The sequence below is a fragment of the Narcine bancroftii genome, chromosome 5 (genome assembly GCF_036971445.1).
Source record: "Narcine bancroftii isolate sNarBan1 chromosome 5, sNarBan1.hap1, whole genome shotgun sequence".
Lineage (NCBI taxonomy): Eukaryota > Metazoa > Chordata > Chondrichthyes > Torpediniformes > Narcinidae > Narcine > Narcine bancroftii.
Window position 1 is genome coordinate 200,344,249 of NC_091473.1, and position 67,203 is coordinate 200,411,451.

Sequence of the window (67,203 nt, forward strand, 5' to 3'; positions counted from 1 at the left end):
GTATATGATGATTCATTGTTTGCTACATTGTTACTTGAATTAATTACATAACTGAAAGAATTTTGCTGCAACTGAAATTAAATTGTGTTTCGAGAGAGCTTAAATGGGGGAAGGCTTATATTTTGATAAGATGAATGGATTATTAGATTTATTGGAAAAACTACAGTCAGGGATGGAATGGTGTATCAAGTGAGTTAGTGGGGAATATGAGGCTGACCACTGCAGAGTCATGGGCACAAATGTGATATTTTTTTCATCCTGTATTGATCAGAAGATTAGAGACATTTTATCATCATGCGCCGCTGGGGATTTCCTTACCTTCTTCTTCTTTTGATTATCTTTCTTTTTTGGTTCAAACCTGGATAGTTTATGAATGTAGCATGTTATATAAGGAGTATTGGGGTGAGTGGGGGGTGGGGGGGAGAGGGAGATGCTGGATGGACATATGGTTTAATACTGATGTTTAATGGCAGGGAAATTTACTTTTATTAGTATTAATATTAACAGAATTCAGAATCCAATGAAGAGAAAAAGATTATTAAGTTATATGAAAAGAACTAAAGTGGATGTAGCTTTTTTACAAGAAACTTATTTAATGGAAATAGAACATGTGAAATTAAAGAGGGGATTGAGTAGGAATAGTTTTGTCTTGTTCATTTAACTCTAAAGCCAGAGGGGTAGTGATATTACTACATAAAAGTTTATCAATTAGAATATTGGATATATCTAATGATAAAGTGGGAAGTATGTGATGGTAAATTGTAAAATTTATTCAGAATATTGGACATTGATGAATATATATATATATATATATATATATATATATGCATTGAATAAAGATGATGGAAAATTTATACAAGATGTTTTTTATGCAATTAGCTAATGCAAAGGGCAAAATAATCATGGGAGATTTTAATTTTACTTTTGATCTGAAGTTGGACAGATCAGGTGGAATTATGGTTAAAAACAAGGTAGTTAAAACTGTGATGAATTTTATGAATTAAATGAAATTTGTTGATAGTTGGAGGAAGATGCATCCTGGTATTAGGGATGACTCATTGTATTCTTTTAGACGTAAGACATATTCCTGTATAGGTATGTTTTTATTTCCTCTCAACTACAAGCAACAGTTCAAAAGATTGTCTGATCATTCACCTTTAGTTATGTCAATTGTATTGAAAGAAGAGCAAAATATAGGTGATAGATGGAGGTTTAATACTGCATTGTTAAAAAGGCAAGATTTTTGTGAATTTATAAGCCAGCAGATAACAAAATTTTCTTATTTTTTATTTATTTAATTTTTTATTTTTCACACCATAAATCACATTAGCCATGATATACACTATTTCTTTTTCACACATATACAGTGACTTTTTCTCCCCCCCCTCCTCCCAAGCCACCCCCCCACCCCCCCTCTCATCCATTTTAGGTATACAATCTAGGTTGCATTAAGCCAGTCAGACAATGTTGTCATTCAACAAAAATACACCAGAAATTCTACTGAGTCCATTCTTTTCTTTCCTTCTCCTTCCATCAACTTAGGTAATGTTTGTCCCCGGTAGGTTTTCGCTATTGTATTTAATGTAAGGCTCCTACACTTGTTCGAATATTTCAATATTATTTCTTAACCTATATGTTATTTTTTCTAATGGAATACATTTATTCATTTAAATTTAGTAGTTTCTTCCTTTTAATTTGGTTATGTATTCCATTAATATTTAAAGTCATATAGTTCAGCGTAGCCCTTTTATATTTTGTTTATCTTCTCTTTCCGTTTTTCCATCATTACCTTTCCTCCTTTTCCATTTGTTTTCTTATTTTCAACTCTTTATAAGACAACATTCCTACAACATCCAACATTTTCCTTATTCTCCTATTTCTATCTTATTTATCCCCAATCTCCCCTTCCCCTCCTGAGTTGTCCTTTATCCCTTGTCGGACAACCACATCTCCCCTCTCCATTTGGATTTGCGAATCTACTCGCAAGCGTCAACTGATTTTGCAGTGACCGCTATTTCCCCCCACCCCGCCCCCCCCCAGAAAAGATTTCACTTCTCATATGTCACAAAGGTCACTCTTTTAATTCCCTCCTTATTCTCTCTATTCCATTACCTTCCCTTATTAATTCTTGTCTATACTATCTATATTTTCCTCTAAGTACAGATACTTTCACGTATGCACATTGTCTCTATTCACTCTTATACCTCTTTACCCGCATACATATCAATCGTGATCATTTTTACTCTCATTACCCGTCTTCATCCCTCAGTCTATTTTTGTCTTTACCCACATACATATCAATCGTGATCATTTTAACTCTCATTACCCGTCTTCCTCCCTCAGTCTATTTTTGTAATTGTTCTGCAAATTTTCGTGCTTCTTCTGGATCCGAGAATAGTCTGTTTTGTTGTCCTGGAATAAATATTTTCAATACCGCTGGATGCTTTAGTATAAATTTATACCCTTTCTTCCATAAAATCGCCTTTGCTGTATTGAACTCTTTTCTCTTCTTCAGGAGTTCAAAACTTATATCTGGATAGATGAAGATTTTTTGTCCTTTATACTCCAGTGGTTTGTTGCCCTCTCTTACTTTTTCCATTGTCTTCTCCAGTACCTTTTCTCTTGTAGTATATCTTAGGAATTTTACTACAATAGATCTTGGTTTTTGTTGTGGTTGTGGTTTAGAGGCCAATGCTCTATGTGCCCTTTCTATTTCCATTTCTTGCTGTAGTTCTGGACATCCTAGGGTCTTAGGGATCCACTCTTTTATAAACTCCCTCATATTCTTGCCTTCTTCATCTTCCTTAAGGCCCACTATCTTTATGTTATTTCTTCTGTTATAATTTTCCATTGTATCTATTTTTTGAGCAAGTAGTTCTTGTGTCTCTTTAGTTTTTTTATTAGATTCCTCCAATTTCTTTTTTAAGTCTTCTACCTCCATTTCTGCTGCTACTGCCCGCTCTTCCATCTTGTCCATTTTCTTTCCCATTTCTGTTAAGGTCATCTCTATTTTATTCATTTTCTCTTCTGTGTTGTTTATTCTTTTTCTTAAATCATTAAATTCCTGTGTTTGCCATTCTTTAAATGATTCCATGTATCCTTTAATAAGAGAAAGTATATCCTTTATCTTGCCTTTCTTTTCTTCTTCTATTTCACTGTACTCTTCCTCTTCCTCTTCTTCTTCCTCTGGGTTGGCCATCTGTTGTTTCTTTGGTGTCCTTTCCTTCTCTTCTTTCTTGTTTCTATTGTTTTCTGTGGTCTCTTCTTGCTGCAGGTGTTCTGCAGCTGTCGTTGCCGGCTGTGGAGATCGACTCCCCAGCTGGTCCCCCCTCCCGTCGGTGTTTTTTTTCATGCGCGTTTGCGCACTTTTACTCGGCTCAGCGGGCCATTTTTGTAGTCCATTATTTACCGACCTGAGGGAGCGGGTTTCTCTCTCCGCAGCGGGCCTCTTCGGACAGGTAAGGCCTTCACCTTTTTCCTCCTGTCTTCTCTTCCTCTTCTTACCGTTGCTTTCGATTTTTCTTTTTTTGTCGCCATCTTCTTTCCACCTTTATACTCACTTTTCTGTAACTTTTATTTCTGTGCCTTTGTGTTTTCCTTTGTTTTTCCCGACTTTTCTGGAGAGGGCTGGAGTTCACCGTCCGGCCACTACTCCATCACGTGACTCCTCCGATAACAAAATTTTTGACACCAATTAACACTCTGTATGAAGGCTTATTTAATAGGGAAAATAATAAGTTATACAGCTAAGATTTTAAAAAAGAATGCATGTCTAAAGTTAATCATTTGGAAAATGAAATAACAAAGTTGGAAAAAGAATTACAGAATCAAATGAATGATGAGAAATGAAGAAAATTGGAATTTAAAAAATTGAAATTTAATGAAATACAAATATATAAAGTGGAGAGAGATATTAGGCGAACTTGACAAAAATATTATGAGTGGGGAGATAATGATTGAGCATAGCAATTGAAGACAGAGTAATTATCAAGAGCAAAAGAGGAATTGGGTTATCTTACTTATAAAACACAGGGTATTAATGATGATTTTATGTCATTTTATAAGAATCAGAGGGATAGAAAATAGATGAATATTATATTCATAAATAATCACAAATTATTGGAATTAAATATCAAGGAAAACATTGATATTTTAATATCAAATTATATTAATGTTACAGAATTATATGATATATTGATGTCTTTACCAAACAATAAGGCTCCAGGAGAAGATGATTTCTCTCTGGAGTTTTACAAAGAATTTAAAGAGTTATTGATCCCTATATTTATGGGATTGTTAGACCAAATGAACAATTCCTGTGATCTACCAGAGTTGTTTAAAACAGCATTAACAATAGTCATTCCAAAAAAAAGGATCCTTTGCTTCCATCTTCATGTAGACCATTATTATTGAATACAGATCTTAAAAATTTGTCTAAATTAATAACTAAATGTTTACCTAAATTGATTAATATGGACCAAACAGGTTTCATCAGGAATAGAAGATCAGATTACTGATAATATTGCTAAGTTTTTAAGTTTATTAAATGTAGCTCAGAAAAGAAAAATACCATCAATAGCTTTTTAGATGCAGAAAAAGCATTTGACAGATTAGAATGGGACTATTTATTTGAAATATTGAAGGTTTTTGGAATTCCAATAATTTCATAAATTGGATGAGGGCATTATATAATCACCCAAAGGCTAAAGTCATTACAAATAGACAAATATCAAAAACTTTTTTATTGGAAAGATTATCTAGACAAGGTTGTCCATTATGACTTTTTATTTTGTGTTGGCTATAGAACCTTTAGCAGAGGTGATAAGAAGAGATAATGAGATTACAGGCTTTAAGATAAAAGATAAAGAACATAAAATTAGTCTTTTGCAGATGATATATTATATCTTACAAACCTTGAAATGTCATTGAAAAAAATAAAGTACAATTGGCAGAGTATGGGTTAATATCAGGTTATAAATATTGATAAAATTATTGATTATACTCAAGCTAAGAAAATGACAAAATTTAAATGGCAGAAGGAGGCAGTTAAATATTTAGGAATTAATATTGATAAGAATTTGAATAATTTATTAAATTAAATTATATACCTTTACTGAAGAAAATTAAAGAAGATTTAACAAGATGGAAGGATTTACCAATTTCTTTAATAGGAAGGATAAATTGTGTGAAGATGAATATTTATTACATAACTTATTCCAATCATTCCCAATTTTTGTACCAACAATGATTTTTCAAGATTCAAATACAAATGTACGAAAATTTATTTGGCATTGGAAAAATTAACATGAAAATATGATCGGGGGACTACAAATGTCTAATTAAAAAATTATTATAAAGCAGCTCAATTTAGATTCTTGACTTCCTGTTATCAGACTGGTGAAAGACAGTGTGGGTACAGATTGAAATGAATAAAATAGGGGAAAATAATTCCAAACATATTTTGTATAAATGGCATGAAGAATTGTTGAAAGGGAAAATAGATACACCAATTTTGAAACATGTACTTAAAGTATGGAATGGAATCCATGTAGAAAGAGGAACGAAGAATTACCAAATAGCCAAAGTGTTATTACAGCAAAGTCCTTTAATGTCCTTTACAATTAATAACTGTAGAATAAAAAGGATAAAGGATCTTTTTTTGGGTTCTGTTTTTCTGACATTTGACCAATTGAAAGATAAATATAATGTACCAAATAATAATTTTTTCTTATTATCAACTTAAATCATAATTCAAAAGAAAGTTAGGTCTGAATTGTTGATTACCTGAACAAAGTCAATTTGAATATTTAATAACTGATACATTTATCAAAAGATTTATTACTAATATGCATATAAAATTGCAAGAGACTATGCAGAAAATATATATATTTAAATCTAAATTGAGATGGGAAAGAGATTTATACAAATTCAAGAAGTAGAGTCAAAATTATGTTACGAGTAACCAATACAATTAATGTCAGATATCAAATGATACAATTTAAATTTTTATCTCAATTATATTATACTCCACATAAATTACACGGACTTGATTCAAATTGCTCTGATTAATTTTTTAGATGCAGTCTGGCAATGTGAAAATGTGGAAACATTTGGGGATGATTTAATTATTTTACTGGGACAAATTATGAAGATACAACTTCCAAAAGACCCAAAAATATTTTTGTTCAGGGATATTCATGATTTGAAGTTATACATTTATCAGAGAAAGTTTTTAAGTGCTGCAATAACATTAATGTTGAAACTAGACAATAATGTGGGGTTGAATAGATGACAAATGGAATTACAAAATTGTATTAGAGGAAATAATGTATAATTTACAGAATCAACAAGAAAAATTTTATTTGGAAAATTATATGGACTTTATTGTTAAGAGTTCATCTACGGCGTCTGCTGCTCCCAATCATCTCACCCTAGTTACTTCAAGGTCTAAGTGTGGCGGCACACATCTCTTGTAGCAAATCGCTGCGCTGGCAGGGCAACTGCAGGAAGATGACGCTGTCGGGGCTTGCTGATTACCTCATTGCTTAGGGCACAGCTCGTGCCCCGGGCAACATGATGACGTCACTACCATGCGGGGCAGAACTCCATTGGCCTTAAAGGGGCACATGGGAAATTAAAATAAACAGTTCAACTGAAACCTCCACCATGTCCTGTGGTATGTTTCTGTGTCTGTAGCAGCCGCTACATTGGTGATCCCACAGATCCCAGATGTTATCTGGTCTCCAACCAGGAATTCGTCAGAGATCAGTGCTGTGGCTGTGAAATCCCCATCCCCCCCTTTTTGGACCCATCGACTTTGCACGTGGTTCAGGCAGGCGGAGGTGCACTTTCATCTCAGACAGATCACCTCTGACTCCACGATGTTCTACCATGTGGTGAGCGCCCTCAATGAAGAAACTGCGACCAGAGTGGAAGACCTGATCCATGATCCACCAGAGGAGGGCAAGTATGTCGTCCTCAAAACCCTCCTCCTCAGCACCTTCGGTCTCTCCCGTTGGCAGCGCGCATCCAGACTGATACACCTCAAGAGCCCAGTATGCTCTAATGGATGAAATGCTTGCAATGGCAGAAGGCCGCAAATCTTGCCTGATGTTTGAGCAAGCCTTCCTGGAACAAATGTTGGAAGATTCCTTCTGGCGGATGAGGATTTATCGGACATCCGGAACGTTGCAGCCCGCGCTGACATGCTGTGGGGAACCAAATGGGAGAACGAGGCCCCCATGAATCAGGTCACCTGTCATGGACCCAGCCAACCACAGGCCACCCCCAAGCAGAAGCCAGAAGAGCACCAAACCACTTGGTGTTTCTACCACCAATGCTGGGGAGCCCAAGCCCACAAGTACCAACAGCCCTGCTCATACCAGAGAAACAACCAGGCCAACCACAATGGCTGCGACGGCTGGCCACACGAACACCCTCCTGCATGTTGTCATCAAGACCAATGGATGGCGTTTCCTGGTTGACACTGGAGCGGAGTTGAGCATGCTCCCCCCCCACCAACTGCTCTTGAATCCCGCACAGGCAGCGAACGGTACCGACATAAAGACCTTCAGCACAAGGAGCATTCATGTACACCTCAGGCCAAACAAGTATCACTAAGTTCCTGCTAGCCACCGTGGGCACTGCGCTGCTGAGACCCAATTTCCTTCAGGCGCACAGCCTGCTGGTCGACCTTAAGGGCAAAAGATTTGTACATGCCCACACTTTCCAGACCCTCTGACTCGAGTTGTTCAGCACAAACGGCCCAGGGATAGCCACCACCTGTACGCCCAGAAACGAGTATTCCCACATCCTGGACAAGTTCCCCACCATCCTACAGCCACAATTCACTGCCACCATGCCTCAGCATGGCGTCCGCCACCACATCACCTCCCACTCCACGCCAAGGCCAGACGACTGCCGCCGGAGAAGCAGCAGCTCACGAAAGAGTTCTCCCTCCTCCAGGAACTCGGCATAGTCTGCAGGTCAGACAGCCCTTGGACCTCTCCCCTACACATGGTCCCAAAGGCCTCTGGGGGTTGGCGCCCGCGTGGGGACTACCGCTGGCTCAATGATGCAACCATGCCTGATTGATACCATCCCCCATATAAAAGACTTTACGTTCAACCTGCATGGCACCAGGGTTTTCTCGAAGGTCGACTGGTGAGGGGCTACCCTAACCCTAACCCTGTCCACCCAGATGATATTGGCAAAACTGCCATCATCACCCTGTTTGGCCTTTTCGAATTCCTGCGGATGCTTTTTGGTCTGAAGAATGCGACCCAAACTTTCCAGCGGCTCATGGACACAGCGGGTAGAGACCTGGACTTTGTGTTCATTTCTCATTGCAAGTCGAGATCACAATGAGCACAAGACCAATCTCCGCACACTAATCGCCCATCTGGCAGAATTTGGCTTCACTGTCAACGTGGCCAAATGCCAGTTCAGGAAGGAGTCGTTACAGTTTCTGGGCCATATCATCACTGCAAATGGGGCAGCACCATCACAGGACAAGGTCAAGGCCATACAGCAGTTCCCCAAGCCAGATACCCTCAAAGGCCTGCAGGAGTTCACCGGGATGGTTAACTTCTACCATCGCTTCATCCTGGGGACTGCCTGCATAATGCGCCCTGTAACAATATTAAAATTTGGGGACAACTTATAAGATTTAGAGTAGGTCACATACATTCACACATATTAAAACCGATCTTATTTGAAAAACTGAATATTTCTGGAGAATGTAAGGACTTTTGACAAGTTGGTGTTAATTGAACTGACGTCATAAAATGTTTGGAACTGGAGCCAGGGTGACTATAAGTTTACTTCTGCAAAATGCTCACAGAAAGGTCACTTCTGGGTACGAAGGTGGGGATTTTGCAAGAGAGAGAGAGAGAGATTTTGGGGTCCTTTGGGCTTGTAACAGCCCACTGTTCACCCTGATCTCAGCGAAACAAAAAACTCGAGTGGACGAAGGAGGCCAAAACAACTTTCACCCACACCAAAGACATCCTCGCTAGTGCCGCCCTACTGGCCCACCATGACCCAATGCCCACACAGCACTCTCGGTGGGCGAATCCGCAACAGCCGTCGGGGGCATTCTCAAGCAAGCGGTAAGCGGACAGTGGCACCCGCTAGTGTTCTTCAGCCGGCACCTCCGACCTCCTGAGTTACAATACAGTGTTTTCTACAGGGAGCTCCTGGTCTTATACCTCTCCATCAGGCACTTCCGCTACTTTCATCGATATTGTGGGGGCCCCTACTGGTGTCCAGGGATGCCACCTACCTCCTGAGTATGGTCAACCGGAAGAAGAGGTGGCCAGAAGCCATTCCCATCGGAGACATTTTCACCAAGTCCTGCCCCAGAGCCCTGCTCACTAACTGGGTCGCCTGGTTCAGCATCCCAGCTCATATGACCAGCAACAGTGGTGCCCAGTTAACCTCCGGCCTCTGGGTGCAACTGGCAAACCACCAGGGGATCAAGCTCCACCATGCTTATAATCCCCAGGCCAATTGACTCGTGGAGCACTTCCATCGGCACCTCATTGCACGGCTCAAAGGATCCAATTGGGCAGACATTTTGCCGTGGGCCCTGCTTGGTATTCAAATGGCTCTGAAAGGAAAATCTCCAGAGTTCATCTGCAGAACTCATCTATGGTGCACTGTTGTCGCTGCCAAGAGTTATTTTTTAGGATGGGGGCAGAATCCGGAGGTGAGAACCCAATCCTCCTCACAGACCACTGCAACAGGCTCACCTCGCTGGCACCCCAACCGCCAATCCACCACGGCAAACACCTGGCGAACGTTCCCAAGAAGCTGGCCTCAGCGGAGTTCATTTTCGTCCAGCATGGCCCTCAACCTACCCCCCTGCAGCACACAAACGAGGGTCTGTACAAGGTCCTATACCAGTCAGGAAAGACATTTACCCTGGACATGGGGGAAGGGAGGAGTTATTTACAATTGACAAACTGAAAGCGGCACACATGGACTTAGACCAACCCGCTAGATGGCGCAGTCAGAGCTTGGCTTAGACCATAGCCTGTGCCCCAAGCAACGTGATGACATCACCACTTCGCAGGGCAGAACTCCCGTTGTCCTTAAATGGATGCACGTTAAATTCAAATAAACAGTTCAACTGAAACCTCCACCGTGTCCTGTGGTGTGTTTCTGTGTATGTAGCAGCTGCTACATAAGATAATGTGTGCAAATTTGAAATTCAATTAATCAATGAAGGATATATGATTAATTCAGGCAGGCTTTTTCTTTTTTGGGGAGGGAGGGGGAAGGTAGGGGGGGAGAAAATATAAAAATATGTATTCTTTTTGCATCTTTTTTATTATTCTATTACAGATAAGTACTGTTTGTTATTGATGCAATGAAAAATAAAATTTAAAAAAAACAAAGGCCGTCCAGCCAATAAACAAGTTGTAGTTTCATCAATGGGACTGTCAAGATAATTATGCTGCAAATAATCATCATCTGGTTCCTCAAGTGGTGTTAAAAATGCTGTTGAGTTAACAGTGATACAGTCGTGGAAGGTCTGATATGAATGCACGACAAAAGTTCACAGTGGTTCAAAAGTGCTTGAGTCACGTGGCCTGTTTGATTAGACGCTGGATGGATTTCACTCTGGGTTTCAAAGGTGCCTCAGCTCTCTCTCTTTATTACTTGACCAGAAGGCCATCACTGCTCTTCTAGATTGTTCTTTGGCATTATCTCACCAGTTTACTCTTAAACAATGTTGTAGTTTTTTTCTGGTGAGCATTGCATTAAATTAAGCTGTGGGCCGGCCATCGTTAAATGTCTGATCTGCAGCGTAAGTCTGATGCGTTTCCAAAATTCCTGTGCAGTGTCTTTCGGAAGGGACTTAACTGGAGACGGTAACACTGAAGGAGTTGAACACCATTTCCCCACTGTGATTAATGTTCAATAGCTGGGAAACTGAGTCTTTTTTTAAACCATTTCTTCCTCACTCAAACACAGTCTCATTACACAAACAAAAGGTGGGAGAAAACTTTTCCAAGTTTCTTTTTTCCAAAATGATCAACAATTCTCCCTCAAAGTCTGAAACCTTCTTCATCGTAACTAGTGAGACATAGGACTGGTGACGGTGGCTGCTGGGGTACATATGGGGGTGGTCTTGCCCACAAGGAATGTTTTGATTCCTCATCGTTCTGCAAGAATAGGGTGGCCGTGCCTGACATCAGGTCCTTGGGGTTTCCTTCTCTCACCATCTGTCTGTTCACCATTTGGCACCTGATTTCTTTCCTCCCACATTCATCCTGCAGAACTTCTCCATTGGGCTCTTCTCTCTAAGGTGGGGGTGTGGGCGAGAGATTATAAACTGTTCCCACCAGTTTTTCCCCATGCTATAAATTGTGCACTACCATTTTAATAATAAATATAATTTATTTAAATATCGCATTTAATTGTTATTTCAGTACTGATCACAATTGACGAGCACCTTCTAGTTTAATATGCTGCTCATCCAAATAACTCGCTGGGTTCGTTTCTGTAACTTCTGGAGAAAAGTTTCATTTCAGTCTTCAAAAAATATCCTGCACAGACACGACAAGAGCTGCCGATCATTATTAACTTTGCTTTGATGACTAAGCAAGGTCAGGGTCGATATGTCAGACGTGATTGGGATCCCCAAAGTCTCCTCCCCTGAGACTCCCATTATCTCTTCAGCTCTTACTCGATTTTACTCCCACTTCTTGTGGGCCTCCTCTTTTCACTCTCGAATTCTGTTTTTCCATTTATTTGATGCACCTTTTCCCCCACATTAGTTGTTCTGCCTCGGCTCTGTTACTAGTTTTCTAAGTTCTTCCTCCTGCTGGCCCCGCTTCATTTGTTTGGGTCACACTTAAACATTTTTCAATTCTTTTCATCTCCAGAGTATAAATCACACATTCCCTTCCCCAGAGAACCTTTTCAACTCTGTCCCACGCTCTCCATAAATTTCTCCGCCAGCCCTTTTCTGGCCTCCTGCTCAATTCCTAACTTCTTTTACTGAGTTGCACAACTCACTGTCCAATTTAGTTCTTACTTTTCATCTTTACCACATTTCAGGCACAAATAACACATTTGCTGTCCCGGGGTCCCCACGTCACTCATTTCTGACATTTTACCCAAAGGAGTGTTACTCCTGATTGATCACACACTTATTCCATGTTGCCCTTTTGTTGCTCTGCACTCACTTCAGGGTCCTGACCTTCGTGTGGGGTATTTCCCTTCTTATCTACCAGTCTAAGGTAGGGCATCAGAACTAGGACAACACTTTTATCCTTTCCCTGGGCAAATCCTCAAGCCCTTCCTTCTACGTGACAGGGATGTGACACTTTCAGTCTGTCTGGTACTTGTCAGAGTTGTACCATTGGAGGAGGGGATTCAGCTGGACTGACCCCTTGAGGAGTACTGGGAAAGCGTCCCATGGGCCTGTTCTCTAGTCTTTGGTGCCAGCTCAGTCGGTCACTTACACCATCCGGTGAGCACTTCTCATTTGGGCTCCTGGCTTGATCGCCAAATGTGGTTCTGGTTTCCGTCACTCCTGATGCAATCAAGTCCACAGAAATCTTTTTGTTAACTCTTTATTAAGTAGCAGTGACCTGGGAGAGCCCTCTCCTGCTGTCACACTTGAAGCAGTCTCGTCAGGTCTCCGTCCAACAAAGGGATGTATCAGGTATTTATACATTCAAGCAAGTTAGAAAAAGATAACATCAGTCACCACTCACATGATCTCAAAGTAAAGCATTACACGAAGGCACTAAAGCATGTAGGCACTACCCTCTATCCCACCCCCCACCAAAGCCTGCGATATCATAGATGATAACACAAGGTTCAAACATGTTTACAGAACAAGACAGTTTATAATTCTTTAAGCTCAATGAAAATACATCTTTCTCATCTCTGCATTCCTGCACCATCTGCTTTGGCTCCATCCCCAGGTACCCCAAGATTGTTCCAGTCAGCACCCGTCTGTGAGAGGCACTAACACACAGTCCTGCTTTTAACCTTTCACCTCTTCCCAAAACACTGAAATCCAACAAACTTCCAAAGGTTTAAGCTCCTAAAGGCTTTAATATTTCTTTTTATACATTAATATTTCAACTCGATGGCTAAATAACCTGTTTCTGTTCTGTGCTTCAACAGCAGAAAAACCATTCAAACAATTGTAACTAAAGCCCAAGTACATCCCTCGCTGTTCAAAAGACAACACGTCGAATGTTCAGGGTCCAGGTCATTTATTTGACATGTGCCAAGTACGTTCAGCTGCAGGACAGTTACGGGGCTGTTACGATCAGCTGAATGGGAGAGTGGACACGGTCCGACCCTGGGTAGAATGACAGAGGTGTGGGGTCAAATCAGCAACAGAATTCGGTTCTCTTGAGGTCCTGCTGGTGCTTCTGCAGCTGGGAGGACTGAATGAAGCCCTTACCACACTCAGGGCGGGTGAAGGGCCTCTTCCCGGTGTGGACCCGCTGGTGGGTCAACAGGTTGGAGGTCTGGGTGAAACCCTTGCCACATTCAGAACACACGAATGGCCTCTCCCCAGAGTGGACTCGTTGGTGCATCAGCAGGCTGGAGATATGTGTGAAGCCCTTGCCACATTCTGAGCAGATGAACGGCCTCTCCCCAGTGTGGACCCGCTGGTGGTTCAGCAGGTCGGAGGTCTGGCTGAAGCCCTTACCGCATTCTGAGCAGACGAAAGGCCTCTCCCCGGAGTGGACCTGCTGGTGTCTCAGCAGGCTGGAGGTCTGGGTAAAGCCCTTGCCACACTCAGAGCAGATGAATGGCCTCTCTCCGGTGTGGACCCGCTGGTGTATCCTTAGGGTGTTGGCATGGGCGAAGTCCTTACTGCACTTGGAGCAGATGAATGGCCTTTCCCCGGTGTGGACCCGCTGATGTATCCTCAGGCTGTTGGCGTGGGTGAAGCCTTTACCGCACTCAGAGCAGATGAACGGCCTCTCCCCAGTATGAACCCGCTGGTGTATCAGCAGGCTGGAGGTCTGGGTGAAGCCCTTGCCACACTCAGAGCAGACAAACGGCTTCTCCCCAGAGTGGACTCGCTGGTGCATCAGCAGGCTGGAGGTATGGGTGAAGCTCTTGCCACATTCTGAGCAGATGAACGGCCTTTCTCCAGTGTGGACGCGCTGGTGGTTCAGCAGGTCAGAGGTCTGGGTGAAGCCCTTGCCGCACTCTGAGCAGACAAAAGGCCTCTCCCCTGAGTGGACCTGCTGGTGTCTCAGCAGGCTGGAGGTCTGGGTGAAGCCCTTGCCGCACTCAGAGCAGACGAAAGGCCTCTCCCCGGTGTGGATCCGCTGGTGTCTCACCAGGCTGGATGTCTGGGTGAAGTCCTTGCCACACTCGGGGCAGGAGAAGGGCCTCTTCCTGGTGTGGATCCGCTGGTGTTTCATTAACTCACTCGACCTTTTAAAGTTCTTCCCGCAGATGGAACAGAGAAATGGGTTCATCGCTGTGGGAATGAGAGGGTGTGACTGGGGATAAATCAATGCAGTCCTGCCAAGGGGTGCACAGTGCATGTTCCCGGGGTTCCCGGAGAGCACATAAAAAAGGGATTTGTCCGGGAGGGATGGTGGCTCTGTCTGGCAGCTGGGGGTTCTGACAAGGGGGCTGGGGGCTCTGACGAAGGGGGTGTGTTGGGGCTCGGGGGTTTGGGACTCTGCCCATGGGGTGTGAGGGGCTCTGTGGATGGTGGGGACTCTGTCTGTGGGGTTGGGGGTGCTCGGTGCGGGGGAGGGGGATGTGGGTGCTCTGGGGGGGTGGGTGAAAGAGGGAGGAGTGGCATTGCTCGTCAGGGAAAATATCACAACTGTTCTCGGGCAGAACAGACCAGAGGGCTCCGTCTACTGAGGTTAGATGGGTGGAGTGCAAGAACAGGAAAGGTATGACCATACTCATAGGGTTGTATTATAGTCTGCCCCATAGTCAGCGAGAATTGGAGGGGTTAATCTGTACGGACATAGCAGACAGCTGCAGGAAACATAAGATTTTGATAGTAGGAGATTTAAATTTTCCAATACTGACTGGGATTCCCATACTGTAAAAGGGCTGGATGGCTTGCAGTTTGTCAAATTTGTTTAGGAAAGTTTTCTAAATCAATATTTAGAGGTACCTGCTTGAGAGAGATCAATACTGGATCTCCTATTAGGGAACGAGAAAGGACAGGTGACAGAAGTATGTGTAATGGAAAATTTTGGATCCAGTGAACATAATGCCATTAGTTACAGGTTAATTATGGAGAAGAATAGTTCTGGGCCTCGGGTTAAGATTCCAAATTGGGGAAAGGCCAATTTTGAAGAAATGAGAAAGGATCTAGAATGCGTGGATTGGGATAAGTTGTTTTCAGGCAAGGATGTGTGAGGGAAGTGGAAGTGCTTTAAAGGTGACATCTTCAGAGCAGAATTTTATGTTCCTGTCAGGATTGAAGGCAAGGTTAACAGGCAGAGGGAACCTTGGTTTTCGAGGGATATTGTGGGTCTGGTTCGGAAGTAGAGAGCGGAGTATAGCAGGTGTAGACAACATGGAGCAAATGAGGTGTATAAAATATGCAAGAAAAACTTCAAGAAAACAATCAAGAAGGTTGAAAGAAGACATGAGGTTGCTTTGCAGACAATGTGAAGGAAAATCCTAAGGGTTTCAGCAGTTATATTAAGAGCAAAAGGATAGTACAGGACAAAATTGGTCCCCTTGGAGATCAGAGTGATCGGCTTTGTATGGAGACAAAAGAGAAGGGGGATTACAATATTCTTTTTAATGAATTCACTCAGGAAATGGGCTCAAAGTTGTGGGAAGTTATGAAAATAAGCAGTGTGGTCATGGAACCTATACAGATTAGAGGAGGAAGTGCTTCCTGCCTTAAAGTAAATCAGGGTGGATAAATCCCCAGGGTCTGACAACATATTCCTTTGGACCTTGCTGGGGCAATTTACATGGGCTTTGGTTCCACCACTTGTTTTGTAAGGTGAAATTATCATAAGCTGGGGTATACTTGCCGGGAGGCCGATGTCCCCACTCCTGCTGGGACCCCGAGATGGCATCTGGTGACGTCACTTCACAACCTCTTCAATCTCTCTCTCCCTCCCCAACGACGATAATCTGTGCATGTTCCAAATTATCTTTTTATTAAAATGGTGTTGGGTCCGATAAAACAGTTTCCTTAACATTATTAAGAGGAGCACCGAGATGATGACGTTTGGGGTTAGGGGAGGAAGGAATGGAGGAAGGTGGGAAACGATCAGTGTGTGCTGATTGGACAGAAACATTTCCTTCAGAGAAGGAAAAGCAACCACGTTCATACAGATCGACCCCTACTTACCTTTATTCAAAACAGATTCTGATCATCGTAACTTTGACATATCGTAAGTCACAACATCGTAAGTCGGGATCGAGTTATATATAAAATGTCCTCAGCCACGGATGTGGTACTGGAGGATTGGAGGGGAGCTCATATTTTTCCATTGTTTAAAAAACAGCTCCAAAAGTAACCCTGTAAATTATAGGTCAGTGAGCCTGACGTCAGTAAATTATTAAGTGATCAGATATACAATTATTTGTATTGTCAGAAACTGATTAGGTAGAGTCAACATGCCTTAGTGCATGGTAGGTCGTGTTTAACTCAACTTTTCAAGTTTTTCGAGGAGGTTACCAGGAAAATTGATTAAGGCTGTGAATATTGTCCACATGGTCAAGGTCCCACATTGGAAGTTTGTCACTTCATGGTGAAGTAGTGAACTGAATTTGACAATGGCTGGATGGGAAAAGCCAGAGAGTAGAGGTGGATGATGCTTCTTAAACTGAAGGCCTGTGACTAATGTGACAGAGTATACAGATATGTTTTTGGCAGGAAGGTTACATACAAACAGATCTTATTTGAAATACTGGAGCTCTGCTAATGCTAGATATATCGGGGCCTCAGAGCTTTTGTAAGAGCTTTGAAGAGTGCCCAACAGACTTCAATAATGGATTGTTGTTTACAAAAGGCAACATATGAAAGAGCTTGATAGAGCCACATATTGTCTGGAGGAGGGCTTGCTATTGTAAGAGGGTCAAGTGGTTTTGTAAGCAGAGAGGGTAAAACAGGCTTTTTCTCAGAGCGAGAGAGAGAGAAAGACACACACATAGAGATCATGTCTGCAGTGTTAAAGCCAGTAACAGTAGCTGGGACTGGAACAGGACAAGTTGGCAAGCTTGTGGAGAGCCCCATTTTAGAAGAGGGCCTGCTCAAAGCCCTCATGGTTCATGAGAGGACTGGCTGTCTAATGTTTCACTTGGAATAGGGAAACAAAAAGGAACTCTGTGGTGACCTGAAAGAAAAAGGTGATCATTTGGAGAACCCTGAGGGGGCAAGTTTCAGCAAGACATTAAAGTAAATTACAATAAATTGATCAAAGTAAATAGACAACAAATCTCTCTCTGAAAAACCCACAAGAAACTTTCTGAGCAGTAAGCATTTACCTTTCAAGCACCAAAGCCTGGTGAACTTTATAAATGTTAAATTCTGTGCACAGTATAAGAATTGCCTGCAACCAGTGAACTTGGAGAAATGAAAAATGAGATTTGACTGTGAATCAAAGACCTTTTCTGAACTTACACACACATTACATACACTTAGAATTAGAAGGGGGGGGTTAAGTTAGGTTAGTTAAGTCAATACAGATAAGTTAAAGTGTGATTCTGTTTTCATGTTGAAAGATAATTAAAAGCAACTTTTGTTTAAGTAACTATTTGTCTTGGTGAATATCTATTGCTGCTGGGTTTTGGGGTCCTCTGGACTCGTAACACTAGTGGTGTGTCTTAGGGACCATTGTTGTTTCTCAATGGTCTGTATAATAATGTGGTAAATTGGATCAGCAAGTTTGCAGATAACACTAAGACTGGACGCCTTGTGGACAACAAAGAAAAATGGGCAGAAAAATGGCAGATGGAATTTAATGAGGTGTTGGATTTTGGAAGGACAAACCATGAAAGGACATTCATGGTAAATGGTAGGGCACTGAGGAATGTGGGAACACAGAGGGTTTTGGGAATTCAGATACACAATTCCCTCAAAGTGGTATCTCAGTGTATAGGGTTGTAAAGAGAGCTTTTGGCATATAGGCCTTTATAATAGTAATAGGAGCTGGGATGTTATGGTAGAGTTGTACAAGACTCTGGTGAGGCCAAATTTGGAGTATTGTGTACAGTTTAGGTCACCTAACTACAGGAAAGATATCAATAAAGTGGAAAGAGTGCAGAGAAGATTTACTAGGATGTTACCTGGACTTCAGGAACTGAGTTACAGGGTGATATGCCATAGTCATGGACCAATAAAGTATTATACCAATAGCCTGCAGTTGACGTGGACATTTACCCCCCTCCATAAATCTTCGTCCGCGAAGCCAAGCCAAAGAAAAGAAGACCCACCTCTACACTGGCCAGTGGGAAAGCAATTCCATCTGTTATACCAGTAGGGTGGAGTATATCTACAGCCATAGCAAATAGCAACCGGTCAGTATAATATCCCCCCCCCCCCCCCCATTACATCCTCACACAGGGAAAGTTTAAACAGGTTAGGACTTTATTCCTTGAAGCATAAGAGAATGAGGGGAGATTTGATATTTAAAATTAAGAGGGGGATGTAGATAGGCCTTTTCCACTGAGGGTAGGGGAGATGCAAACCAGAGGGCATGGGTGAAGAGTGAAAGGGGAAAAGATTTGGGGAACACGAGGGGGAAACTTCTTCACACAGAGAGTGGAGGGATGTGGCAGCTGAAGTGGTGAATGTCGTTTCAATTTTAACATTTAAGAAGAATTTGGACAGGTACATAGATGGAAGAGGTCTGGGGGGCTATGGACTAGATGCAGGTCAGTGGGAGTGGACAAAAAAAAATGATTTGGCACAGACTAGAAGGGCCAAAGGGGCCTGTTTCTGTGCTGTAATGTTCTATGGTTCTGTGGCTCCACTAGTACAGATGCCTCTGAAATTCTGTGACTGTTCCTGTGTGTGAAACATTTACACCTCAGATCCCCTTTAAACCTCCTCCCTCTCACCTTCAACCCATTCCCTCCAGTTTTACACACTCCTACCGTGGGACACAGACCCTATCTGATCTAATGTTCTGCCCCCTCTCATGTCACCCCTCAGCCTCCTTGATGACGTGGGCCTGCAGCGGGCGGAAGAAGCGTGGTTTGCACTCCGCACATACCCTGCATGACTTGGTCATGGTCCTGATTTGGACAGTGAAGGGGAGGTTCTGGGACTTGATCAAATGGTACAAAGGGTGTTGTGCAGTGCCTGCAGTAAACAGCCAATCTCTCCTTGTAACCAGACCCTTCAATCCTGGCACCATCTTGTGAATCTTTCCTGCACATGGCCCAGTTTAATCACATCCTTCCTGCAGTGCGAAAACCAGAACTGAACATCACATTCCAGGTTTGGACCAACCAGCACTTTGTCCAAGTGGAACATCACTTTCCCATTTCTGCCCTCAATGCCTCATCTGATGAAGGCAAGCATGTATCCACCTTCTTCCCCACCCTGTCTACCCGCATCACCACTGTCAGAGAACTGTGTACTTGTACCCCAAGGTCTCTCTGCTCCAAAACACTCCTGTCCTGGTTTCACTTCCCAAAATGCATCACATCGCATTTGTCTGAGTTAAACTGCATCTGCCGTTCCTTTGTCCACTTTCCCAGTTGATCTCTCTCCTTTTGTAACCTGACACAAACTTCTTCACCATCCACATGTTGTGACATCCTCCGCAAACTTGCTGATCCTGCCACCTACATTCTCATAGAAATCATTAATATATCGGACAAGTAACAGGACCCAGCACTTATCCCTGCAGCACCCCACTGGTCACAGGCTTCATTCTGAAAAGATGCAGGTATGCAAAACAGGGTCACAGATGGGGGAGGAGAAATTTTAGAGGATGACTGAGGGAGGTTACAGAGAGAATGAGGAGACGAGGGCCAAGGAGGGGTCTGAACATGGGAATGCTAAATCTGAGGCAGGGGGAGTGAAGCACTGACAGGAATGAGATTGATCAGCTGGTGGAGTGGAGCCACATCAACACCCTTGCACTCAATGTTCGCAAAATTAAGAAATTGATTCAGGAAGGGGAAGGCAGGAGAACACAAACCATTGAGGGGTCAGCAGTGGAGAGCATAAAGGAACTTCAAATTCCTCATTGTTAGCATCTCTGAAGATTTATCGTGGGGCCATGTAGATGGCTCGCCGGTGTCTACATTGTGAGCTTAAGAAGGTTTGGTCTGTCACCAAAGACTCCTGACAATTTCTACAGGAGTACTGTGGAGAGCATTCTGACAGGTTGCATCTCTGTCTGACAAGGCTCAGGACAGAAAAAGGCTGCAAAGGGTTGTGAACTCGACTAACGCCATTACGGGCATTAGTCTTCACTCCATTAAGGGCATCTTAAAGAGCTGGTATCTCAGTAGAGTCGTCTTGATCATCATGGACCCTCACTACCCAGGCCATGTCCTTTTCTCACTGCTACGATCAGTAATGACGTACAGGAACCTGAAGAGACACACCCATCAGTACAAAAACAGCTTCTTCCCCTCCGCTATCAGATTTCTAAACGGACAATGAACATGAAGACAGTACCTGTGGTGCGCTGAGGTAGCAGCAAGCAAGCATAAAACTCGAAAAAGCTTTATTCCAGTAAAAGTCTGAACACCAGTTCATGCCTTGGTGGCTCCCATGTGACTGGTTCAGGAGGCCGGCTCAGGTTTCTATTCAGGTTGGCTGATTGACAGCCAGGCAGATGGAGTCAACCCCTTAAGTGATCTTCCTGCAGGTACAGAGATCGCCCCCTGGAGTCGGCTGGTGGTTGCATCACACATTCACCCACTCCTTAAAGTTGTCCTGAGGGCGGTGTGTAAAAACTGTGCCGGGTGGTATTTACAGATTCAGGTGGTCCGGCAGCTGTCAGAGTCTCTGGGACCATCGCAGAGTTGGCTCCTGGTCAAAGGTTGGTGAAGGCATGGTTGCCTGAGGGTTGGCTGGGTCTGGTGTAGCCATGGTGGGCATCGGTGTGGGCAGTGGTATCTATCTGTACGTCTGACCCTAGGTGGGTCTGGTCCATTACGAATGGGTCCCTCTGTTGGACCCCTGAATCGTGGGTGGCCAAGGGTACCACGGTGGGGAGGTTGGGCTGGTCATCGTGATGCTGGGGGTGTGGGGCCCTGCTGGTGCCAGATCGCTGGTCGAGACAATGTCCTCACAGCCACTGGTGTACCTGATGTAGTGTAGTTCTGGTTGGCGTGGAGGAGGAGCACCTGCTCGACCAGCAGCTCAGACTTGTGGGCCCGCACATGTTTGTGGAGGAGCACTGGTTCCGGAGATGTGAGCCAAGTTGGGACGGAGATTCCAGTCGCCGATTTCCTAGGGAACGAGAAAAGGTGCTCGTGAGGGATCTGATTAGTAGCCATGCACAAGAGCGACCTAACAGCATGGAGTCCCTTGGGGAGGGTCTCTTGCCAGTAGTCAATGGACCAGCATTTGGATCTTAGGGCCAGGAGGAATGGCTTCTAGATCACCCCATTTTCGTGCTCCACCTGCCTGTTGCCCCTCAGGTTGTAGCTAGTCGCATGACTAGCCACAATGCCTTATGCTACCAGGTACTGGTGGAGCTCCTCACTCATGAAACTGGACCCCCGATCACTGTGGATGAATACCGGGTATCCGAATGCGGTGAAAATTTGCTTCTGATAACAGTGGCTATGGAGGTGTCAAGGCAAGGGATGGCGAAGGGAAAATGGGAATATACGTCTATGACTGCGAGAAAGTAGATATTCTTGTTCATGGGAGGCAGGGGGCCCTTGAAATCGATACTAAGTCGTTTGAAGGGCCGAGTGGCTTGATGACGTGGGCCTGCAGCGGGCGGAAGAAGCGTGGTTTACACTCCGCACATAACCTGCATGACTTGGTCATGGTCCTGATTTGGACAGTGAAGGGGAGGTTCCGGGACTTGATCAAATGGTACAAAGGGTGTTGTGCAGTGCCTGCAGCTGGTCAAACTGCAGTGGTGCAGGTCCGGGACAGGGCATCAGGGGAGTCGCTGAACTTCCCTGGTCTGTACTGGATATCGTAGCTGAACTTGGCCAGCTCAACCCTCCAGTGCAAGATTTTATCGTTCTTGATTTTGTCTTTATAGGTGGTGCTGAACATGAAAGCCACTGCTCACTGGTCGGTGAGGAGGGTGAACCTCCTGCCTGTCAGGTAGTGGTGCCAGTGGCAGATCGTTTACACAATCACCTGGGCCTCCTTTTCAATGTCAGAGTGCCCAAACTTGGAACCGTGGAGGGCCCTGGAGAAGGCCCCCTTGGTTGAGGGTAGCCGCGAGGGCAACATCAGAGGCATCGCACTCCACCTAAAATGGGGTGTCCTCATTCATGGCATGCATCGTGGCATCGGCGATGTCCTGCCTGATGTGAGCGAAAGCTGCTTGTGCCTCACGGGGTGGGGGGGGGGGGGGTGTGGAGGGGAAAGTTGGTAGCTTATTTCAGTGGGCGGACCTTCAGAAAATGGGGGACCCATTGGGAGTAATAGGACAAAATCCCAAGGTACCTGGGGAGGACCTTGAGTGTGTGGGGGGAGGGGCAGTTCCATTAGTGGGCACGTGTGTTCTGGGTCAGGATGTACCTTAGGATGGCAAGGCAGGTAGGTGGTGCTGAATATGCACTTCTCTTTATTGTAAATGAGGTTCATGTCCTCGGCTGTCCAGAGAAATCTCTCCAGGTTGACATTATGGTCCTGCTGGTCATGGCCGCAGCTGATGACATTGTCCAAGAATGGAAAGGTTGTGCCGGTCTATCATGCAGTCCATCTCCCTCTGAAAGACCTTAAACGGGACCCAATGGAACTGGTAGAGGCACCCATCTGCCTCGAAGGCAGTATATGGTTTATTCCGGGTGTGGATAGGGAGCTGGTGGTAGGCTGAATCTAGGTCAATTGTCAAGAAGACCTTATGGTGGGCTATTCGTCGGCTATTCGGGGTAGGTGCCCAGTTGCGTGTACCAGTTTATATTCTGCCTATAATCAATGATCATCCTTGATTTGCTACCCCCTTTTATCACTAGGATTTAGGCTCTCCAGGGACTGGTGCTGGGCTACCTTCCACCAGAGCTGCCTCACTTCTGCCTTAATGAAGGCCCTGTCGGCCGCGAAATAGCACCTTGTCTTGACAGCAGGTGGACTAGGGGCAGTCGCTGGGCTGCGTGCTATGGAGTGTAAGCGGGGGGAGGGGCCCGCTGAAGGCGAGGATGAGGATTTGGAGGTGACACTATTAGTCCACCCCTAAGATGACTGGGACTCTGAGCTGGGGCATGAGCAGGAGCTTGAACCCTTGGTACGTTTTCCCCCTCCACTGTCAATTCCACTGAGCAGCGCCTGAGGCCCGTGATGGAGTGGTCCTGTCAGTGAATGCGATGGAAAAGTTTGTGGGATAGATTTTGAGTTTTAGTGTCTGGGCCATATTTGGGTGCACGAAACTGGCTACCGCTATCGAATAGGCATTTTGTTACCTTCCCATTGACAACGATGTCCATCAGTGAGCGCCTGAGTCCATGGGAAATGTTCGTTTTTAAGGTGGTGGACACTAGGACCATTTCGTGGTCCGAGTGGCTACTCTCCAATGAATGTGGCGAGTAATGGCCAGCGACTTCCTTCCGGGGAGTGGTGTGCATCGGGTGGTCAATTAAGTATGCACCCATGTTGACACATCATCCCATCAAAGTGGTGTGCACAATGTGGCAGTCGGGGGCCAGCTGGCCCAAGATGGCGGTGCCTGGTGGATGCACATGGCATCAGTGCGGTCGGGCAACCCGACCAGCAGTGAAGCTGGAGATGACATCATTCATGTGGGCAGAAGTGACACCTTCAGTGCGGGCAGAAGTCAACCGGAGGAAAATGGTGGTGCCCGGGGTGAGCACATGGCTGCGTTTGGGAGGGCTCCCAGCTGGTCGCGAAGGGACGCAGCGCTCCCTCCGGGCCTGGAAAGGCACACCTTAGTGAAGTGGCCTTTCTTCCCGCATCAGGAGCAACGGGAGTTCCTCACTGGGCACCCTTTGTGGGATCACCTGTCTAACCCACTCTGGGACCCGCAGTAATTACAGGGGCGAGCTGAGCTGGCGCCTGTGATCATCTCCTCCACATAGGGCTTGTCCACGATGGCAGACGTTTGCATCTGCCAGGCCATGGGTTGGGGGAGTCGGGCATCAAAGACCTCTGCATGATGAGCAGCAGCCTCCAGGGAGTGGACAACCTCCACTGTCCTGGTGAGTGACCCAATGTTTTCCTCCAGCAGCTTCTGTCGGGCCCTCCTCAAGCGCAGTCCTCGCACACAGGCATCCCAGAGCAGTCGCTCCATTTCCCCTTTGGTAACCCTGGTCTCGGTCCGGCACGGGTGGGCTAGCTCACACGGGACCCCCAGATAGGAATCTGCCATCTCACCTGGCTGCTTGTCCCTGATGCTATGCAGGTACTGGGCGTAGACCACGATTGTTGGGGGCTTGTACATGCTCTCCAGGACGGCCATCGCAGGTTCGTAGTCAGCACAGTTCTTGATATCCTGGAAAGCTCATGGGCCCAACTTAGTGCGGAGCACCATGAGCTGTTTCTGGTTGGTGTTGATCACCTCAGTAGAGTGCTTCCAGATCTCGAAGTGTGCCTGGGCATCTGGGTGTTGGGGGGTCAATTTCCAGGGTCCCAATTGTCAGAAACCTCTTCATGGTCTCTCTTTATATTGTGGTGCGCTAAAGTAGCAGCAAGCAAGGACAAACTCAAAAAAAAGACTGTACAACAGGCTTTATTCCTGTAAAAGTCTGAACACCAGTTCATGCTTTGGTGGTTTCTGTGTGACTGGCTTGATAGCCGGCCAGGTGGAGTCAGCCCATTAGGTTGTCTTCCTGCAGGTACAATGCAGTCGGCTGGTGGTTTTATCACTACAGTTCCTCACTTTTTTCTCTCTTTTGCACTGATTATTTATTTTTAATGAGTCCAAGGATTGAGATTATGAATTGGAGAAAAGATAATTTTGAGGAAATGAGAAAGGATCTAGAAATTGGGTTGTTGCTTTCTGGCAAAGATGTGGTCGGTAAGTGGAAGGCCTTCAAAGGCGACATTTTGAGAGTACAGAGTCTGTATGTTCTTGTCAGAATTAAAGGCAAAATTAAAAGACATAAGGAATATTGGTTTTGGAGGGTTATTGGGGATCTGGATAAGAAGACGAAGAGCATATTGCAGGAATAGGAAACAGGGAGCAAATGAGGTACTTGTAGAGTATAAAAATGCAGACAAAAAGTAAGAGGGATATCCTCAGGGTTTCTATAGGTGTATTAAGGACAATAAGGGAGAAGCCAGAAAGTAGCAGTGGAGGATTGCTTCTCAGATGGAGTCCTGTGGTGTATCAGGCATCAGTATTGGAACCATTGTTGTTTGTCATCTTTATCAGTGATCTGGATGGTAATGTGTAAATTGCATCAACAAGTTTGCAGATTACACAAAGACTGGAGGTGTTGCGGAGAGTGACTAAGGTTTTCAAAGCTTGCGGGGAAACTGAACCAGCTGGAAAAATGGGCTGAAAAATGGCACATGGATTTAATGCAGACAAGTGTGGGGTGTTCCATTTTCAAATGACAAACCAAGTTAGGATATACATGGTAAATGGTAGGAAATTGAGGAATGTGGCAGAACACAGAAGATTATTGTTATTGGGACCTAGGAACTGAGTTACAGGTAAACAGGTTAGGAGCATAGAAGAATGAGGGGAGATTTGATCGAGGTATACCAAATTATGAAAGGTACAGACAGAGTAAATGCAAGTATGCTTTTTCCACTGAGGTGGGGTGAAATAAAACCAAGAGGAGGGTCAAAAAGGGAAAAAATTGAGGGGGAACATTAGAGAAAACTTGTTAATCAGAGAGTCATGGGAGTTGGGAATAAGCTGCCAGCTGAAGTGATGAATGTGGGCTTATTTTAATATTTCAGAAAAATTTGGACATATGCGTGGATGGGAGTGGAATGGAGGGATATGGATTGAGTACAGGTCAGTGAAATTGGGCTGATTATAGTTCAGTACTGACTAGATGGACCTAACACCCCATTTTCTGTGCTGCATGTTCTATGGTTCTAATATTATATTTTACAGAACCCTAATTTATAGGAATTTTACACCTGTAATGCTCCATATAACAACAAATTTTGTGACGTGCTCATGATAATAAACCTTATTCTGACAGACACTCACCACCAGGCAGGAGGAGAAGACACCGAGGTCCACAATGGACCACAATGGATGAACAGCCAGGCCCACGTAAGGTCACAGACCCACATGGAAATGGCAGAGAGCAAGGACTAGGTCGTTTGATGCAATCATTGCCTTCTCCATTTCCACAATCAATCTACAAACCACAAGAGAAGCTGATCAGATCACCTCCCATCCTTCTCATCTCCAGCAAGTACAGACCGACCCACTTCAATTCAGGCTTTGACCTCAGGCTCTAATTTTCAGATGGAAAAGAAAACACTGCAGATGCTGGAAATCTCAAATAAAGACAGAAACTGCTGGAAATATTCAGTTGCTCAGGCAGTGTCTGAGGAGAGAAGCAGGAGAAGATAAGAAATAGGAGCAAGAGTAGACTATGCGACCCATCAAGCCTCCTCCGCCAATCAACGAGATCATGGGTGATCTGATGATTGGCTCATCTGTACTGACCTGCCTCTTTCCCATGTCCCTTAATTCCATTAGGCCAGTCAAAGTCCAAAAATACAGACTTCGAGGAAACTCTTGGCTGAAATCTGGACCATTCAAGAATCCAGACCTCAAAAACACTTGGCTTTTGTGTGTTTGTATATGTCGGTGTCACATAAGCACAGCGGAAAAAGTGACCATGCAGAAGTCGCAGAAATGCAAGACAAAATATTAAAATTTACTTGTTTCTTCTTAAATTTGAGTTTTACAAGTACTGCCTGAGAAAACAGATCCAATCCCTGAGCAGTACAGATTTTAAGAATTTTACTGAATGTAAACATCGATCTAACCTTTTCTTAAGTACTGAAGTCACCTGCACTGCTTCAGTGGGCAGAGAATTCCATAGATTAATCAATGTCTGAGAAAACCAGTTCCTCCCCATCACCATCCAAAATCTACTACCCTGAATATTGAGGCTATGTCCCCTAGTTCTAGTTTCTCTCACAAATAACTTATTTATGCCTTTCATAATTTTATATGTTTCTCAAAGATCCCCTCTCATTCTTCTAAATCACAGCAATCTCTCCTCAGACTAACCCCCTCATCTCAAGAAACAATTGGTAAACCTCCTCTGCAATACCTCCAAACCCAGTAAATCCTTCCTCAGGTCAGGAGACCAGAACGGCACACAGTTCTCCAGATGCGGCTTCACCAGTACCTGTTCAGTTGCAGCATAACCTCCCTACTCTTAAATTCAATTCCTCTATCAATAGAGGGTAACATTTATCTTCTTGATAGCACTTGCAAACCATCCTCTTGCAATTCATGCACAAGCATCTGCATGGCAGCTTGCTACAATCACTTGCCATTTAAATAATAATCTGATCTTCTATTTTATATATAACCTCACATTTACCATCTGCTAGACTCTTGTCCACTCACTTAACCAATCTATATCTCTCTGTAGCCTCTCCGATTCCTCTGCACAATATGTTTTTCCACTCAATTTAATGAAATCAGTAAACTTCAATACACTACACTCTTCCAGATCACTGATGTATACTGTGAATAGTTGTAGGCCCAGCACTGACCCCTGACTTACCTCTTCCCCTCCTGTCCATTCAATGTGTGTCCTTTCATCTGTTTTCAGCCACAGTTTTCCCATCTGCAAGATGACTGTTTTGGGTTGAACCCCCTGCCAAATCAACCCCAGCATATCTCCCTGACGTGATACAGGTGCTCCTCCACTTCAGGCTCACCTTTCCGCATCAGTTCCTCATCCACAGAATCAACTTCACCATATTTCAATTTCTTGCCGCTCAGCGGCACGTGGAGTAACTCTCAGATCGTAATACTCAAGGTCTACCCAAGTCTCAGATTTTTCTTTGAACAATCTCATCCTGTTTATGTTGCAGACTTCATTGGTACAAAGAACCACACTGAACTGCTCCATTGTACTCATCCTACCTACTGAAGAAGAGTATAATTGAAGTCATCACACCTGCACCAGCTCCTTAGTCACATGTTTGACTGGAAGGTTTTCCAATTTCTCCCCTCACAATATCACTGGTTCAGGATATCCTGAGATGACAACACTGCATTTCTAATTTTGGATGCTGTAAACTCTCCCTGCCTCTCTTCCTGCCAATGTCATCAGTACCATGATGAACCACCAATTCTGGCTGCTCCTTCTCCCCTTCCAGACTGGACCCTGAAGCTGCTGTGAAACATCCGTGACCCTGGCACAAAGGAGGCAACTCCCCGTCCTGGATCCCCCCTCACACGTTCGTGTCTGTGCCCCGGACCCCAGAGTCCCCTGTCACTGGGCACCGGGACTGAGCGCCACCCAGCTTCACAGCAGCTCCAGTGGTGGGGCCACGGACCCGGCTGATGTTGCTGTTTCCCCCGAGAAGGGATTCCACACCCCCCCCAACAGGGTGCCCCGGGTGTCCGTGTGTGAGACGGGGTCGATGAAAGGGGCCTCCTGCGAGCCGGCCCGTTCTGTGGTGGGGACCCTGTTCCTGCTCCTCCTGTATGAGACCCTGTCTGCCCCCTGTCCCCCGTTAGTCCGACTGCTGCACCCATCCATCCATGCGGCCAGGGTGGGGGGGGGGGGGGACCCTTCTCCCTGATCCCCTGTCCCTCCCCCCCCATGTGACAGGAGGCGCGGTCCCTGCAATCTCCCCCCTCCCCTTCTCTTCTCTTCCCTCCCCTCACCGGCCCGACTGTGGGATAACAAGGCCCCAGCCGGACCTTGGTGCCACACGCCCTTCTCCCCAAGGCCGGCCTCACCCTCCGGTAACACAGAGTCCAGCTCTGGGCAGCGCGGCTTCAACAAGGGCCGAGCACCGAGCACTCCGGCCGCTCTCCTCCCGCTTTGCCCGGAGCAAGTCTCACCTCCACCTCCACCTCCGGGCCAAGACCTCCTCTGTGGACCGACCTGTTGCTGAGTGAACGGCGCTCAGGGACGCACACAGGCCCTGTGACGTCAGCGCGCACTCGCCCGTGACGGAGCGTCCGCTGCCAGGGAGAAGGGACGGAGGAAGCTGTCAATCAGACGAGCTGCAGCACCCGGTCCATCTCTGCGCGTGCGCACATGGACTTCCCTGAGCCCTTACTCGGTGGAATTTGCCCTCGGGGAAGTGAAGTTTTCATTGGAAGCGGGAACAAGGGGAATAAAACAGCGAAGGGTGAGGGGGATAAATAAAGAAGGGAAACGGGAGTGTGGGATAAAACTCGCCCGAAATGGGGAAAATAGTCGGTCAGAGTTCATGTTGAGGAAAAGTGCGAGGCTCCTATTCGGAGGACACATCGCATGCCAATCAAGGCTGGGCTCGCTCCAAACCATCAAGGCGACCCTCAAATGACCAGGTACTGGGCACCAGGCAGCCTTCGCTCAGTGAGTGTCGGGCGGGCTCTGTGCACAGTGTTGGACAATAAGGAGAGAGCAGATTGAGAAACAGGGCTTACTTAGCATCATCCTGCGATGGTGTAATAAGTGAAGGTTCGTGTGGTTCCCACAGGTTAAGAACCAGACCGAGACTGCGATGCAAAGCACAAGTTTATTCTCAAAGATGCAGAGGAAACAACGGAATCTAAATGCTAAATTAACTTAAACACACAGTTCACAAAGGGATGGATATGCACTGGTGGTAACGAAGGAAACCGACAGAACTTAGGAATGGTACAAACACACAATCAGATCAAGGTAACGCTACATGCCCCACCCATGGCTCTAACTAACTGGCCTCGGGACTCACCCCAACCGAATGCAGAAGGTGATATTCACGGTCACGAGGAGTCGAGAGAGAAAGCTAAAGGAAAGCATGGTCCTTATAACCCTGCAGTATTCACTCCTATTGGCTGCTGTGACCAATGGCTCGAAGCCAAGTGCAGGAGCTGGGCAGGGGTTAGCCCCTGCCCCTGGGCCATTTAGGTAAAGGTCAAGACTTAGTCCAGTCAGGCTGTCCAGTATTTGGTAATTTGAACTGGGCAAACACGAGGGTCACACTGATGGCTTGGGATGAGCCTGGCCTTGATTGACATGCAATGTCCACCGAACAGAAGCCCGGCGGCGCCACCATGTGGCCGCCACGATCTCTACATCACTGATGGAATCCGATTTCCGCGCTCGCTCCCTCCATCATGTTCCCGCGGCTTCAGTGGACGAGGCTCCCTTTCAAACGGACCCGCGTCTCCTCTCCCTGATCAGGTTGAGCTCCCTGTCGCCACACCTTCCGCGCAGCTTCTCCATTTCCCGGCGCCGTTTCTTTAACAATGTTGTCTTTTCCCACCCCGTCCAAATTCCCCGGGTTTGCTGCTAAAATGTTCCTGTTAAAGACACAGAATTTGACTTTCTCATTTTCATGCAAAAGTGGTCAGAAAAAAGTGCTGGTTCGGCAGCATCAAGATTGTTGCATCTCAGTTCTGAACAGCGAATGGTTCATTTCTCAGTCAATCAGCGGAGAAATTGTGTCTGCATCAGTGGTCACTGTTTACTCTTCACAGCCGGCGAGAGCGCAGGGCAACCGCTTTCGGAAGGTGGTCTTGCCGGGAAACTTCTTGCGGGGAAACCATTTCGATATATTGATTTGCACCCAAATTATTTTTGTTGTGTCTCGGGCTCCATTAACATTAACCTTTCCTAATGACTTGATTTCTCCCTTCCCTCCATCTATTTTCCACCCTCGCGGTTTCTCATCGCCCTGCATTGCTGAATCCTCCCATCGTTGTAAACTCGGCCAATTGGCCTGAGATACACGAAGTCCCACTCTCCTCCCCACCCACCCCTCCTCTCTCCCTCCAGCCTCTTCGCTCTCTCTTACCTTCTTTTCATATCCTCCTCCACTCTTCGCTGCCCAACTCACCCGTCTCCCTCCCCTTCCCCTCCCACCTTCAACCCCTTTCCCTCCGCCCCCTCACCAATCCTTCTCACCTTTCCCACACTCCTCTCTGCCTTCCCCCCTCCCTCTGCACATTCGCCCCCTCCTCCCCTACCCCTTATCCCACTGCTTTAACCTCCTGTCTCCCTCCATCCGCTCCCTCCTCCTTATCCCTTCCCATCTCCCTCTGGACCACTCCAGCTCAGAATTCTCCCACTCTTCACTCGCTGTCGCCGGCAACGATCTCGCTTTGGACCCGCAGCGCCGGTTTTTGAGGAGAAGGGTCGGGAGATTGGAAAGTCAGAGGACACCGCACCAGGGGAAAACTGGTCCGGAATCGCGCATTGTGAGCCCCTCTACCATCCCACAGGTCAGGCCGAGGCGTGTTCCAGGTGACAGGGTCCCTCACCCATAGGAAGAGACCCTGCAGAAACGTGGACAGCGCCAGGCCGCTTCCTTTTATCTACGTCCGGCCACTTCAGAAGTTCAAACTTCAGTGACCGCCTCTTGTCCGGACCCAAGCACCTGCCCCCGCGGAAGGGTCATCGCAGCCTGAGCTGTGGGTCGGTGCCGTCTCTGGACCAGGTGCTTGTGTCCGTGACAGGCGGCTCGGGTTTTTGTGCTGAGCTTGTGTTCCTGTTGCGCGCTGTGTCCAGCCATAAGGCCCAGTAATAAGTGGCCGACTGTTCCGCCGTTACTTCGATGACGAGATAGAATTCGGAGCGTTCATTTTCATCGGCGTTGACGGTGTTTCCGAATCCGGATCCCGGGTCACGCTGCCCAGAACAGACACGGACCGATCATCGGAGACAAGACGAACAGGCGCCACTATTGAAAAATGTGCTCTCCCCCTGCACCCACCTCCCCTCCCCCCGCTACGCCTCTCTATCCTATCCTGTGTTCTAAGGGCGAGTAAATGGAGCCGAGTCCCCGGCCGCATCAACCATGGTCCCAGTGAACGGCAGAACAAGCTGATTCCTGCTCCTATTCCTTTTGTGTTCTCCAAGAGAGACAGAGATGAGGTTTCCATCAGCCGATGAACTCAGCCAGGGACGGGACAGAGATGGAACTTGACAGCGCATTGGAGATGTCGATTTTAAATCCCTGCTGCGTCCCAGGGAATGGAAGTAGAGGTTGTACTAGGTCCAAACACAACGGCAGCGTCTTCCCCAGATTCACGTATGGAAAATTTCTGCTCATTCCCGTGTTGGCTGAACAGTGTGAGCGGCCTGACAGAGTGAAGTGTTCCAGAGATGGTGGTAAGGCCTCGTGTCTGCAAATGTGATCAACCAGGGGCAGGGTTTAGATCAGAAACGGAGAGGGGTCGTAGATAGGGGAGGATCTGATGGAGGTGGGGTTTTAGAATGTCTGGGTCAGAACTTGGCCTTTGAGATGACAGAACCTCGATCCTTATTTCCACTTTGGTGAATTCAGTGCGTTACGTTGTTAATGTTAAGTCATAAGTTTTGAATGTTAGTGCCTGTCGGACCCAGGGCCCTGGCATTGTAATAATAACGTTGCACTGGTCGCTCCGCTCTGCTGGGATCTTTCTGTGCATGGATTGGGGGCCGAATTTCCGTCATTGGAGAAGTCGCTGGGAGATTGATTTGGGAGACACGGCCCGAGAACAGCCGGTTTAATCATGGCGATGACCATTACCAAGAAATCTCATCGGAGAAGAAAGTGCCCCATTAACGTGTGAAAGAAGGGAGGCGCAGCCACGTGAAAAGTGACCTCACGTGGCCGTGAGCTGCACCAAATTTCGGTGCTTGTCGGCGATCGAAGGCAATTCAGCAACGGATGTCGGGCGGCGGGAACAGAGCGCAGCACCGGGGGGCGGGCGGGGGTGGGGGGCCTCCCGTAGTTCCAGGACTTGCAACGCCAGGCTAGAGGACACTTCTCCCCTGGTCCCGGCCCTAGTCCCAGCCTCGGTATTGATTTAACCCATGGCCCAGCTCTAGGGGAGCCTCCATCGGGCTGAGCACTGATTGACTGCATTGATTTATCCCCTGGTCGCATCCTCACAGCGATGAACCCGTTTCAGAGTTCGGACTGTCGGAAAAAAATGTAAATGAACACCAGCAGGACCACACTGGGGAGAGGCCGTTCCCCTCCCCTGAGTGCGGAAGCAGCTTCACCCAGTCCTCCCACCTGAGAACCCACCAGCGGGTCCACACGGGCGAGGAGCTCTTCACCTGTTTCCGCGGCATCAAGACCTTCACCCAGTCAGCCGAAGCACCAGCGGGTCCACAAGTGAACTGGATTCTTTTACTGATCTAACCCCACATCCCTCTCATTCTAACCAGGGTCGGACCGCGTCCACCATCCCGTCTCGTCCAGTTGATCTTAACAGCCCATGTAACAGTCCAGTAGCCTAATGTACTTGTCACATGCCAAATAAATGACCTGGACCTTGTACGTCCAGCGTGTTATCTGTTGAATAGAGAGGGCTTGACCTGAGCTTCAGTTAGGATGGTCTTTCTTCTGTTGAACCACAGAACAGCACAGAAACAGGTCACTTGGCCCATCTATTATTCTGCCCAATCCCATTTCCATAAGACAACTGATAGCTTCTCCCTCCTTTCCTTATTCTGATGACGGAGGGGCTGTGGGTTGTTGGGATTAGGGACCCTGGCCATTTGCGGAGCAGTACCTGCGATGGTGGGGGTGGGATAAGATTCTGGAAGCCTTTGCCACAAGTGGGAATGGGGTTTTTTAAACTGTCATTTGGGATATCAAGGTAAATGAATGTTTTCTGAACCAAGGGATAATGGGGTACCGGTGGGCATTCAGAGTTGGCCGTTTCAGCCCAGCTTGTTCGTGCTGGCCCCATTTGGCCCACATCCCTGTAACACCCTTCCAAACCATGTTCCTGGATATATGTCATCTAAGTTCACCCACCTCCACTACTTCCTCTGGCAGCTCATTCACATGTACCCCCCCCCCCCCCACTCCCACCACCCTCCGGGTAAAGTTAAATAGGGGAGTCTGCAGACGCTGAGACTGGAGAAACTCAGCAGGTCACTCAACAGCTATAGGTCTGAGCTTTCAGCTTTCAACGAGGTTTCAGCAAAACGCAGGCACCTGAATAAAAAGGAGAGGAAGGAGCTCACGCGAACAGGAGAGATGTACGGGTAGATAGGTAGGTGGGTGGGGGGAAAAAGAGAAAAAAGCTGAGATGGGATGGGGTTAGCTCTCTGATTGGGAAGGGGAGAGGGGAGCTGGGAGAGAGGAGATGGGGAATAGGAAAAGAGAGAGGGACTCGGGGAGGGGTTTAATGGAAACTGGAGAAGTCGATGTTAATCCCGTCTGATTGGAAAGTATCCAGAAGTGCACCGTTTGTATTTTAGAATTGACTATTATTTAATTGATAACCAACTGATTTCTGTGACTAAGAAACGCGAACATCAAGGAATAGGTTTTTTTTATCGATCATGCTCCTATTACTCGAACACGAGAATTTCCGGATTCATCTTTTATCAACAGACAGGGGAAATTTAATATTTCGTTACTTGCAGATAAAGAATGTTTAAGTTGTAAGGTGAGGCAAATACAATTTTTTCCCTACTAATTCTTCTCCTACGATATCTAATCAGATACAATGGGATACAATGAAGACATATTTAAGAGGCCAAATCTAATATTAAGAAGAAAACTAATAAGGAAAAGCTGTGAGTTAATTAACCAAATCAAACAAATTTATTTATTAATGGCCCAAGGTAACGATCCAGATTTATATTAAAGAGTCGAACCTAAAACTAAATTTGACCTTTTTACAACTTATCCCATTGAACAACAATTGCTGAAGGGCCGGAGCTATTTTATGTACATGAAGAAAAAAGGTAAATTATTGGCGGGACAATGAAAGGGCGATCAGCTAAAAGGCAAATGAACAAGAATCGGAGAAATTATCATCTTGACAGCGGGCCGGGGGCCGGCGACCTCTGTTTGTCGGAAGTTGAAGAAGCCGAACTCACGTTAGTAAATTGTAGTAAAATCACAATGCGGAGGAACTCAGCCGGTCTTGCAGCGTCCGAAAGAGGTAAAGTTTTAGTAGCGACATTTCGGGCCAGAGTCCTTCTTCGCGGGATCTTTACCTCCTGTGGACGCGACAAGACCGGCTGAGTTACTCAGCATTTCAGTGTCTTCCCACAGTCACCGCGGCGGACGAAGGGTAGGGTCCGTGGGGCGGGGAGCGGGGCTGGTACTGGACTATTTGGTCCCCTCGACTTGCACCCCCACCCCCACAAAAATAGCAACTTCAATTTTCGCCTCCTGGTAGCGCCGGCCCTGGGGGAATCTAACCAGATGATCTTCCCGCCCTCCCAACGCCCCAGGAACTTGACTTCATGAATCCGAAGTCGTTGTGACCGAAACGGCAGCAGAGCTGCGCAACTCCCCTCGGGGATCGGGGTCCCACCTTCAGCAGCGACTGCGGTGCGACCAACGCTTCATTCATGCACATCACGTCGGTTTACTTTCTGTTACTGGTGGAACAGCTCAATGAGGCTGAATAAATTAATAGCTATAGTGCCCAACTTTATCGGCTTCCCGGTGGAGAGAAGGAGCGCACAAGACACGGTGACTCGCTCGGAGCTTCTCGCGTCCCTTGTGCATGCGGTGGGTAAACTGGGCCCTGGTCCGCGTTCGTTTCGACAAGCATCGCACACAGACAGTCTCCCCGCTTCACTGCCGGGCTCCTCATTTTCTTCCTCAAGCTTGATTCTGCAAAGTCAAAGTGGAATTGTTCCTTGAAGTGATTGTCACCCAGTTTCTGGGGTCGTTTTGGCAACTTCTCCGAACGTGACTCAGAATCCAAGTCTTGCTTTTGGGAATGAGAAAATTGCTGTCTATTTGTAAAGCCGGAAGGGATTTTTTTTTGTTCCTGTGCCGTCCAGTGGCGGATGTGCCGAGATCCCCCTGTGGATGGGAACGACTGTCCCTGAAAATCCGACCAAGGATGCGCCCAGATCGGCGCCCCTGCCTTCACGGGGCTTCCGGGGAAATGAGCATCGCCCCCTTCCCCCATTGCCCAGTGAAGCCCAACCCCTCGCGCGGGAGAGGCGGCGGGAGGCGCTGACTGGGGTGATCGGACAGACGAACAATCGCGTGCCGCATGAGCTTGACGCTGTTTGAAAATCATTTGCATTTAATGGAAATCTTATACAATTCTCGCCAGAAAGTATCGGACAAAATCCGAATGATCCTCAACGGGTGAGGACGGGGCTTCTTGTGTTTGATGAACGTTGATCCAAGGCCCCAGGGTTTATTTTTTGTGTTTTCGTTTCTCATCCTTATTTCTAGATGAGTGCGGGGAGGGGGGGGTGGGTGGTTTAGTATCATGTGGATTCTGTTTCTTTCTCTCTCACTGTGTTTGGGGAGATGAAGACACGATTATTAGTTTCATTGGTTGTTGTAGATTCTAATCTTGTCCATCCCGTCTCCTGATTCTCTCCGGGAATTGTCTCCTGTATTGGATTAAAATTCAATCAAAAGATTGAAAAAGAAAGATTGCTTTTCTCCAGCAGTTTGTGTTTTTACTTCAACCACGGGGTCTGAGGATTTTTGTGATTTACGTTCCCGTCCCCCTGGGCAGAGGGAGAGGTCGCTTAGGCCAGGTGGGCGACCGACCGCCGAAACCCTTCTCGGCCCCGGGTACAGACGCGGGGAGGACGGGGCGCAAATGTCGCCCCACGTTCCTGCAGTGTTGTGGGTCCCCGCGGCCTCTCCCTACAGGGCCGACCCTGATACGCACTATCAATGACTTTAAAGATTGAGTGAGGAACGATAGGGTTTAATACACTTTAGATATTGTCTGGCCCAACTCCATGTGTATAAACGAATGGAAGGTGTGACAGAATATAGATATGTTTTGGGGAGATAAATTGGGGAAGGTTTGTTAGTGTAGGTCACATACAAACACTTTAAAACAGATCTTATTTAATATACTGGAGCTCTGCTTATGCTAATCATGTTGGCTCAAGAGCCTTTGCAAAAGCTTTGGAGAGTGCCCAAGAGACTTCACTCATGGATTGTTGTTCACAAAAAGGCAACAGATGAAAGAGCTTGTCAGAGCTGCAGATTGTCTGGAGTGGAACTTGCTGTTCTAGGAGAGTGTTGGAACCAAGGAGTTGTAATCATGGAAAATATGCCTATGTACTATTCATTATGTATTCATTAATCCATTACTATATAACAATTTACTATTTACTTCAATTATTCTGTTTAAGGGAAATATTAATGCAATTAAGTAACAGCTACAGTATGTAGAAAAGTTGGCTGATTATAGTATGTGTAGAATTTGCTGCCTCCAAATACAAAGAGAGAAAATACTTTCACCCCCACGGTTACACTGCTAATTGTAAAACACACATGAGAATAATAGGATAGCAGATAGGAGAAGTTAGACAGGATGAAGTTGGAGGAACCATAGGGACAGTGATTTATTCTGAAACAGGCTAGGGACAGGATGATAAGTGGATTGCAAGGATAAGTGATAAAAGAGTACCATGACTGAGAATGTAAGAGACAAACAAAATGGATAAACCAATTTAGTAAAAATACTAAATCATAAGGATACACGGGAGGTGTTGATTAGAACAGAAGACTATGGCCAGACAAGAACAAAAGAATAATTAGAAATATCTGTGGTATGAATTGACTTCTGATCAAAACAACAGGATATTCTGGCCTTGGGGATTAAGATACGAGGTCTACACCATAGATAATTACAGAGCAGGAAATTGCTTGAGATACATCTTAGGCAAGGAGCCTATCAAAGAAAGCCAACTTTTGTTCAGTGTAACAATGTTGATCTATATAAACAGAAGAGACTGGACAGTAGGGGTCAGTCTTGGGGAATAACTCACTGAGCAGGTGACCTATGAACTAACGACTGAACCTGAGCTCTGTTAAGCTTTATTCTTGTGCTGTGTAATAAACTGATTGTTGAATCGAATACCTTCTCCTATCACTTCATTCAACGAGCATGCTGGACTCAGACGACACATAGACTAAATTGAGGGTAGGGTAAAGCCAGAGTCTGACAAGAGTCATGTGGTTTTGCAAGAAGAGAGAGTCAAATAGGTTTTTCTCTGAGAGAGGGAGAGAGATCAGTTCTACAGTCAACAGGACAAACTGGCAAGCATGTGGAAAACCCCATTTGGAAGATGGGTTGTGAGTGTTTAGTTCAGCCTGGTCAAAGCCCTTCAGGTTCATGCAAGAGGAGAGGAGTGGCTGTCTAATGTTTCACTTTGAATAAGGGAAACAAAAAGGAACTTTGTAGTGACCTGAAAGAAAGAGGTTATCATCTGGAAAACCCTGAGGGGTTAAGTTTCTTCAGCAAGACACTGAAGTAGCTGATGGAAGTAAATCAGTTGTGGGTGTCAGCATACAACAAATCTCTCTCTGAAAACTGACAAGAACCTTCCTGAACAGTAACGATTTACCTTTCAAGCACCAAAGCCTGGTGAACTTTATAAATGTTAAATTCTGTGCACAGTATAAGAATTGCCTACATCCAATGAACTTGGAGGAATGAGAAGTGAGATTGGACTGTGAATCAAAGAACTTTCCTGAATTTACACACACATTACAAACATGTACGCTTAGAATTAGAAGTTAGGTTAGTTAATAGTGACAAGTTAACATGTGATTCTGTTTTCATGTTTAAAGATAATTAAAAGCAACTTTTGTTTGAGTAACCATTTGTCTTGGTGAATATCTATTGCGGCTGGGTTTTGGGATCCCCCTGGGCTCGTAACAAAGGGGGCAAGAAGACCTTTATGGCCAGGTCAGGGGGAGGGCCAGTCTCCTCTTTTTAAAAAAAAACACATGACCCAGACTTGAAGGTTCAGACTCTGTGACCTGTGCAGCTCCACCGGGGGTGTACCAGTTGCCTCTGTTGCCGGCCAGGTGTCTTGAGGCAGATGGGCAAAGCTGTTGCCATAGAGGGTGGGGTGTGGTTGTCTGTGGGGGAGGTCGTGGTGGTCGACTCAGTTGGGTGAGTGTCCCGGTCATGTGGTGTGGGTCCCTGGGGGCATCTTTGGCCTGTACCAAGTCCCTGTACAGGACGATGTGTATGTATGTGGTGGTCGGGGGCAGGGGTGGGTGGGTGTCTCAGGCATGCACCAGGTCCCGGACAGGTACTGTGTCCTCATGGTCATCAGGGTACTGGACGTATGCGTATTGTGGATTTGCGTGCAGCAGCTGCACCCCTTCCACCAATGGGTCAGTCTTATGGCCCCTCACGTGCTTCCTCAGCAGGACGGGTCCCAGAGATGAGAGCCAGGGCAGCAGAGTGGCTTCCTGGTGAAGGAAAACAGGTGTTCATGTGGGGTCACATTTGTAGCAGTGCATAGGAGGGATCAGATGGCGTGGATTGCCTCTGGCAGGACTTCCTGCCAGTGAGACACCACCAGGCCTTTCGACTTAAGGGTCAGGAGGATCGCCTCCTCCTGGCCGTTTCCCCTGAGCTTGTAGCTCGTAGTCCTACTAGTGGCTATGCCACTAGCCAACAGGTACTGCTGCAGCACGTTGCACATGAACGAGGACCCCTGATCACTATGGATATAGTCCAGGTACCCGAAGAGGGTGAATATGCTGCGGAATGCCCTGATAACTGTGGCAGAGATCATGTCGGGACAGGGCATTGCAAATGGGAATCAGGAGAACTCATCTGTGACATTAAGGAAATAGAAGTTCCTATTGGTCGAGGGCAGGGGTCCCTTGAAATCAACACTCAGTTGTTCTAAGGGGCGTGTGGCCTTGATGAGGTGTGCCTTGTCAGGCCTGAAGAACTGCCATTTACATTCTGTGCAGACCTGACAGTGTCTGTTCTGGGCTTTTATGAAGCGGAACAACCTCATGACCCTGGGGTGGCAGAGGTCATCGTGGAGGAACTGGAGGCAGTTAAGGTGTGCTGGTGCATGTCTCCCAGGATAGGGTAACTGGGGGATCATTGATTTTGCCTGGCTGGTACAGGATATTGTAGTTATAGGTGGAGGTGTAGCAGCGGCTAAACTGTTCCTGCAATAACACACACAACCAGGCGGGTTGAGCTCAGTGAGCAGACTAGTTTATTGAAGGCTGCTGGGCTGCACTTATACTCCCAGCCCAGACCTGGATGAGAACTACGCTGGAGGGCGTTGACGTCACCCAGGCATCACGTGGTCCCCAAACGTGGGTTTCTGAGCCCCGAACTGGAAGGAAGGGAAACCCCCGATGATGCCATTTTGGCCGGCCGCCCCGCTGCATGGCTTACAAGCGGGGCCAGTTTGCCTGCCTTGTGGTGAGCCGCCACACAGCCCCCGCCCCCACCAAGAACCGATGCCAATGTCATTTTTTTGCTGGACGGCCTCGCATCTTGGGCTGGGCAATGACCACAGGGTCAATGGGATTGAGGTGCGCTGGCTTCAGCCTGTCCATGGTAAATAGCTCAGGCCTGCTGCCCAAGTCCAGCGTGAACATCGAGCCGGAACGCTGTATAACCCTGTATGGCCCCTCACTGAAGAGGTGCCGTGGTCAGGCCCCACCTATCAAAAACGAACTCTGTGGAAAGCAGCTTGGCAGAGACATGAGATGGGCGGGTGTCATGCCTGGGTGGTGGTGGGGGTTCGAAGGAGTCCAAGCGTGCCCTGAGGTGAGGAAGTAGTTTGTGTGGCAACTGCTGGGGATCGTGAAGTGCATTGATGAACTCACCAGGTAGTGCCAACGGCGCACTGTAGACCAGCTCAGCTGATGATGCCTGCAGATCTTCCTTGGGAGTGGAGCAGATGCCCAGGAGCACCCAAGGCAGTTCGTTCATCCAGTTGGGATCGGTGAGGCGGGCCATGAGCGCTGACATAAGGTAGTGCTGCAGACATTCGACCAGTCCATTGGCCTGTGGTTGGTAGGCCGTGGTGCGGTGTAGCTGTATCCCCAACCTGTTGGAGAGCTGTACCCAGAGCACAGATGTGAACTGGGCACCCCGATAGCGGGTGAGGTGAGCCGGGATGCCGAACCGAGCGACCCAACCAGGCAACAGGGCTCGGGACCAGGAGTCAGTGGAGGCGTCTGGCATTGGGGTCACCTCGGGCCAGCGAGTGGTGTGGTCCACCACAGTAAACAGGTAACGGTTGTCCCGGGAAACTGGTAAGGGCCCGACTATGTCCACGTGAATGCGGCTGAACCGTTCCTGGACGTGCTCGAACTCCTGTACAGGCAGTCTGGTGTGCCTGTGCACCTTGGATGTCTGGCAATGGGTGCATGTTCTGGCCCAGCTCGCAATCTGCTTCCGCAGCCCATGCCATATGAACCGTTCTGCCACCATCCAGACCGTGGACCTGATGGATGGATATGAAAGATCGTGGATGTGATGGAAGTCCTGCCTGCGCCACTGCTGGGGAACCACTGGCTGCGGAGTGCCCAAGGAGATATCGCACAGCCTTCACTGCTCAGAGTTGGGAGGTCTCAGAACCGCAGGCCGGTGATGGAGGTCTTGAAGGCCTTAGTCTCCTCATCAGCTTCCTGGTCCCAGGCGAGCTGGTCAAAGTAGAGGCCGGGCATCAGCGCGCAGATGGCTGGTCATGAGAGTACATCGGCAACCACATTGTCCTTCCCTGCCTTGTGCCGCATGTCGGTGGTAAACTCCGATGCGAAGGAGAGGTGACACTGCTGGCGAGCCGACTGGGGATCCTTTGCCAATGCGAGCACCTGGGTGAGGGGTTTGTGGTCGGTGAAGATGGTAAAAGTCATCCCCTCCAAAAAATAGTGGAAATGCCGCACCACCAGGTACATGCCCAGTAACTCGAGGTGAAAGGCGCTATACTTGCATTCCGGCGGGCGGAGCAGGCAGCTGAAGAATGTCAGCGGCTTCCAATGCCCATTCACCTACTGCTCCAGGACAGCACCAATGGCTGTGGCAGAGGCATTGACAGAAAGTGCCATATGCAGGTCGGTGTGCGGGTGGGCAAGCATGGTGGCCTTCGCGAGGGCGTCCTTGGTGGCCTCGAATGCAGTGCAGGCTTCTGGGATCCAAGTGAGCATCTTGTGCTTGCCTGCAATGAGGGCAAATAGCGACTGCATGATGCGTGCAGCTCCCGGGATGAAGCTGTTGTAAAAGTTGACCATACCCGCGAACTCCTGCAACCCCTTGAGGCTGTTTGGGTGTGGGAACTCCCTGATAGCGGCAATCTTCGCAGTGGCGGGTGTGGCTCCTTTGGCCGTGATCGTATGGCTCAGGAAGTGCATGGACTCTTTCCTGAACTGGCACTTGGCTGAGTTGATGGTAAGGCCAAAGTCGGCCAGCCAGGAGAAAAGGGCATGTAGGTGGGCCTTGTGTCGTGCCCAGTCTTTGCTGGCGACAAGGATGTCATCCAAATAAATAAAGACGAAATCCAAGTTCCTGCCCACAGAGTCCATGAGAGGTGTTCTTCAACCTGAACGGCATGTGCAGGAATTTGAACAGGCCAAAGGGGGTGATGATGGTCGTCTTGGGTATGTCATCAGTGTGCACCGGGATCTGGTGATATCCGCGCACCAGGTCAACCTTGCAGAAAACCCTTGCACTAAGCAGGTTGGCCATAAAGTCTTGGATGTGAGGGATGGGGTAATGGTCAGGAACTGTGGCTTCATTGAGCCATTGATAGTATCCGCAGGGACGCCAGCTGCAAAATCTCTTTCGCTACCTGGAGCTTGTCAGGCGGGAGCCGGTGTGCCTTGGCATGAACCAGTGGGCCCTGGGTGGGGATGTGTTGGAACACCCTGTGGTGCGGCAAGGCAACGGAGAACTGTGGCTTGAGGAGTGTCGGGAATTCATCCAGGATTTGCTGGAACTTGTCTCTGGATGTGCTGATCGTGGTCATCTGCGGTTGCTCTGAGTGGGAGGCATCGAGGCAAATGGCCTGGAAGGTGCAGGTGTCCACCAGGTGCCTACCTCGAATGTCCATTAGAAGCCCATGTGCGAGGAGGAAGTCTGCACCCAGGATGGCAGTCAGGAGGGACGAGACGGTGAATCTCCATGAGAACTTCCACTGGCCGATCTGGAAGTGGACGGTCTTGTCTCCATATGTCTGGATTGCTGTTGCGTTGGCCACACGGAGGGTATGTCCACGAGGTTGGTTCCTGGATTCGATGGCCATGGCCGGGATGATGCTGATCTGGGCTCCAGTGTCGACGAGGAACTACCGGCCGCTGACTGAGTCCTGCAAGTAGAGTAGGCGATGTCCTTGGCCAGCCGCCGCAGCCATTAACAGCGGCCAGCCTGGTTGTTTCCCTTGAACAAGCAGGGCTGAAGATACTTCCGAGCCTTGGCTCCCCAGCGCTGGTGGTAGAAGCAAAGGCCTGAAGTGGATGCTGTGGCCTTGGTTATGCTCTTGGGGGCCTGCAGGGGCCAGGTCCTCTACCACAGCACTTGGGTGGGCTTGGCGTGGTCATGCCTGTGGCTCATGACCTGCTGGACTACTGAGCCTTCTGAGAATCATGCGAGCTATAGCTCTTGGGCCTTCTGGGTGACCTTCCTCGGGTCGATAAAGCTCTCCAGGACCAGCAGCGGCTGGATGTCCCCGGGCATATGTTCGAAGAAGATGCGCTCGAAAAGTGGGGAGTTGGTATGCTCACCCATGAGCGTGAGCATCTTGTCCATCAGTTCCATCAGGGACTTGTTCCCCAGGGCATCAAGGTGTCTGGATAGTCCGAAGGACTATCACTCACTTGATGGTCTCATATTTGTCCTCGTTGGATGTGTGCTGAACAAGGTGCAGCACACGTCTGGTGGTGGCCTGGGCAAGGGCAGTGAACACATCATAGAATCTGGTCATGTCGGATGAAATCTGGACGAGGTGAAACTGGGCCCCCGCGTAGCTACTGAACCCAGAATTCAGGCAGTTTCACGGTTATAGCACTGATCTCAGGTTCATTCATGATGGGTTCAAAGACGTTTGAACCAGTCAGGGTCACCAATTGTAGTGGTGGCTACACTGCTCCTGCAGTAACACACACAACCAGACGGGTTGAGCTCAATGAGCAGACTGGTTTATTGCAGGCTGCTGGGCTGCACTTATACTCCCAGCCTGGACCTGGCTGACAACTGCGCTGGAGGGTGCTGACGTCACCCGGGCACCACGTGGTCCCCAAGTGCGGGTTTCTGAGCCTTGAGCTGGAAGGAAGGGAAACCCCCGACAGCGCCATTTTGGCCAGCTGCCCCGCCGCGTGGCTTACAAGCGGGGCCGGTTCTCCTGCCTTGTGGTGAACTGCCACAGAGGTTTTGATTCTCCATCTCAGGATTTTATTATGATTTTACCCCACAGTTTTGTGTTAAACGTGAAGGTGACGGCCTGTTGGTCTTTCAGCAGTGTAAATCTTTTTCCAGCCAGGTAGTGACGCCAGTGATGCACGACCCCAATGATCACCTGTGCCTCCTTCTTGACTGAGGAGTGCCGTGTCTCAGGGCAGTGGAGGGTGCGGGAAAAAAATACTACTGGCCTGCCCACCTGGTTGAGAATGGCAGCCAGCGCTAAGTCGGAGGCATTGTTCTTCCCCTGGAATGAGATGGATTCCTCCACGGCATACATCATGCATTCAGCGATGTCTCCTTTGATTTGGTTGAATGCCACCTGGGCTTCTGCCAATAAGGGGAAGCATGTGGACTTTACTAAGGGGTAGGCTTTATTGGCATAATTGGGCAACCACAGGGCATAGTAAGAAAAGAACCCCAGGCACCGTTCCTGTGCCTTAAGGTTGTGTGGTCTGGGAGTTCTATAAGGGGACGCATGCGGTCGGAGTTGGGGGCAATGACACCATGCGCCACGACACATCCAAGGAGGGCCAGGCAAGTGGTACTAAACACACACTTCTCCTTGTTATAAGTCAGACACCTGAGAAATTTTGCCAGATTGCATCGTGGTCCTGCTGGTCATGGCCGCAGATGGTGAGATTGTCAAGGTAGGGGAACGTCGCTGTCATTTTACGCCTGTCTACCATCCGATCCATCTCCCTTTGGAACTCCAAAGGGGACCCTGAGGAAGTGATAAAGCCTGCCATCTGCTTCGAAGGCAGTGTATTTGTGGTCCCCCCGGGAGAAGGGGGAGTTGGTGGTACACCGATTTTAGGTCAATTGTGGAGTACACTTTGTATTGGGCTATTTTACTGACCATGTTGGCTATCCGGAGGAAGGGGTAAGCATCGAGCTGGGTGAAGCGGTTGACTATCTGGTTGTAATCTATCACCATGCAGGTTTGCTTCCGCCCCTGTCCACCACAACCTGGGCCTGCCACGGTTCAAACTAGGAGCAATGATCCCCTCTGCCAGGAGTCGTTGCCCCTCGGACTTTATAAATGCCTGATCCTCGGTGTTATAGTCCCTGCTTTTCGTCTCGGGTCAGGTTCTCAAATAATGACAGAGGGGATATGCGGAAGGTGGAGAGGCAGCAGGCAGGGGCTAATGTCTGGGGGAGGGGCTGTGAGTCGAGGGTTGTGTACCGTTATGGGTGGTTGTGGTCTTCTGAACTCCATTGTCACGCCCCTAAACTGGCTCTGGAAGTCGAGTCCCGTGCTGTGGCATCACAAGTAAATTAAAGTTATCATAACATTCACCCCCCCCACCATTAACGACGCTACACAGTAACCCCGGATTTCCGCGGATTGGTCCTTTGCGGCCATGGAGATGGTACCGCTCATGGGTTGACAGAGAGAGAGAGTTTTTGGACAGTGTCTGCGTGAATAAAGCTCTCTGTGCTCCCACTGTTGAACAGGCAGTTTGTTCTTTTCCAATTTACCTCAATCTCCATTATCGAGTGGGCGATCAGATGAGGGTTGCCTGGTTCAGAGTCACGAAGTCCAGGATCAGGTCATTGTTGCTGTCGGAGGGGAGTCCTGACCAATAAGATGGCAGCCTCCATGTTGGCCATGCTGTCGCATCGGGGGAAGAAGGAGGAAGTGACCCCATCTGGGCAGCAGAAGGCGGAGATGACACCATCCAGAAAGCCAGAGGAGGCGCTGGGTAAGATGGCGACTCCCGAGTCATGCATGCTGTCGAGCCGTTCGAGGCTGGATGTGATGTCGACACCACGCTGCTCACTCGGGAGGGTTTGGACACTGACACGCTGGTAATGTCCCTTCTTCCCACGTCCCAAACAGATCGCGTCCTTAGTTAGAGTCGTTGGTGGCCACATAAGTGGCACCTTGGGTGTCCAATTGCGGCAGCGGTGGGGTTATGGCTTGCTATTGCGAAGGCCATCTGTGATGCCGGGACCCAATATGGTAGCGCCTGCAGTCTGCATATGGAAGCCCTGTTCTTACCAGTGATCTCGTCGGCGTAATGTTGGGCCGAGTCGAGGGTCCTGGTGAGCTGGAAGGCTCTCTTCAGGAGAAGCTTGTCCTCCTTGAGCAGTCGCTGACGAATGTAGTCAGACCTCAGTCCAGCCATGCAGGCATTTCGGACCAACTCCACACACTGGGCTATGGGCACAGGGGCTGTAGCAGTGCCCCAGCATTCTCTCCCCAAGTCATAGAGCGCTCGGAGGAACTCGGTTGCTGTCTCCTCAAGGCCAGTCGATATTGTGATTACACTTTGTTCACCCAGGGTCGGTAAAGGTTGCAGAGTTCAGCCATGGCCTCCAGGTATGCCGTACCACTCTGGATCACAGGTACGCTCGGTGGCCCATTCTAGCTTGCAGGACCTTGAGTTTCTTCTCGTTAGAGTCCACCAGGCCTGCTGTGACTTCGAGGAAGTTTGTGAAGTAGGCGATTCACCACTCATACCATTCAGCAGGTCCGTGTGTCTACGGATCGATTTTGAACCAGTTGGGTCTCAGCAGCTTGTCCATCCCATGTGGAAAATTAATTGATATGAACTATCAATGACTCCAAGGACTGAGTAATAGGCTTTAATACACATTAGATTTCAGCTGGTCCAACTCCATGTGCTCGAATGAATAGAAGGGGGAGGGAGGTCAACTTTTATGGCCAGGTTATAGGGGGAGGGGTTATAGGGGATCGAGTCATCAGGGGGTGGGCCAGCCACATACACAGAGCAGCGCAGAACAGTATATATATCTCACCAGAGACCTGGTGCCACGGCCTCTCCCTCTGGGTCTGAACCAGTGTCACGGCCTCTTCCTCAGGGTCTTAGTCCATCTGCGGATACCCGAGGATGCCATTTGGCTCCGTGGTACGCATGCGCAGTGATGGCTCCCGGCTCCATGGTACACATGCATGGGGACAACTCCTAACTCCATAGCACGCAGGCATGGGGACAGCTCCTGACTCCATGGTGTACATGCTTGGGGATGGCTGCCCTTCTCTGCATTCACCTTCCTTGGACTGGTCTGTGTCGGGGACCGAAGGCGATTCAGCGCCGGGAGAAGAGCACAGCACTGGGTCCTGGAACGGAAAGCTCCCGTAGATCCAGGGCTTGAAATGCCTGGCTAGAGGACACGTCCCCGGGTCCTGGCCCTAGTCCCAGCCTTGGTGTTGATTTAACACTAGGCTGAGACCACGCTGTGGGGCCTGGGGAAGGATTCCATTGATTTATCCCCTGGTCACATCCTCTCGTCTCCACAGCAATGAACCCATTTCAGTGCTCCAACTCTGGAAGAACTTTAAAAAGTCAAGTGAGTTAATGAAGCAACAGCGGATCCACTCCAGGGAGAAGCCCTTCACCTGTCCGAGTGCGGGAAGGGGTTCGCCAAGTCGAACAGCCTGGTGAAGCATCAACGAGCCCACACAGAAAGTTGCAGAGTGTGGAATATTTAAACACACTCACTCAAACACTAGGAGGGACTGGAGTCTTGTGGTTATTGAAGCAACAAATTTAAACATGTCTTGGTTTTGTTGAAAATTTGCAATTAGTTTTCAGGTTCAAGTTCATTGACACATGTACAAAAGTGCAGTGGGGAAGTTTGCTTTGGAGCAGTCCAGCTGGACATCCTGTACATAGTGCAGCAAATAAGTTAGAGTGCAGGAGAGCAGTTACAGAGATGGATTTTTAAAAAATCAGTATTTAGTCAGGAAACTGCCATTGGGTATAAGAAAGGAAGGGAAACAAGCAGTAGTGGCATGGAACAAAGAGAGATGAAAGAGGAGGAGATGCTTGCTGCCTTACAGCAAATAAAGGAAGATAAATTCCACCACCCCCCCCCCGCCACCCTAAGCCTGACATAATGGTCCTTTTGGAACTTGAGGGGGCCCTGGCAGAAATATTTAAAACATCCTTATCCTTGGGTGAAGTGCCGGTAGATTGGAGGCAGGGCCAGATTTAGCTAGTGTGGGGCTTGTTGCAGATGTTATAAAGGGGCCCTAAATTTAAAAAATACACAAAAATGATAAAATACCAAACCTCGTTCCTGTGTGTGCGATAATTAACCTGTGAAGTGCATTTTTAAAAATTGTTTTGTGCAAGTATAAATACCTGTTATTGTAAAAAGCCATTTACTAACAACAGGGAGTCGTCTAAACTTGGGCAAATCAATGTTTAAAAATGTATTTTCACAGGGTTAATTATCACACGCATGGACACAGGTCACCTTGTGAGTGAACAGGTTGTTCAAATGCATTTTTAATTAAAGTGTGTAAATTGGAGACAAGAACATAGAATTGGAAAGACAATAATAGGTTCTATTTTAGAATTCAAAGGACTCTGTCCGCGATTTAACATTTTTGAATTGAAATATTCACGTACCCCGGGCAAAGGTAAACTGAGTGGTGAAGATTCACTGCTTAAAATATACAGTGATGCCCGTCACAATCATAGAAACATAGAAAATAGGTGCAGGAGAGGCCATTTGGTCCTTCAAGCCTACAACACAATTCATTTTGATCATGGTTGATCGTCCCCTCAGTCCCCAGTACCTGCCTTCTCTCCATACCTACTGATTCCCTTAGCCACAAGGGCCAAATCTAACTCCCTCTTAAATATAGTTAAGGAACTGGCTTCAACTACTTCCTGTGGCAGAGAATTCCACAGATTAACCCTTCTCTGAGTGAAATATTTTCCTCATCTCGGTCCTAAATGACTTACCTCTCATCCTTAAACTGTAAGCCCTGGTTTTGGTTTTCCCCAACATCGGGAACAGCCTTCCTGCCTGTCCAATCCCTTAAGAATTTTATACTTTTCTCTAAGATTCCCCCTCAATCTTCTAAATTCCAGTGAGTATAAGCCTAGTCGATCCAACCTTTCTTCATGCCAAACCTGGTATCGATCTAGTGGACCTTCTTTGCACTCTCTCTATGGCAAGGATGTCTTTCCTCAGATAAAAAACCTGTACACAAAGCCCTGTCCAGCTGCAGTAGAACATCTCCGCTCCTGCACTTGAATCCTTTTGCTATGAATGCCCACATACCATTCACTTTCCTCACTGCCTGCTGTACCTGCATGGTCACTGACTGGTGCACAGCCACACCCAGGTCTCGTTGCATCTCTCCTTTTCCTAAATGGAGACCACTTAGGTAATAATCTTCTCTCCTGCTTGCCTCGAAAGTGGATAACCTTCCACAAAATAGCTTGAGCTGAATTAAATTTTTTACGACGTTTAATAATATCCTTTCTTAAATCAGCATAAAAAATACTCTATTATTCTGCACAATCTAAGGGCTCTGATTACACCTGGCATTCTGCACCACAAGTCTTAAAGTCATCGCTTGGTTTTTTTAGCGTAGACTCTGGATCAGAATAGACCGTGGAGCTTGGCCCAGGTATGGTTTTCTTCGAATAGCCTGGTGCACTCTGAAAATGAAGTCACTCCCAAGATCTCAGGAATCTATTTTCAGAAAAACTGAAGTGGATTTGAACCTTCAATATCTTCCAGTAATCGCACAATTTTAACATTAGACCTCTGGCTTTGATGCTCCATGTGATGATACGCTGCAGTACCTCACTCGGCCAACAGGTGGCCCAGAGACACGGCACCCGGCCTAATGACATCTGACCACCAGGTAGGCACAGAGGGCCCATGGTACAAAGCTGAGGTCCCGACCGTGTTCTCTCTCTCTCTCTCTCTCTCTCTCTCTCTCTCTCTCTCACACACACCACTGCAAGCACAAGCCAGCAGCCAACTAAACCTTTATGTGAGTAGAATAAAGCTGTGTTGCTCAAACAGTATTGTGCCTGTTTTCCTTAGGTGCAGCCTGCCACAATTTATTCTACTCACATAAAATGTGGGCGATCTCACACGAGATCGAGGAGGGGAACAAACCCTTCATGGTTGAGACATGTACGATTTCCTCCTCCCCCCACCAAAACCTGGTGGAGACTGGCTCAGACACGGGAATGAGAGCAAGGATGCCAGACCCTCAGCGGATGCCTACCAGGTTATGCCGGTCCCCGGGGAGCCCCAAGTCCACCAATGAAGGCAACAGTCCCCAGCCCCAGCATGATTGGTGTGCCTAGAAATGAATCAACAGCAGCACCTCTTAATGATGCTACGGCCGGAGCCCTGAGCCCCGTGCGCACATATGCACTTCAGCCACTGGAGACATTGTTTCCTGAACTACACTTACGGGATGATGCCCACTGCGCACCTGAAAGACCTTTTCATGCTGCTGGTGGCCCAGCTGGGAGACATCCAGTCTAATCCCAGACCTCCAGTCCATGACTGTGCCTCACTATCTCCAAGGGGGAGGTGAAGTACACGTGAGACACCGTCTCCTGACCAGATGACAGGAGCCAGGGGATTCTTTCTGGGATTTCATGCTCTCAGTAAGATCCCTAGCATGGGCATGCAACTTCTGCACTAGAACCCCACAGCAAATAGCACAGGACCTGATGAGGGACATGCTGGTGGCGGGGGTCTGGTCAAATGAAATCTGCCAGCGGCTGTTAGAACAAAGCATGGTGTCCCTGGAAGAGGCTGTAAGGGTGGCAGAGGCAATGGGGACAGCTAGAAACAAACTTGGGGAATACCTCCCTGACCATAGCACCAAGCACCCCACTCCAACCCTGCTGGATTCGCTGAAACCCCGCCAAGATTGAGCCGATAATGTGGAGATGACAATGCCTGCAACAATGGCGGCTCAGCCGGATGTGACCCGTAGATGCCAGTTCTGCGACCAAAATCCCACCCCGGGCACGCTGCCCAGCAAGAGATATTACTGCTTGAAATGTAGAAAATTAGGCCATTATGCTCGGGTCTCCAGGAGTCTGCGGGTGACCACCAAGACCCATTGTCATGTAAATGGCGGCAGGATAGCTCTGCTTCTTCCTCAGGTCAGCCAGGAAGGAATGCCATGTGCACCCAGAAGGAGTGGCCATCTTGGACCTGGGATCCAGAGGAGGAGCATCACTACTACGGAGACCACGAGGAGACCAAGGAGTGCATACTGGCCTCCCTCAGGATCAATCAGGTGAGTCCACACACTTTATCAGAGGCTACGGTCTCTGTGCGGTTGAACGGGTTGAAATTTAAATGTCTGTTGGGTAGCGGTAGTACGGAGAGTTTCATAGAGCTGAAATTAGCCAAAGACCATGGGTTCCCCAGATTCTCCTAGCGTCCAACAACCACTCAGTGGAAGTAAAGGGGTATTGTGTGGTGACACTAGAAATTAAAGGGAGGGAGTATAGGAATTTCCATCTGCTGGATCTGGAACAGCTCTGCACCCTGGTGCTGTTGGGATTAGACCCAGTGCCAGCTGGAGAGCCTTACAGTCATCCACAACTGCCCACAGCCCCCGCTAGTGCTTATGAGCCAAGAGTGATGTGCGCAATTGGTCCTTAATATCGAGCCCCCCCCCCCCTTATTTACCCACCTCACCCCAGACTGTAAACCCATAGCCACAAAGAGCAGGAGGTACAGTCCCAGAGACAGAGCTTTTATTAAAATGGAGACACGTCGATTGCTGTAGGAGGGCATCATTGAACCCAGCAACAGCCCATGGCGAGCCCAGGTAGTCGTAGCAAAGATGGGGGAGAAACTACGCTTAGTGGTCGACTACAGCCAGACCATTAATAAATTCACGGCATTTGAAGCCAATGGCCGACTCCATCAGTTCCTCTGACTCCCGTTCGGAGTCACTAACAGGATATCACTGTTCCAGAGGGAAATAAACCGATTGGTGGATGACTACCACCTGAAGGCTGTTTTCCCATACCTGGATAATGTTTCCATCTGCGGACACTCGGTGAACGACCACAATACAAACCTAAAGAGATTCCTGGAGGCAGCCAAAGAACGCAACAAAGACAAGAGTGTGTTCGGGGCTAGGAAGCTGGCTTTGTTGGGTTATGTAGTACAGAATGGGGAGGTGGGTCCAGATCTGGCTCACATGCAGGCCCTGGGACCTACCCATCCCCACTACACCCAAATCACTCAAAAGATACCTGGGCTTATTTGCCTATTATGAGCAGTGGATACCCCAGTACGCAGATAGGGCCCTTCCACTGATGAGAGCAAAAGGATTCCCTCTGCCCAGTGAGGCGGACCAGGCATTTAACAGCCTGCGTGACCACTTGGCACACATCACCATGAGGGCTTTAGATGAAACACTCCCCTTCCAGGTGGAGACCAATTCCTCAGATGTAGCCATAGCAGCCATCCTGAACCAGGAGGGTCACCCGGTGGCTTTCTTTTTTCAAATGCAGCAGGGCTCAGAAACCATGCATTCAGCAGTGGAGAAAGAGGCCCAGGCCATAGTGGAGGCAGTAAGGCACTGGAGGCACTACCTGGCAGGCAGCCACTTTACACTGGCCACAGACCAACAGTCGGAAGCTTTTATGTTTGACGACCAGAACAGGGGGAAAATTAAGAATGATTAAAATCTTATGTTGGAGAATCAAACTGTCTACTTACTAGTATGAGATCTGATACCGCCCCAGTAAGTTCAATGAGCCCCCAGATGCGCATCCAGGGGTGCTTGCACGGCCACTCAATACATGTCCCAGCTGCAGAACATCCACAGTGAGTTGGGGCTCCCCGGAGTGACTAGGATGTTCCACTTCATTAAGAATGCCATCCTGCCGTTCTCCACAGAAAAGGTAAGGACTACTACAAGGAGTTGTTGTATGTGTGTGGAGTGCAAACCACAGTTCTACCGCCTGCCTGAGGCTGAGAAAGGAAAGGGTTAACAGCTAGTGACAGTGTAGCTCGGTTTTGTTGCATTCTAGTAAGGCGGGCATGGCAATTCAAAAGGATGAATTAGCACAATGACCAACTGTAGGAATTTACTCTGATCCAATGAAACAAGCAGGTCTGATAAGAGGTTGTCAATCATCTGTAGCAATGGAATTTGTACTTAGTAGCAATTGCATTGGGTAAGAATGTATTGTGTGAAATTTTGATTGGGCCAAGTGTAACTCCACCCATGTTTGAACCAGACAATGGAATATCTTTGAAACACAAGGTCAGTCTCTCTGCCAGCTTTCACAGAGAGAGCAACTCTGTGAGTCTCCATGCAGATAACTTACAATTCTGCAAAATAAAGGAGGTCTGACCAAGACTAAAGTTTGGGGTATAAATCATTTTGTACAGTCCACAGAAAGAACCAGAATCCACAAGGCAGCCATCAGAGCTTTTTAGCATAGATTTTAAAAGCCCCCTCCCATCCACCAATAAGAACTGTTACTTTCTCACCATGATAGAAGAGTTCTCCCGGTTCTCCTTCACCATCCCCTGCACAGATGTGTCCATGGCAGCAGTAATTAAGTGCCTGAAACCCATCTTCAGCATGTGTGGATCCCCTAACTACATCCACACAGATGGGGAGGGGGCAGCCTTCATGAGTACCGAGCTGCAGCAATATTTCCAAGAGAGGGTAACTGCTACCAGCTGCACCACAAGCTACAACCCCCAGGGGAATGGGCAAGTAGAGAGGGAGAATGGTACCATTCTGATACTAAGGACAAATGACCTCCTGGTATCCAGGTGGCAGAAAGTGTTACCCGAGGTATTACACGTGATACGCTCATTATTGTGTACTGCCACAAACATGACCCCACATGACCGATTTTTCTTTTTCAAAGGAAATTGACCCCGTTTGGAGATGACCCATTGGATGATCCCAGTGCTGATCAAGAAACATGGCCGAACACTTAAGATGAACCCGCTGGTCGAGAGGGGAGAGCTGATCCATGTGGACCAGAACTATACATTTGTGACATTCCCCGAAGGGGAACTGGTGCCAGCTGAAGAAGAACCGGCCAAAGAAGAAGAGAAAGAACCAGAAGAACCCCAGCCCGACCCAATCGAAGTACAATTGACACCTTTCCAAATACCCACACCCCCCTCAGCTGCACCATGGAGGATGAATGCCACCCCCCTGGGGACCCCCAACCCACCCAGTGTACCCAGAACATCTGGCCAAATGACCGACCCCTCCAGCCCAAACCACGCAACCCCCCTTGGAGGTTCCAGAGGGTGTGGAAATTTGTGAGCAATACCAGGGCTTTTTTTATCGGGGGTGAATGATCTGCAGTACATCACTCGGCCACCAGGTTGGCCCAGAGAGACACGGCACCCAGCCTAATGACATCCACTCCACCAGGTGGGTGTATAAAGCTGAGGTCCCAACACTCTCTATCTCTCCCTCCCTCTCTCCCCCCCTCCCTACCCTCTATCCCTCCTCTCCCTCTCTCTCTTTCTCCCCCCTCTCTCTCTCTCTCTTTCTCCCCTCTCTCTTTCTCCCCCCTCTCTTTCTCCCCCCCTCTTTCTCCCCCCCTCTTTCTCCCCCCTCTTTCTCCCCCCCTCTTTCTCCCCTCTCTCTCTCCCCCCTCTCTCTTTCTCCCTCCCTCTCTCTTTCTCCCCCTCTCTCTCCCCTCTCTTTCTCCCTCTCTCTCCCCCTCTCTTTCTCCCCTCTCTCTCTCCCCCTCTCTTTCTCCCCTCTCTCTCTCCCCCCTCTCTCTCTCTTTCTCCTCTCTCTCTCTCTCTTAGTAGCAATTGCATTGGGTAAGAATGTATTGTGTGAACTTTTGATTGGGCCAAATGTAACTTTGCCCATGTGTGAGCAAGACAAAAGAAGGAGCTATGAAACATGAGAGCAGTCTCTGCCAGCTTTCACAGAGAGAGCACCTGTGCAGATAACTCATAATTCTGTAGTTTAAAGGAAGTCTGACCAAGACTAAAGTTTGGGTTATAAATAATTTCATAAGAGATCACCAAAAGAACTGGAATCCACATTTCCCCGCTTTGGAACAATTGGTGCTTCTGCAAGCTGGAGGTGAAAATTAAATCATTTGAAAATGAAATTGGGGCAGGTGCAGGGCTTCTTGCCGATGTGCCTCAGGGTTGGATCTGTTGGTGAAGGTCTTCTCACACTTAGGACAGACGAATGGAATTTTCCCAGTCTGGATCCGGTGGTGGGTCAGCAGATTGGTGATCTGGGAAAACCCCTTTGGGATAGGTGAAGGGCCTCTCCCCGGTGTGGACCCGCTGGTGTCTCCTTAACTGACTCGATCATTTAAAGTAGTTCTTGCAGTCAGAGCACTGAATCAATGCAGTTCTGCCCCGGAGCCACAGCGCGGACTCAGCCCGATGGGGAGTCCAGTAGAGTTAAGCCGCGGGTTAAATCAACAACGAGGCTGGGTCTAGTGCCAGGACCCGGTGCTGCGCTCCACGACCGGCACCCGGTTAGGAATCGATTGAGTAGAAGTGCACTGCGCGCCCCTGTGAAGCATTTAAACGCGCGTTATCGGGCTGTCGAACGTGTCGACGTCACCCCGTGGGACGTCCTTGTCCTGCCTTCCTTAAAGGGGCGGAGCTCCGTCATCTGCCTGGACTTGGTGAACATGAGCTTCCCCATTGAACAGAATTGGAACCATGTGAGTGAAGATCCGTTATTGATCTGAGTTCTCATCCAATGTGGAATTAGGGCTGTTGGAAAGGTTCCCATTTATTGCTTCCGCACTGGAGATTAATGCTCCCCTCGGGCCCGGGCGCTGCTGTCGCTGTGCGGAAGGTGGGGCGACAGGGAGCTCAACCGGATCGGGGAGAGGAGACGCGGGTCCGTTTGAAAGGGAGCCTCGTCCACTGAAGCCGCGGGAACATGATGGAGGGAGGGAGGGAGCGCGGAAATCGGATTCCATCGCCAACATCTCCAGCTGAGTCCGAACCAACGTTTGAGCAGGATGATGCTAAACCCTCTTTCTCAATCTGCTCTCTCCTTATTGTCCATCACTGAGCCCAGAGCCCGCCCGCCCGACACTCACTGAGCGCAGCTTCACCGCTCACTTTCGGCACCGTTTGGCTGTGAAAACCCTCAACATGAACTCTGACCGTCTATTCTCCCCATTTCGGGCCAGTTTTATCCCACACTCCCGTTTCCCTTATTTATTTATCCCCCTAATTCTTCGCTGCTTTATTCTCCCTTGTTCCCGGTGCCTCCTGTCACACGGGTGGGGGGGGGGGGCGGAAATCAGGGAGAAGGGTCCCTGACAACGCCGTGGGCAGCAAGTGTGTCCGGCTGCAGCCCCTGTCCCCCCGGCCGCACGGTTGAGTGGGGGCAGCAGTCGGACAGATGGGGGGGGGGGGAGACAGGGGGCAAACATGGTCTCACACAGGGTGGGCCGGCTCCTGTCACCGACCCTGTCTCACACACGGACACCCGGGGCATCCTGTTGGGGGAGATCCCTTCTCAGGGGAAACAGCAACATCAGCCGGGTCTGAGCCCCCACCACTGGGGCTGCTGTGAAGCCGGGTGGCGCTCAGTCCCGGTGCCCAGGGACTGGGGTCCGGGGCACAGAAACGCCCGTGGGGGGGTGGGGGTCCAGGACGGGGAGTTGCCTCCTTGGTGCCAGGGTCACGGATGTTTCCCAGCAGGTTCAGGATCCAGTCTCCTGGACAAGGAGAAGGAGCAGCGGGAGTTGGTGATTCATCGTGGTACTGATGACATTGGCAGGAAGAGAGATGAGATCTTGCAGTTAGAGTTTACAGCATCCAGAATTAGAAATGCAGTGTTGTCATCTCAGGATGTCCTGAACCAGTGATGTAGTGAGGGGAGAAATTGGAAAACCTTCCAGTCAAACATGTGACTAAGGAGCTGATGCAGGTGTGATGGCTTCACATATATGGACCAGGGGCTCTCTCCCACAGTAGGTGGGATATGTGCAAGAGGGGCTTCATTCCAATGACGTCAGCAACATAAACAAGATGAGATTCTTCAGAGAGAAATTTGAGTCTGCAGTGCACGCCAAGAAAGACTCAGCCACCACATTGAAAGTCGTTAATTACTATTTTTATTCAAATTCAGCACGTGACCCTTTAAGAGCTCAGTCACCTCGTGCATTGTGGCATCATAAGCGCTGCCCCAGGTGCATGCTGGGCAGGAGATGAGGCAGGGAGAAACCATGACAGTACCATCTTCCCATGCCTGCCCCACCACGTGGCATTACACACAGGGCCGGTTCACCATGAGAGAGCGCGCCGCCACAAGTCTTGAGTAGCAAGTTAAAAGATCTTGAGTATTTTGAGCTGACATTTACAACACGAGTCGCGGAGTGGCAAGGAATTTAAAGATGGTGAAGTTAAATTTTTTGGCTGAGGAACTGTTCCAGGTTGGAGGCAGGTGGTCCTGAAGTGGAGGAGCCCCCAGATCACGTCAGGAAGATGTACTAGGGCAGGGGGTTTTGACCCAAAACAGTTGTCTTGCAGATGGGAAAGCTGTGGCTGAAAAGCAGTTGAAATGACATGGATTGAGTGAACAGAAGAAGCAGAGACAAGCCAGGGGTTGGTGCTGGGCCTGCAACTGTTCACAGTTTGCATCAGCAATTTGGAAGAAGGTATAAAGTGTTGTGTGTTGAAGTTTTTTGATTGCATTAAATTGAATGGAAAAGCCAGTTGTGTGGAGGAATTAGAGAGGCTGCAGAGAGATATAGGTTGGTTAAGTGAGTGGGCAAGGGTCTGCCAGATGGAGTCTTTGGCTTGGCTTCGCGGACGAAGATTTATGGAAGGGGTAAAAAGTCCACGTCAGCCGCAGACTCGTTTGTGGCTGACAAGTCCGATGCGGGACAGGCAGACACGATTGCAGCGGTTGCAGGGGAAAATTGGTTGGTTGGGGATGGGTGTTGGGTTTTTCCTCCTTTGCCTTTTGTCAGTGAGGTAGGCTCTGCGGTCTTCTTCAAAGGAGGTTGCTGCCCGCCAAACTGTGAGGCGCCAAGATGCACGGTTTGAGGCGATATCAGCCCACTGGCGGTGGTCAATGTGGCAGGCACCAAGAGATTTCTTTAGGCAGTCCTTGTACCTTTTCTTTGGTGCACCTCTGTCACGGTGGCCAGTGGAGAGCTCGCCATATCTCGAGTACTTCGACGTTAGGGGTGTAAGCGCTCCAATGGATGTTGAGGATGGAGCGGAGACAACGCTGGTGGAAGCGTTCTAGGAGCCGTAGGTGGTGCCGGTAGAGGACCCATGATTCGGAGCCGAACAGGAGTGTGGGTATGACAACGGCTCTGTATACGCTTATCTTTGTGAGGTTTTTCAGTTGGTTGTTTTTCCAGACTCTTTTGTGTAGTCTTCCAAAGGCGCTATTTGCCTTGGCGAGTCTGTTGTCTATCTCATTGTCGATCCTTGCATCTGATGAAATGGTGCAGCCGAGATAGGTAAACTGGTTGACCGTTTTGAGTTTTGTGTGCCCGATGGAGATGTGGGGGGGCTGGTAGTCATGGTGGGGAGCTGGCTGATGGAGGACCTCAGTTTTCTTCAGGCTGACTTCCAGGCCAAACATTTTGGCAGTTTCCGCAAAGCAGGACGTCAAGCGCTGAAGAGCTGGCTCTGAATGGGCAACTAAAGCGGCATCGTCTGCAAAGAGTAGTTCACGGACAAGTTTCTCTTGTGTCTTGGTGTGAGCTTGCAGGCGCCTCAGATTGAAGAGACTGCCATCCGTGCGGTACCGGATGTAAACAGCGTCTTCATTGTTGGGGTCTTTCATGGCTTGGTTCAGCATCATGCTGAAGAAGATTGAGTACAATGTACTCCAGATGGAGTACAATGTTGGTAAATGTGAAGTTATCCACTTTGGAAGGAAAAATCGAAGATCAGGTTATTTGAAAGGAAAGTGATTGCAGCAAGCTGCCATGCAGAAGGACTTGGGAGTGCTTGTGTTTGAATTACAAAAAGTTGGTTTTGGGAACTAGAACAAGGGGACATCACCTAAATATTCAGGGTAGTAGATTTCAGATGGAGATGAGGAGGAACTGGTTTCCCAGAGGGTGGTTAATCTATAGCAATTCTCTGCCCATTGAAGCACTGGAGGTGTGGTGAATCTCTGCTAAGCTGTCTGTCTTCCCTTCGGCGATCCTTGCTGAACTAACATTAGCTGCGCATTATCTCTACTATTAAAGACCCTCCCCTTGGGTATTACTGTGTCTGCCATGATTATTGTTTGACCACATCATCTTTGTCTACTTCATCAACTGGCACTTCAGGAGGTGACCTCAGTAAATATATTTAGGACAAGGTTGGATCGATGTCTACATACAGTAAAAGTCCTAAAATCTGGACTGCTCAGGGATCGTGTCAGTTTGGATATTCCTGTTTCTGGGGCAGTACTTGTAAAATTCAAATTAAAGGAGAAGAAACAGGTAAATTTCAATAGTTTATCAATTTAAAATACAAAGTACAAAAAAAAATTCAATATTTTGTCTTGCATTTCTGCGACTTCTGCATGCTCACTTTTTGATGCTGAGCTTCTGTGGCATGAATGCATTCAAGCATGCAAATACAGCGTGTTTTCAAGAAGTCCAGATTCTTGAATGGTCTGGATTTCAGCCAAAAGTTTCTAAGAAGTCTGGATTTTTGGACTGGACTAGCAGGATTTAGGGACATGGGGAAAAAGGCAGGTCTGTGCAGATGAGCCAATCATCAGATCAGCCATGATCGTGTTCAATGGTGGAGGAGGCTTGACGGGCTGCATAGCCTACTCTTGCTCCTATTTTTTAATGTTCTGCTTCTCTCGCCACAGACACTGCCTGAGTGACTGAAAAGTTCCAGCAGTTTCTGTCTTTGTTTGGGATCTGCAGTGTTTTCTTCCGTCTGAAAATTGGAGCCTGAAGTCAAGGCCTGAACTGAAGTGGAGTCGGCCTGTACTTGTTGGAGTTGAGAGGATGGGAAGTCACCTGTTTGACTTCTCTTGTGGTTTGCAGATGGATGTGGAGATGGAGAAGGTGGTGATTGCTCTCTGCCATTCTCATGTGTCTGTGACCTGACTGTCTATCCACTATGGACCTTGGTTTCTTCTCTTCTTGCCTGGTGGGCAGTGATCAGTGAGTGTCAGAATTAAGTTTATTGTCATGACATTTGTTGTTATACAGAGCAGTATTGTACATTACAGGTATAAAATTGCTATAAATTAGGGTTCCGTAGAACCAAAGACCCATAGAACATAAAGCACAGAAAATAGGGCATTTGGCCAATCTAGTCTATCCCTCCATTCCACTCCCATCCACGCACATGTCTAAATTTTTCTTAAACATTAAAATATGCCCACATTCGTCACTTCAGCTGGCAGCTCATTCAAAACTCCCTCTGCTCTCTGTGTGAACAAGGTTCCTCCTAATGTTCCCCCTAAATTTTTCCCTTTCACTTCTAACTCGTGTCCTCTGGTTTGTATCTCACCTCCCCTCAGTGGAAGAAGCATACTTGCATTTACTCTGTCGAGACCTTTCATAATTTTGTATACCTCCATCAAATCTCCCCACATTCTTCTTTTCTCCAGGGAATAGTCCCAATCTGTTTAACCTTCCCCTGTAACTCGGTTCCTAAGATCCCAGTAATATTGATATTTCAAGATCCCTCTGTTCTACCACATGCCTCAGTTCCCTACCATTTACTATATTTGTCCTAACTGGGTCTGTATTTTTTAAAATGCAACTCTCACACTTGTCTGCATGAAGTCCATCTGCCATTTTTCAGCCCATTATTGCAGCTTTCCTAATGACTACAAATGTGAAAACATGACCTACCATGCACAAAGCGCACACCACTTTAAGTAATCCTTGTGCCATAATTAATAAGGAATTACTTAAGGTGGTATGTGAATGGGAAGGTTGAAATCATTGCTCTAGACTCAAATTGTGACCGAAATATTTTGCTTGAGAAAAGTTGTCAATGGCTGATTTCCTTTGGAGTTATGAAACTGTGCACGTAATGAGTCAATTAGATACGATTAAAACAGTGGTTTTCAAACTTTTTCTTTCCACTCACATACCACCTTAAGCAATCCCTTACTAATCACATGTTTATGGTTAATTGTTGTATATGTTATCGACTATTTGTATTTTGAACGAATAAATAAAGTTTTTAAAAAAATAAAATGGAAAGCAAAGAATTGGGTGAGGATGGCATTATCTATTGAAAATCCACCTCAGATTCATTGTACTAGTATATTTCCGATGTAAGAAAGTGCCGAGAGGAGGTTAGTAATTACTGTAGCACCTCAGAAGGATATTTGTCCTCATGGCAATACATAGCCTACGAAAGCTGTAGCTATTAATAATAGGAGTAGAACATAGGAACAGAGGAAGTAGGAAAAGGAGTCGGCCAAAAATGGCCCATCGAGCCTGCTCCACCATTCAATACAATCATGGCTGATCTAATTTATGACCTAACTCCACCTACCTGCCTTCTCCCCATATCCCCTAATTCCTCTATCATGTAAAAATTTATCTAACTAAATTTTAAATATGTTTAATGAGGCAGCCTCAACTACTTCCCTGGTTAGAGAATTCCAAACATTCACTACTCTCTGGGAAAAACTATTTTTCCTCATCTCTGTCCTAAATCTACTCCCCCAAATCTTGAGACTGTGTCCTCTCGTTTTAGTTTCCCCGGCCAGTACATAAAACCTTCCTACATCTATCCTATCCATACCCTTCATAATCCTATATGTTTCTATAAGATCTCTCATTCTTCTGAACTCGAGCGAATACAATCCTAGACGATTTAATCTTTATCATAAGTCAACCCCTTCATCCCAGGGATAAACCTAGTAAACCTCCTCTGGACCATCTCCAAAGCCAGTATATCCTTCCTCAAATATGGAGACCAGAACTGGACACAGTACTCCAGGTGCAGTCTCACCAGTACCTTATACAGTTGCAACATTACCTCCCTACTCCTGAATTCAATTCCTCTAGTGATGATGGCCAACATTCCATTTGCCTTCTTAATAACCTGCTGCACCTGCAACCTAACTTTTTGCAATTCATGCACAAGCACTCCCAAGTCCCTCTGCACAACAGCATGCTGTAGTTTTTCACCCTTTAAATAATATTCAGCTCTTTTATTTTTCTTGCCAAAGTGGATAACCTCACACTAACATTGTACTCCATCTGCCAGACCTTTGCCCACTCATCCAGCTTAACTATATCCCTCTGCAGACTCTCCACATCCTAATTACAATTTGCTCTTCCACTCAATTTGGTGTCATCCGCAAACTTGGCTACATCACATTTTGTCCCCTCCTCCAAGTCATCAATGTAAATGATGAACAGTTGTGGGCCTAACACTGACCCCTGCGGCACCCCACTTACCACTCTCTACCAACCTGAAAAACTCCCATTTATCCCAACTCTCTGCCTCCTGTCAGACAACCAATTTTCAATCCAGGCCAATATACTTCCCCGGACTCCACTTTCCTGTAACTTACTGATAAGTCTCTTGTGTGGCACCTTATCAAATGCTTTCTGGAAATCCAAATATACAACATCACCCTGTTCCCCTCTATCCACCGCACCCATTATATCCTCAAAGAATCCTAACAAGTTTGTCAAACAGGATCTTCCCTTTCTAAAACCATGCTGCGCCTGCCTGATTGAACCCTTACATTCCAAAAGTTTCATCTTTAATGACGGCTTCAAGCATTTTTCCAACTACAGACGTCAAGCTAATTGGCCGATAATTTCCAATCTTCTGCCTACATCCCTTCTTAAAAAGTGGCGTGACATTTGCTGTCTTCCAGTCTGCCGGGACCTGCCCAGAATTTTGGTATATGACCACCAATGCATCAACTATAACTTCTGCCATTTCCTTCAGAACCCTTGGATGCATATCATCAGGACCAGGTGATTTGTCTGGCTTTAGTCCCATTAGTTTCTCCATCACTATTTCCTTTGTAACAACTATTTTATCAAGGCCCTCCCCAACAGTTGCATCCTTAACTCCGCACTTGGGCATGCTGGACGTGTCTTCCTTCGTGAAAACTGACACAAAATATTTGTTTAATGCCTCGGCCATTTCCTCATTTTTTGCTACCAGTTTTCCTTTCTCATCCTCCAAGGATCCTATATTAACTCTGGCCACTCTCTTCCGTTTTATACATTTATAAAATTTTTTGCTTTCTGTTTTTATATTTTGTGCCAATTTACTTTCATAATCCTTTTTCCCATTTCTTATTAACCCCTTTGTAACCCCTTGTTGTCTCTTAAAGTTTTCCCAATCTTCCAGTTTCCCACTGCTCTTTGCAGCTTTGTACACCTGCGCCTTCAATTTTATACTCTCCTTTATTTCCTTTGTTAACCACGGTTGATTTTTCCCTCTCTTGCTGCCCTTTTTCCTGACCGGAATATATTTTTGTTGAGCATTACAAAATATTTATTTGAAAATCTTCCACTGTTCTTCAACTGTTTCATCAATTAGCCTGTGCTCCCAGTCCAATCTGCCCAATTCCTCCCTCATCCTATGGTAGTCATCCCTGTTTAAGCATAATATATTAGTTTTAGATCTAACTATTTCCCCTTCCATCTGAATGAGAAATTCAATCATACTATGATCGCTATTTCCCAGATGGTCTCTGACTATTACATCATTTACTCTATCTATCTCATTGCACAATACTAGATCTAGGCCCTCCCCATTACCTCCTCCCTTTTCTTGCATTTTCTCTTGTGGGTTCCTTAACATGCTGCTCAATAAAGCTATCGCGGATGCATTCTATGAAGTCCTCTTCCAGACTCCCACGACCAACTTGATTTTCCCAATCTACGTGGAAGTTAAAGTCCCCCATGACTACTGCCGTATCATTATTACATGCCTCACTTATATCTAGTTATTTCCTGTGCCACTAAACTATTGTTATTTGGTGGGCGATAGATAACACCCACCAATCATTTTTTCCCTTTGTTATTCTTTATCTCTACCCAAATGGGCTCTTTAGATCTTATATCATTCCTCACTACTGCCTGGAGCTCATCTTTGATTAAGAGTGCAAGTCCACCTCCCTTACCATCCTGTCTATCTCTTGCACCACCTGATACCCTTGAAAGTTTAATTCCCATTTAGGGTCACCTTGTAGCCATGTTTCCGTGATGGCTACCAAATCATAGGCATGGGTACCGATTTGCGCCTCAAGTTCACTAACCTTATTTCTAATACTGCGGGCATTCAGATAAAGTGCCCTTATGCTCTTTGTCCTTTTAATATCTAGTGACTTCTGTAACCTTTTATTTTGATTTTTCTACCCACTATTTTTCTTTGTAATTTTCTTAAGACTATCATTCACCCGAAAACTCACTGCACCATCTGATTTTTTACTTTCTCCTCCCAACATTATTTTTCCTATTTTACTTTTCCTGGCCATTACTTTATCTTCCCTACCCTTTTCCCTATCACTCTGGTTCCCATGCCCCTGCCAAATTAGTTTAAACCTTGCCCCACTGCTGTACCAAACATACTTGCCAAAATGTTGACACCTTTTAGATTTAGGTGCAACCCGTCCCTCTTGTAAGGATCATGCCTTCCCCAAAAGAGATCCCAATAATCCAAGAAGCCAAATCCTCGCCTTGGACACCAGCATCTCAGCCACACATTCATTTTCCTTATCCTTACATTCTTTTCATCACTTGCATTTGGAACAGGTAGTAATCCCGAGATCACCACCCTAGCGTTCCTGTCTTTCAGCTTTCGTCCCAGCTCACTGTAATCCCTTTTCATTACCTCCTCCCTTTTCTTGTCAATGTCGTTTGTACCCACATGTACCAAGACATCAGGCTGCTCTCCCTCTCCTCTCAGAATATTTTGGACCCGATTTGTGATATCTCGTACCCTTGCACCAGGGAGGCAGCACACCATGCGGGTATACTTATCTGGCTCACAGAACCTCCTGTCTGTACCCCTGACAATGGAGTCCCCAATAACTACTGCATTTCTCCTTTTCCTTTTCTTTTGCACCACTCTGCCAGGCTTATTGCCATTGACCTGGTGCGTGTGGCCATCTTCTGTCCGGTCATCTCCCTCAAAAGAATCCAACACAACATAACTGTTGCTGAGTGGGATAGTCATGGTGTGCTCTCTGTTTTTCTCGCTTTTTTCTTTCCCCCCCCAACGGTTTCCCACTTACCTGACACGGGTTCTGGAGTATTTATTGCCCTGAAAGTTGAGTCGATTAACTCCTCACTCTCCCTTACAAGCCGCAGGTCATCAATCTGCAACTCCATATCCCTAATTCGCTCCCTTAGTAACTGCATCTCGGTACACCTGGTGCAGATGTGGCCATTTGGGAGGATGGAGGTCACCCATTGTTCCCACATCTGACACCCAGTACAGAGCACTAACCCTAATGACATGACTCTGAATACGAAGGCAAATAACTCAGCTTACCTTTTCTCCTTGCCTGCTTTCGCCGAAGCCTGATAAGCCAAAGCCAGGAAGTCTCACTCCTTCAGCCACTCCTCGCTGGCTGCTCCCTCCCCTTTGTAGAGCTCGTCGAAAGAATCAAAGACTTGTTTCTGCAAACCAAGGCTTTTATTAGCAAAAGACAGGAGCTCTTCACAGGTGGCCGACCAGTCCAGAATGATCCGACCTGGTTAGGGACACAACCCTTTAAGGCCCAGACAGTAGGTGTGGCTTAGCTCTCAGCCAATCGCTGTAAGCACAGTCTAGATACTGTAACTATATACACTATATACATTGGTGATAGATCTGTACTATCACACCCTTTCACTCCTTTTATTGGCCCCTTGACCAATTAACCCTGTCACTTTCAGCAAGCTCCTCCTCCTCTGATCCTTATGTTTCTTTGTTGAGGTAGGAACCATAATAAAATCCTTGGCCTGTGTGCCCAACTCCATCAAGCCGCAGATTCTTCATAGCCATCATCCCTGCCAGTTCTCCATTGGATATGTAACTGTGCACTCCCCATGCAGCGTCAGACCCTAGGGATATTGGACTATGATAGTCCACACAGAATTCCTTTGTCACTCCTCAGGTGATGATCCATCTTCTGGCTTGAGCATTCTCAGGGCACGGGACTACTTGAGGATCTAACATCCCTATTGCAAACAAGGTGAGAGACTGTTTCCTGTAATGGCAGTAGTAAAAGTTCCATTAACCAATAACAGGTGGTGGGGTTTCAAAAGATGTCATGCTATCTTCCACATGTTTATATCCTAACTTTCACTGAATGAAAAATACTGTTTGCATTTTTTGTTCAGTTATCTTGTCTCTGTTACTGAGTGGCTGCATTTCAATCCATTCAGAAATTGCATGATTTTCAATTTAACCTCTTATTGATTGCATTAGCTATGACAGTTTTCAGGAACACTATGTAAACTTACGATTGAGTTTAAAGAGGATTATTTCAAATGAAAAAATAGGGAATAGATTCAACAGCTATAAACATTAATCTTATCAACGTACAAGTAAGACACATTTAAAAAGTTATTATGCTTCTGCCCAAAATTCCTCTTTTCAGTCACGACTTTAGTATTCAGTTCAAATGTCAGGGCGACAAGAGGCATAACAATAAAGTTCTCATGTTGTAGGTGGACCTCTTTTTTTCTCTCAGTTTGTTATCATAAAAGTCTTAATGTCTTAGCCGTGCCGTTTTCTTTAAGACTGTTTGGTGTATCTAGTAAGAATGTCTTTCAAGGTTTACTGCAGTCAGTGTTTTTTTAAAACTTTATTTATAAGATATAAAATACAGATAGAAAATAAAACTAAAACCCTACAAAATACATAATATCCTCCCTACCATTCGTCCCCCTCCCACCCTCCACCCCTACATCCCACCCCTAACTACCCCTACGAAAAGAGCCAGAAACTTATCGGTTAATTATCTGTTGCTGTGGAGCGTGCCAAACCCTTAATATCTTCAAAAAAAAAGCTTTTAAGATATATCCAAACCCATACATTTCAAATAAGGGGTCTACATTTTAATAAAAAAGGAATAATTATTATTTTCTGAATAATTATAATTATCTTTTCTAAATAAATACAAGAT

At 47.2% G+C, this 67,203-nt stretch overlaps 1 protein-coding gene across 2 annotated transcripts; it reads right to left on the reverse strand.

The window, feature by feature from the left end:
- Positions 1–12,573: 12,573 nt before the first annotated feature.
- On the reverse strand, positions 12,574–29,081 carry LOC138764556 (zinc finger protein 432-like). Of its 2 annotated transcripts, XM_069940644.1 has the most exons (3): positions 29,007–29,081; positions 16,010–16,116; positions 12,574–14,473 (listed from the first exon to the last, which is right to left on the reverse strand). In XM_069940644.1, exons 2-3 carry the CDS (start codon positions 16,056–16,058, stop codon positions 13,362–13,364), a joined length of 1,161 nt encoding a protein of 386 aa, XP_069796745.1. In that variant the 5' UTR covers positions 16,059–16,116; positions 29,007–29,081; the 3' UTR covers positions 12,574–13,361. The 2 variants fall into 2 exon arrangements, with proteins under 2 accessions (XP_069796745.1, XP_069796746.1); XM_069940645.1 differs by lacking the exon at positions 29,007–29,081 and having other exon boundaries at positions 16,014–16,104.
- Between the last annotated feature and the right edge of the window lie 38,122 nt (positions 29,082–67,203).

Coding starts and splice junctions, on each gene's coding strand:
- LOC138764556 (XM_069940644.1), bottom strand. CDS start 16,058: ATGCCATCTCGGGGTCCCAGCAGGAGTGGGGACATCGGCCTCCCGGCA. Junction 14,474..16,009: donor GGACATCGGCCTCCCGGCAA/GTATACCCCAGC, acceptor TCATTCCCACAG/CGATGAACCCATTTCTCTGT.